The sequence below is a fragment of the Dermacentor silvarum genome, chromosome 4, assembly GCF_013339745.2.
Source record: "Dermacentor silvarum isolate Dsil-2018 chromosome 4, BIME_Dsil_1.4, whole genome shotgun sequence".
NCBI classification, from domain to species: Eukaryota; Metazoa; Arthropoda; class Arachnida; order Ixodida; family Ixodidae; genus Dermacentor; species Dermacentor silvarum.
This window is the reverse complement of record NC_051157.2, coordinates 147,998,108-148,070,196: the sequence shown is the minus strand read 5'-3', so window position 1 is coordinate 148,070,196 and position 72,089 is coordinate 147,998,108. Positions and strand designations below refer to the sequence as shown.

The 72,089-nt window shown below is 47.1% G+C and overlaps 1 protein-coding gene across 1 annotated transcript; it reads right to left on the bottom strand.

Annotated features, from left to right (window-relative positions):
• Window positions 1-47,530: 47,530 nt before the first annotated feature.
• Window positions 47,531-68,165, bottom strand: LOC119448344 (glucoside xylosyltransferase 2-like). The gene is made up of 5 exons (XM_037711701.2): window positions 68,052-68,165; window positions 61,568-61,693; window positions 57,981-58,173; window positions 56,006-56,295; window positions 47,531-47,925 (listed from the first exon to the last, which is right to left on the bottom strand). The coding sequence occupies exons 1-5, from the start codon at window positions 68,061-68,063 to the stop codon at window positions 47,716-47,718; spliced, it is 831 nt and encodes a 276-aa protein (XP_037567629.2). The 5' UTR covers window positions 68,064-68,165; the 3' UTR covers window positions 47,531-47,715.
• Between the last annotated feature and the right edge of the window lie 3,924 nt (window positions 68,166-72,089).

The following is a 72,089-nucleotide window of genomic DNA, read 5'->3' as shown; positions in this document are numbered from 1 at the left end:
AATGAAAGGGTTGAAATAATGTGGCAGTGTCCAAAATGTGCAATTCCTGCACTGGGTTCTTAGATCCACCTTTCCAGCTCTCACAACATCCTATGCAGGACACGGAAAAGTTGCACGGCGCTGGTAGCATGTTCACGTTGTGCATAATCGCATTGCCACTGTGAATCAGTGGTGAAGCACAGTCTAGCTGGTGGTGCACAGACCCTTGAAAAATCATCTGATGATTTATAAGACCCCCTTTTTGGTATGTAGTTGAAAAACTTATCAAAGATGTCCGTATAGCATTTCCCTCAGAGCTTGTAGAATTCTTTAATGGAATTTTTAGAACTGCGAGTTCATTTCATAACAGTATGCGGTTTCTGCGGATGTATTGTCCCTAGTGATAGGGGGCTAAATGGTAGTATGTGATACGACATTGACGCTAGGACCAGAGATTGGCAACATCACGTTCTCTAGGAAGGATTCTATTTTGGACACCCTCTTGTTCATACTTTCAGCTTGAAAGGCTATCTCGCTTTGTATCTGGGAGCCCTTCTCCGCCATTTGCCTTACGCTGTCGCTGAGCATTGAAAGCATTTCGCGAATTTCTGAATGCGCTTCCCGAAATACTATCCTTCTCACAAGCCACTGCTCGTTTCTGAAAGGGTCTCACCTCATCATGTTCGCCCTCCGCTATGGGCACCTCCATAGGTTGGGGTGTTTCCAACTAAGTGGACGCAGGCGGTGGACGCGTTCCTGTCGCGTGTTTGATCTCCGCGATTTCGGACGTAAGTTTTTTAATAACCTCCCTCATTTGCACATTCTCGCGTTCAAGTTGTGCTATTTTATGCGCGCTTCCTGTCGCATGTTCTGAGGATGCTCCCTACCTCACCTCAGCCTGTCCTGCGCGGATAATGTCAGCCCAGCTGGTTGGTCCCGACGATCCAGGAACCGGTACTGTCTGGTGCCCTCTGGGTCTGGAACTAGACCTGGTGCGGCTGTGAGGCATTATGCGGCTTCCAGAATCGATGCGCTTTCTCATCCCTCTGGACGCTGTCCGTCCTCTGGATCTGGAGCGCCCCGGGATCTGGATCACCCTCTGGATCGGGAACGGCCTCGGGTGCCGGATGGGGTCGATGAGACCGACTCTATCTCCGACTATCGAAGATAGCTGGAAAGTGCTGGTCATCTTTGAACGGTGGTGATGGCTTGCTTCTTTCTACCGCTCAGCGTTGGGAGCGCGTTCTCCTCTTCTGGATAACGCGCTCTGGAGAATGCCAGGAGGAACCAGAAGACGCCAATGCGGAAGGACGAGAGGAGCGCAGTTTAAATTTGTCTACAACTACACACAGTGCAGGTGCCTTTGCTTGTCCAGATACATGCCATAATGTAGAAAGACAGAAAGAAAGGGAAAGAAAGACAAGGAGGTTAGCCAGCGTAAATACCGGCGGGCTACCCTGTAAATTCTCTGCCTTGCCTTCGAGATGATTCTCCCAGTTATGCAGACACATAATCAGAGCTTCTCTTGTGAAATAATGAGCAGGAAACACTGGAAAGAATTCCCAATTATTATGTTTAATGAGAATGGGGTGATTCTGCTCGCAAGAAAACCGGGCGACACGAAAAGAACCGCGAGAAACAAAGAAGCAAGCGAAGCATCTTAGCACTTGATGTGCGCTCAGATAAAAAAGGGTGATAAACGTCAGCTTTCGCATAAAAACTTCGTTTCGCTGACGTTTGTCATTGCTTGAGACCACCCGAGTTGCCGTTAGACCGCCTTACCATTTGCTATAGTTTTTCTTTCCGTCTCAGTTTCCGTAATTTGTTTATTTTCTGTTCCTGTGCCTTGTAAACTTCCGTGTAGGCCACCTGACAAATGCCCTGCATTTGGCCTGTATAAAATAAATTAAATAAAATGATACATGACTTGCTTCTCCAGCTAACGTTACTTCGTGAACCGCAAGAGCTATATGCGCTACAGGCGTCAGGGCGTGCGCGGAGCAGGCGACAAAACGGATAGGCAAGCAGGCGCCGCGAGAGAGTCCCCGCGCCTTTGCTCCTTCGGTTTGTTGGGCCCGCCTCTCCGCTGCAGTGTTTTTCTTCATTCGTAGTGCCATCTGGCGAACACGCTGTGAAGCAGAAACCGGCGTTTCAGAATGTGTCCCTTCCAGACGAGCGGAGTCGGCGCTCCTGTCTTACTCCGTGGTATGGAGGCACTCTGATCAGGTGCACGCTTTACCGCAAATAGATGGATGTTTGTTACACCTGCGGACGCCTTGGACACCACTCCGATTTCTGCCCGTCACCAGAGGAAGTGGTATGCAGTGGGCTGTGGAGCAACCAATCCCGATTAACAACACAGCTGCGATCCAAAATGCAAGTTATGCGGCGTGACCCACCTCACCGCAGCTAAGGAATGCAAGAAACGCTTCCAGACGCCGTACGTGGTAGATAGATACGGTCAGATAGATACGGTCAAAGTAGCAAATGTTCGCCAAGAAATGCTTCGCATATAAAAAACTGTCAGCCCTTCCACTGGGGTAGAGATGGAAGACCAGTGAAGACTTTTAAGATGTGATGGTGTAATTGATTATTTGAACTATTAAAGAATGAGAAATATATATGATCCGGTGACTACAGCGATCATGGCCTTATGGTCGCTACGGTACACCGCCATAGAGTGTACGGCAAATGTTGGAACGTTCTTCATAAACACGTCACCAATGCCGCGCGCGTTCGGTGCGAACGTGGGCAAAACGCCGCCGCCGTCGACAACAGTTCTGCGCGTTGTTTGTGTGACCGCACACAACCGTTGTCAAAACACTGGCGTGAGCAAGCGCGCTAGCAGCAGCGAATGAAGGTTCATGCGGTCTGTCGCTTCAACGCAAACTGAGCGGCGAAAGCACAGCGCATACAAAGGTAGCAGCCGTGTTGCAGATCGCTTTCAAGATACGGTGCGCGCGACCACCAGGCGCCGCGCAAAGTACAAGTTGCTCGCAGGGCAGAAGCCGCAACCCTTCCCTCCCGCGCTGCCTTTCCGCTGTCCTCCTTTCGCGCGGAAGATTCAGTCGCCAGTTCCCCTTGCGCCCGGTCGCAAAATACGCATTTGGTGCCCCAGCTAAACGTTGCCTCCACTCCCGTCCCCCCACGGCCTTTCGCGCGAGGGAAGAAGTCGCGTTTGCACTCTGCCGTGCGTTCGCTCCCTGTGAAAGCGCGCGTCCCTCGCGCGCTTTCACTCGCAAATACAGCATACGGCTGAGAGTTTTTATTGCGATAGCAATGATATAGACACTTAAACCAGATTTTTGCCATCGGCATCGCCGTCGCCGTGAGGTTTCGTATAAAGTCCAAGGGCGATAAAATCGTCCCAACGCACCGTATGCGCAAGCGAAAGCGCGCGGGTCACGCGCGCTATCACGGAGAGCAAACGCACGGCGGAAAGCAAACGCGACCATCGCACGAAAAGCCGTGGTGGTAAGGAGGGAGGGAGGCGGGGCGACGCTGTGCTTCGGCACCAAAGGCGTATCTTGCAACCGGGCGCAAGGGAAACTTGCCACTCAATCTCCCAAGCGAAAGCAAGAAAGCGGGAAAGCAGCGCGGGAGGGAGGGGGGCAGGGGCGCAGCTTCTACTCTGCCAACTGCGCTCGTACTTTACCCGACTGTGGCGGTCGCCCGCACCGTCTCTTATCTCCACACGGCTCTGACCTTTGTATGCGCTGTGCATTCGCCGCTCAGTTTCCGTTGAAGCGATGGACCGCACGAACTTTCGCCCGCTGCGGCGGCTGCGCTTGCTGCCAGCGTTTTGACAGTCGTTGTCTGCGGTCCACGGTTTTAGGAGTAGCTGCGGCCATTCAGTGTGATCTATTCACGTTTGCTTAAGCGCGCTGACACCACGCTTGTTAATTCAGTTAGTAAGCGAATGTGTCCAAGTTTATGCAGCCGATAAAACTACTATCCCTATTCCGAATAGCTCTCTACTAATTTGCTATTGCAATTGATGCTTCGCCTTTCGGGCGAAACTGCGAAATTTTTTTCTACATCCGGACGCGACCATCGAAGATTGAGCTCTTAACAGCTTCGCTGTAAAATTCAGCTGGGCAGGCCATGTAATGCGTAGGATGGATAACCGGTAGACCATTAGAATTACAGAATAGATACCAAGAGAAGGGAAGCGTAGTTGAGGACGGCAGAAAACTAGGTGTGGTGATGAATTTAGGAAATTTTCAGGCGCAAGCTGGAATCAGCTATCGCAAGACAGGGATAACTGGAGATCGTAGGGAGAGGCCTTCGTTCTGCATTATACATAAATATAGGCTGATGATGATGATAGGTGATGTGCTGTATCATATAATGAACCGAAATATTTGCTAGAAGTAGATGACCCGGTTGATATTGTGTTGATGGCCTTCTAATGCAAGAAATCACACGTGTACACACCTGATCGCCACTGCAAGAAATGTAACCTAGCGTTTTCGTCTAGAGTCATTACTAACCCAAACGACTTATTCAGGCATACTTAATCGCAGTCCGCCTTCCTATCATTTGACTGTGCAACAAGAGCGAAACTCTCGTATGTGAGAGACAACGTTTTGGTATTTATAACAGACGCCGCCGCAAAACTTCGTTCCCTCGCAAGCGAGCTTACGCAGACTCTGTGGAACACCAGTGATTTCAGCAACGCACGCCTCCACAGATTGGATCCACGTCTGCAACTCCGTCTTCCACCAGGGTTACCACGAGCGGAAGCAACACTTCTGTGCCGCCTTTGGCTCAGTGTGGCATTTACGAACGCCTATTCCTTCCGCATTGGAATGGCTGACAGCCCTGCTTGCGACAACCGTAGCTGCGAGGAGACAATCAAGCACCTCCTCTGTGACTGTCCCCGCTACAATGTGGCAAGAAAAGTGCTCGCGACTGCGCTTGAAAAACTGGACAATCGCCCCCTCACAGAGGAAAAAGTTTTAGGACACTGGTCTAGACGGGCTTCGGCACTCAAGGCCTTAAGAGCTCTGCTGAAGTTCTTGAGGGCTTGTGAATTGTGCGACCGGCTTTGAACGTTGTAGCGTGTAGGGTCGCGTTATTGCGCGAATTTTCTTTCAATTTTTTTTTCTTCTATCACCTTTTATTCCCTTTACCCCTTTCCCTAGTACAGGGTAGCAAGCCGGTATTTACACTGGCTAACCTCCTTGTCTTTGTTCTTCTTCTTTCTCTCTCTCTTGGTATTTATCCGTGCATCCAGTGGTGCGAAACGTTTTTATTGCGACAGCAATTATACGGACACTTCAGCCGGATTTCTGCCGTCAGCGTCGCCGTCGTCGTCGCCATCGCCATCGCCGTGAGGTTCCGTATAAAGTCCAAGGGCGATAACATCGTCGCCGCGCGCCGTATTCCCCCGCGCGCTTTCACGGAGAGCGAAAGCACGGCGGAAAGCAAACGCGACCGTCGCGCGAAAAGCCGTAGGGGTATGGGCGGGAGGGAGGCGGGGCGACGCCGTGCTGCTGCACGAAATGCGTATCTTGAAACCGGGCGCAAGGGGAACTGGCCACTCAATCTCCCACGCGAAAGCAAGAAAGCGGGAAGGCAGCGCGGGAGGGAGGGGGGCAGCTTCTACTCTGCCAACAACTGCGTTTGCACTAACATCGAGATGTAACTCTTGCCGAGTTCAAACAAGGGTCTTTACTAAATAGCGAATATATATTCTGGACACTTATTTTTCCACTCATACTGCAATATTGAATCCGCATTCATTAAACGCCTAGGTATTGTTCCTTTCGGTGCGGTTTCTTGTGCAAGAAATTTAATTATATCATCCCGAGACCTCTTGTACAATACTTAGCACATTGCCTTCAACTTTTTTTTTCGAAGTTCACTCGGAAGTGATTACACAACATATTCACTCTGGGTGTGAAGTACGGTGCATGTGTAACTGTAAAGAAGTGGTTTACTCATATTCTTGTCACCTGCTTTCGAGAAATTTGACAATAAATTGGTCTAGACCTCTTTGTCTTCCCAAACGGCCGAAAGACTTCGAGGCGTGTTTCGAAGCCACCGAGATTGCGCGAAAATACCGGACGCCGCAGCAATATGGCAATGTACTACATGTATTTTCATATTCATCTCAGCGTTTCAACAATGAAATGCAGATTTTACCACCGCTAACATGAGAAAATGATGGAGACAGTCATTTTTAATGTACATGGAGACGGAGCTTTTGGCATCTATCCGTGGTATTCAACTTTTAAAAATTGTTTTTCAAGTTCATGTCATAACAGTAGGCAATAAAAACCACCTTGAAGAGCGATTATGTTCCTTTATTGTGTTCATGTCTCAGGAGGATACTGGTGCATGTGAGTAACTTTCTATTGGCAGATCTGAAGCGCAGTATCCTGACCGCGCAATTGAAGACCGAAGTTGGAAGTGCCGTATGTCTTGCATTTGTAATAGGCGAGCACCAAAGTTGCAGTTATACATGTCTGGAGTATGCCCTGTGCTGCCTCAATAAAATTCGGCTAGGAGCGTTTCTTTGGATTCTTTTTATCTCCAGATAATCTGCCACCGGCGATGTTCAAATTCGTATAATGTACGTAGTTTGATGTGAGTTTTAAATTGCTCACTTTATTTCGCCGCAGGATTATCGCGCACCATATTTTAATTTTAAAACATCAAATTTAACTTTAATATAACGACACGTTCCAATGTTAGAAGTGTAACTGGAACGCGTTAATCTCGCATTCAAGTAACTTGAACGGGAACACGTTCCAAGATTAGGAAGGAACGAGGAACGAGCTTTCGTTCCTGTTTTAGAGGAACGTGTACAACACTGGTCGTAACTCAACGTTTGGCAGATCATTATTTTGTTGCTTGCCGCTTTGCGTCGTCACTCCCAATAGCAACACGTGCTTGCGCAGATGACTCTCGCCTAACAACGTTGTTAAAATGTCTATAATAGACCAGCGCAAGCTAGATGACCTAATTAGAGGGTTTCATTGGTCTGTGTTAATGAAGTCAAAGGCTGCACATGTCTACGACTGCATTTCTGAACAAATACAAAAATTAAAAAAAACTGTAACAAGGACACGGATAAATTATCACCACTGGATAAGTGCTAACATAATTCGTGCTATGGCGGAGGGGAACGTGAATTCGTGCAATTTGAGGGGAACGTTCGAAACGTTCCCCTCAAATTTTAACACTTCGCGCAGAGTACACAGCAGCTATAAATAAGGTAGTTGCTTTTATTAGATCATCAAAACGACAGTATTCTTTACAGCTATCTAATCTATTCTTCAGAAACCTTGCAAAGACATGGTCTTTAATAAATCACCTTCGAGGTGAAGAAGGCCGGAGCTCTGCTACTGATTCCTTTTCGAATGACCCCGCAACAAGCGCTAATAAATTTAACCGTCACTTTGCTCGTTCGTCCGATGGAAGCAGCATACGGGCATGCGCTGGACTGCACGCTCCAAAAATCTGTATGTGCCTCCTCCTTCCTCCCAAAACTATCGGACCATGATCTACGTAGGATTATTTTCAGCTTCAGACAGAATAAAGCACCCGGTCTTGATGGCCTTCCAGCGCGCATGCTCCAAAGAAACATTGAGGTGCTGTCAGGCATTTTTCTTTTTAAGTTGAGCGGGTTTTGGGGCGATACTTGTATCCCTGAAAAACTAAAAACTGGTTTAGTCAAGCCGCTTCACAAAGGAGGAAAAAAAAGGATGTAATTTAAAACTATAGGCCAATATCTATTTTGCCTATACTGTCCCAAGTGTTAGAAAAGTTTCTCATGGAAGTAATGCTTTCCTTCATTGACTAGGTCTCGATTTTGCCCTGTCATAAGTTTGGTTTTGTAGCTGGTAAAGGTGCTACATCACTTTTACAATCCTTTCCTGATGAAATGTTTTCCGCGTTCGACCAAAATTTGTTTAGCATTGCGTTATTCCTGGATATTCGTACAGCCTTTGCAAGAGGTAATCACGAGATCCTGTTGAAGAAATTAACTTCATTGGACTTTCGGGGGCTTTTTTAGGACATCCTTAAAAGTTGTCTGTCGATTCGATCGCAAACAGTAGTATTAGACAAACACTCTAGCTCTAGCTTGCCTATCAAAGCCGGAGTCCCTCAAGGGTCTATTATATCCCCGCTACTTTTCAACATTTTCATGAACGACCTTGTGTCAACTGTTTCAAAGTGGACAATCTTTCAATACGCCGATGACACCGTACTGCTGGCAAAGCATTTATGCTATAAATCAGCGATCAATATGCTACAAAAAGATGTCTATAATGTAATGGTTTGTTCGCCATGTAATTGTACTCCAGCGGAGAATGTGCAATCAATAAAGTACATGGGCGTATTTTTTTACTCAAGCCTGTCGTGGGAAACCCATTTAGCGTATTTTTTAGTAAACTCTAAAGGGATGCCTGGGTGCTTTATCACTGTAATAGTTCCCTTTTCGGTAAAAAAAAACATGCATGCTCTTACATATGGAATATTTAGGTACGGCATCACAATTTTCGCTTTGTGTTCTGCGCGCTAGGAGAGCCTAATTATAATTTTTTATATATATGCTCCAAAATGTAGCGTCTACCTCGCCCCTACTTTCACCGGAAAATATATTTACCGCCGTAAGTTTTCCTTCGTTCCGCTCGTTGTTTGTTCAAACAGTGGTGTTACGTCATTTTTGGGACTTTGATTTCAAAGTTGAGCATAAATCTGCACGCATGCTTCGTTCTAGTTGGCGTTGTACTGTGACTCGTTCCCCAACGAGATAAGATGAAGCACGAGGATGTGTGTACGTTCCTAACCTGTTTAACAATCTACCGGGGAATATTTTCTCGGCAACTTCGAAAAGATTACAGAAAAGATTATCCGTGCTCTTTAGGTTAAAGGTGTTCCATATCCACACTAGCTTTGCCTTCGTACCTTATGTAACATCTATGTGGCAATTGTTTCAAAGATTTGAATCTTGCACTTTATGTGTCTGTTTGATCGCTTTTTAGGTTTTTGTTATGGGTAAGGGGGACTTTCTCTATGCACTGTTGTGATAAATTTGCGCAGCCAAATGTAATGACGCGTGCACTTTACGTAACAACGTTATTTTCTTTGTTATTGGAATATTCTCGTATTTTTGGATTGCCTTGCTAAATCTCGAGGACCATGTCCCACAAGCCTTTGTCGGCTTAGACAGGCCTGATAATAACTATGTATACCTGTTGGTGGCAATAAAGCTATTATTATTGTTGTATTATTATTGTAAAGATATTATTACCCCGAACCTCCACCAAATGCCACGTGATTTATTAACGTGTGAACGTCAAGGAACGGCGACAAATGACGGGCGAACGTCAAGAAGCGGCGGGGCGACCAGCAGCCAAAAGCAAGGCAAGCGTGAGCTCGGGGCGCGTGGTTACCACCAACAATGTATCTTGCTTGCTGATTGCTTCGTCGTCACCTTGTCTTCTTCATTACAATATTATTATTTACCTAATACAGCCGACAAAGCAAGACCGAATATTTGTGTGTCAGTGCGTCTTTCAAGATGCGCTAGTTCTACACAGACTCATTCTCTCTGTACAATAAGAAACAGGCAGTCTTCTCCCCTTTCACAAATTTTAAGTCTGCGTTTGTAAACCCTCTACATTGAAATATACATACGTTTCTGAAAGTACGGCGCAAATATTACAAACAAAAAGTTTTAACAAATTAGGACGTGTAGCGTGAATATTTCAGATCAGGCCAGTCTTCAATGCAAAAATTGTTACGAATATGGACCTCTTATAGCTGATATCCTGTATCATATAAAGAACTGAAATATTTCCTAGAAGTAGAGGTGCCGGTTCATATTGTGTTGATGGCTTTCTAATGCAAGAAATAACACGTGTGCACACCTGATCGCCGCTGCAAGAAATGTCCCCTATACTCGCGCAGGGAGTATAGGGGACAATGAAGATGTGGCAATGAAGGAAAAGCTACAGGCGCGTGGCTGCTACAGATGTGTTACCTCTCCAAGTACTCCAAGGCTCTACCTCTACCTCTAGTCCGGCAGCGTTTGACAGTGATTTCGGTGGCTCGCAACAGACGCTGAATCGACGCAGCTTCCACGTGGGACGGTTTCGCGTTTGCCCAGACTCGGAAGCGAAAAGCAGCAAAATAAGTAAACTTTTACACTCAGTGGTGTGTTCTGTCTTACTTAGCTGGTGCTAAACGGCTGTTTATGTTTTCTCTTCCCGAGCCTAAACTAACGTGGAATAAAACGCTTTGCCTCCCTAGCTTTCCCTTCATTGCCACAGAAAGTTGTCCGCGAGTAAGGCATGTTCATCTCGAATCAGTAGTAACCCAAACGACTGACTCGGCGTACTTTATCGCAGTCCGCCTTCCTTTCCGTTGACTGTAGAACGAGAGCAAAACTCTTCTATGTGAGCCAAAACATTTTGTTATTTATCCGTGCGTCCAGTGTTGCGAAACCTACTGTTGTTTACGCGTTCAGAAAAAGTTATTTTCAACATAAGACGATATGAACAGTGAGTCACAATGACGGCACAATTCCACTAGGACGATAAGATATACAAAGTACGGAGCACTGTATACACGGCACGTTTTCGGAGACAAGTCCGAGTCCACACTCACTAAAGTATAACCACACAGACGCACGCAAACGCACAGTCACACATAAACCAAATGTCGCATTATATAAAATGATGTTGAATATATACAATGTAAAGAATCGTTATTTATATTGATGATACCACACAGGCACTTTACATAAATTTGTAGCGAGCCTACGAATATCCGGCAACTTCGATTGTTTACGGAGCCGATCGAACGAGAAGTGGTACGTAATTGCCACCTTAGAAGTCATCATTAGCCGATCAAACGAGAAGAGGTACGTAATTGTCACCTTAGAAGTCATCATTACTTTGCGCGGGTATTTGTGTAATTTTTTTCTTTAGATACTCTCAGCATGACGCTCAATTTTAATTTTCATAAAGCCATGATAAAGAACTCTGTTGGCACCGCATGTTTTTTTACTTTATTATCTTAGATACTAATATAAAACTGACAGAAAGCCGAATTCTGCGCCGTCGTCAGAGCTCAAAGCTCCTCCAGTGGCATAAACGAATTCTGTCTCTTTGCTCTCAAGCGTAGCGATTATGTTGGTTTACATAATTTTCTGTCCACCGCCGATTGGTCACTGGTCACAGACAAATCCAATGTTGATGACCAAGTAGATCAGTTTACGGAGCTTGTTTTGAGCAGTATGCGCAAATACATTCCCCAGTACGGACCTTAACGCTCTAAATGTCTCCAGTGGTTTTAATCTGAGCTTATAACTGCATGCCCTAAAGTATAAAGGTCGCGCTAACCGTAAATCCAGAGGTCCTGTGCCTAACGAGTGGAGAGAAGAATTCCGCTTTTTCCCAACTCTCTGCCAATGCCTCTTTAAGCAGGATAATGACTCACATATTGCATTCTTGGAGAAGAGCGCCTCCGACCGGCCGGCGAAATTTCGGAAGTATATCCGCAAGCGCTCTGATAATCTTGGAGAGTGTTTTCGCCTGCTCGACTCTAGAGGAATAGAAGTCCAAGCAGTCGCGGATTACTTTGCTGCCCGTTTCTCTTCTTTATATAAACCTTCAGGTTTCAACGCTGGTGTCCGTAAGCAGCACACAACGGCTCCTACATCTTGTCCTGTGATGTTTGATGAAAAGCTGATCAGCGAATGCCCTAAGCTATTGAAGCTTTCCCTATCCTGCGGCCATGACGCCATCCCCTCCGCAATTTTAAAAGCTTACGGCTGTATATTTGCCTCAGTATTGACATATATATTTAATAACTCTCTGAATACTTCGACTTTCCTTCGCATGGAGAAAACTACTCGTGTTTTTCATGTATTTAAGTCTGGCTGCAAAACCATGTTTCAATTTACCGCCCGATTTATCTTCTCTGTGCCACGTCTTGAACTTTTTGAGATTTTTGAGCTGGCTCTTCACAACATGTCTTTTACTGTGAAGAACGCATTGCTCTCGAATCAGGATGGGTTCCTCGCCAGCCTGTCCACTATCACAAATGTGGCAAGTTTCATGAAACAGATCTCCTCGCCGGTATTGCAAAAGGGGCAAGATGACACCATTTATTCTGGACTCAGCAACGCTTTTGATGTGGTCAGCCACTCACTGCTTCTGACCAAGCTTACACACTTTGGCGTTGAATCGTGAATTGAAAATCTGTTACGGAGTTATCTTGTTGATATATCATGTTATGTTAACGTCAATGGTCAAACGTCTTCTTCTTACGTGGCAACTAGCTGCGTCCCTGAAGGATGCATATTGGGACCAATCCTTGTTAAAATTTTTATTAATGACGTTCTTTCCGCCATTCGGCATTCTTCATTTCTTATATATGCCGATGACATAAAGATTTTTAAGGCAATTCACAATGTTGATGACTGTCGCATCCTGCTGTCTGACCTGTACTTTTTTTTCTAAATGGTGCACAGATAATAACCTAACCTTAAATGCTGCTAAGACCAAAGTCATGACTTGCACCTGCAAAACAACAAGTGTTTCTTTTTCTTATTCAGTAGGTTCTGTACCATTCTGTAAGGTCCGTGAGATCAATGATCTCGGTGTACTTTTTGATACAACCTTATGCTTTTCAGCTCACACTAAACGCGTTCCAATGTGGGCTCTGCAGACTCTTGGCTCTGTTTGCAGGCTATCGATAGAATTTAATTCTCCTACACCGTTCCGCAAGTTGTGTACAACAATCTGTCTTCCTCAACTCGAATACGCGTCGGTCGTCTGGAACGGCATCTCTAGATCGAACAGTGACATTAAAGATCGAGTTCAGAAAACGTTTCTAAGCATACATCATCATCACCGCTTTGCTAACACGGACGCTTGACCTTGCTCTAGCACTGTTGGGTTATTGTCATTGCCCTTACTTCGCTGCCGAAGTAATCGTGCTGACCTTCTGTTTATTTTCAAACACCTTCATGGTATCCTCATATGCCCCGAACTCCTCAGTTGTATCATATTTCGTATTCCGCGAAAGATCACCCGAGAACACAGACTCTTCCATGTTGCTGCCTGTCACCACCAACACTCAATCGTCCACAGCATACAGTCTTTATAACGCCCGCTTTCATGACCTTGATATTTTTCACAACTCGTTGTCATTGTTCTGTTTTCAGATCTCCGTTGTTGTGTCTTAGTTTCCCATAATGTTCAACTTCACTGGTCCCCCTTTTGTTTATGTATGCATTTTGCGCATTGTGCTATGTAAACTCTTCTTCTTAAGATTGTTAAATTTTATTCATTGTTCTTTTTACTGATGTTCTCCTGCTGTATTTTTTTATTGGTTATGTATGCGTGCACTAGGACTTAGACATCATGGTTCTTCCTAGGCACGATAAACAAATTATTATTATTATTATTATTATTAATATTACTATTATTATTATTTCGCTTACTTGACTCTAGAGGGGCAGAAGTCCAAGCAGTCGCGGATTGTTTTGCAGCCCATTTCTCTTCCTTATATAAAGATGCAGGTTTCAACGCTGGTGTCAGTCAGCAGCACACGATGGTTCCTACATCTAGTGCGGTGTTGTTTGATGAAGAGCTTGTCCACGAATGCCTTAGGCGCCTGAAGCCTTCCCTATCCTGCGGCCCTGACGGCATCCCCTCCGCAATTCTAAAAGCTTACGGCAGTATATTTGCTCCAGTATTGACATCTATATTTAATAACTCTTTGACTACTTCCACTTTCCCTCACATGTGGAAAACTGCTCGTGTTTTTCCTGTATTTAAGTCTGGATGTAAATCAGATGTGTCGAATTATCGCCCAATTTCTCTTCTCTGTGCTACATCCAAGATTTTTGAGCTTGCTCTTCACAACATATTGTCTTTTACTGTGAAGAACTCGCTCATTCCGAATCAGCATGGATTTCTGACCGGCCGCTCCACTATCACAAATCTCGCAAGTTTCATGACACAGATCTCCACGCCGGTACTTCAAAGGGGGCAAGTTGACACCATTTACTGTGATCTCAGCAAGGCTTTTGATGTAGTCAGCCACTCGCTGCTTCTGATCAAGCTTACGAACCTTGATGTTGACTCGTCAGTTGTGAATCTCTTGCGCAGTTATCTTCTTGATAGATCGTGTTATATTAACGTCAATGGCCAAACGTCTTCTTCTTACTTGGTAACTAGCGGCGTCCCTCAAGGGTCAGTATTAGGACCACTCCTTTTTTTAATTTTTATTAATGACGTTCTTTCTGTTATTCGGAACTCTTCTTTCCTTCTATATGCCGATGACATCAAGATTTTTAAGAAAATTCACACTGTTGATGACTGTCGCGCCCTGCAGTCTGACCTGTTTTCCTTTTCTAAATGGTGCAAGGATAATAACCTTACCTTGAATGCTGCTAAGACCAAAGTCATGACTTTCACACGCAAAACAGCAAGTATTTCTTTTTCTTATTCGATAGATTCTGTGCCGCTGTATAAGGTCTGCGAGATCAATGATCTTGGTGTACTTTTTGATGCAACCTTACACTTTTCGGCTCACACTAAACGTGTTGCAATGCGGGGTATGCGCTCTCTTGGTTCTGTATGCAGACTATCGCGGGAATTCAAGTCTCCTACACCGTTCCGCAAATTATACACAACCATCTGTCTTCCTCAACTCGAATATGCGTCGGTCGTCTGGAACGGCTCTTCTAGATCCAACAGTGACATTATAGATCGTGTCCAGAAAAAGTTTCTAAGCATATATAATCACCGCTTTGCAAACCTGGACATTGCACCCTGTACTAGCACTGTTGGATTGCCATTGCCTTCACTTCGCGACCGACGTAATCGCGCTGACCTTCTGTTTCTCTTTAAACTCCTTCACGGTAACCTCACGTGTCCCGAACTTCTCAGCTGTGTCATGTTCCGCATCCCACGCAAGATCACCAGAGAACATAGACCTTTCCATGTTCCTGCCTGTCATCACGAACACTCAACTGTCCACAGAATACAGAATCTTTATAACGCTTACTTTCGTGAACTTGATATCTTTCATAACTCCTTGTCATCGTTCTTTTCCGAGCTTTGCCTGGTATTATAATATCATGTATTGTTCAAGTGCCCTTCTCCTCCTTTTTCTTTTGTATTTACTTTGCGCTTTGTTGTCGGTACTCTCTTCTTTTCACAATTTTTATTTTTATTCATTTATTGTTTAATGATTTTTCCCTGAGTGTCTTTTTTTGGTTTGTAATGTATGCGTGCGCCAGCACTCAGACCTTAGGGTTGTTCCTGGGCACGTTAAATAAACATGATTGATTGATTGATTGATTATTATTATTATTATTATTATTATTATTATTATTATTATTATTATTATTATTATTATTATTATTATTATTATTATTATTATTATTATTATTATTATTATTTGAAACCAAACGGCATCTTTGCAGTTTGGTTTTGTTACCGGTCGTGGTAAGGTAGCCCTTCCAGAGGAATTTTCTGATGAACTGTTTTTGGCTTTCGATGAAAATTTTTTTAGCTTTGCTTTATTTTTAGACATATCTAAAGCTTGCGATGCAGTTCATCACGGGATTCTATTACAAAAACCATATTACAGCGGTTTTAGGGGTCTATTTTACGATCTCCTCAAAAACTATCTCGCAGAACAGTCGCAAGTAGTTGGCGTAGGCGAAATTATAAATGCAAGTCGTAAGCTTCCACTTAAGGCCGGAGTTCCTCAAGGTTCCTTTCTATCACCTTTACTTTTCAATATATTCATCAATGATTTACCTCAGGTTGTTTCAAAATGTTTGGTGTTTCAATACGCTGACGACACTGCGTTGCTCTCAAAACGTTTTTCATACGACATGGCTACCCCGAATCTTCAGAATAATGTGGACAAGACAATTACTTTGTTCGCTGATAATTGTTTAAAGGTTAACGCCTAAAAAAGCCAACTCGTTTGCTTTCCTGCACAGTCACAACTGTCATCCCTGTCGATGCGTGCCAGTCAACTACGTGAACTCGGTAAAATAGCTGCATGGGAGTATTCTTCGACAGCAATATGGCGTGGCATAGTCAACTATCACATATTTGCGGCAAGCTTAGAAGCGCTGCGTAGTTATTCTTTCACATTAAATCTATCGTCCCGTTTCAAGTAAAAAAAAAAACTATTGCGCATGCCTTGCTCTACAGCAGTCTTCGATATGGGATTACCGTTTTTGCGTTTGGCCCCACCCGATGGCAAAATCGTGTTGATTCTTTGTTAAAAAATATACAAAGAACAGCCAACAACACTCCGTCAATCACAAATCCTAACACCCTCTCAGCGTTTGGCCTGCCATGCTTCTGGACTCTGTGCAAACTGTGGTGCTACGGCATTTTTGGTTCAGTGATTTTAAAGTATTTTACACAGCCCCCCGAAGCCTTCGTAGTAGTGTTCGCTTTGTAGTTCCGCGTTCCTCAACGAGATATGGTGAAGCTAGACGTTGTGTTTATGTGCCGAAAATTCTGAACTATTTGCCGAATGAGGCTATCTCCATAACATCAAAAAAATGCACTGAAAAACATGATTGATTCACTGTAACACGGTTGCTTTAGCATTTGTAATATATACTGTCCATCATTTCTAAAACATGTACTTTTATCTTCTTGGCGTCGATTGTCGATTCTTGCTCCATGATTTGCTTGTTCGTGTTAAGCTTCCTATGTTAGTCCTGCTGCATTATCTAGTTATATGTCGATGCTAAAGTAAATATTGCACGCACGTTCACTGATGTTGCCGGGCCAAGTCCCTCAAGCCACTGGTGGCTTTGACAGGCCCGTTTCTTGTACTCTGTATTATTTGGGGGATAAAAATTATTATTTGTTATTATTATTATTATTATTATTATTATTATTATTATTATTATTATTATTATTATTATTATTATTATTATTATTATTATTAACGTATTACAGCCGAAAACGCAAGATCGAAAATTTTTGTGTCAGTAGTCCTTTCAAGATGCATCAGTCCTACGCACACTCGTTCTCTCAGTACAATAACCAGGCAGTCTTGTCCCCTTTCACAAATTATAATTCTGCGTTCGTAAACCCTATATATACGGCGCAAACACTGCAAACCAAAACATTGTAACGAATGAGGACCTATAGCGTCCATATTTCATATCAGGCCAGTCTTCATCTTTGCAAAAATTAATTATTACGATTATAAATCGCTTATAGATGATGTGGTGTATCATATAAAAACTGAAATATTTGCTAGAAGTAGATGTGCCGATTAATATTGTGTTCATGGCCTTCTAATGCAAGAAATAACACTTGTGCGCACGTGATCGCCACTCAAAGAAATGTAACCTAGCGTGTTCATCTCGAGTCATTACCAGCCCGAATGACCGATCCAGGCATGTTAGTGCGATAGCAATTATATGGACACTCCAAAGCAGATTTCTGCCGTCGGCGTCGCCGTTGCTGTCGCCGTCGCCGTGAGGTTCCGTATGACGTGAATGGAGATGAAATCGTCGCCGCGCGCCGCCGAACGCTGTATGTGCGAGTGAAAGGGCGCGAGGGACGCGCTCTTTCACGGGGAGTGAACGCACGGCGGAGAACAAACGCGCGTTCTGCGCCGTGCTGCCTTAAGGGCTGCAGAAGTAGGCGTCTCTTTCCTCCTTTACAATCACCATATATGTAGAGCAAACACACCTTCTTCCGACGCGCAAAAGGCCGTGGGGGGAGGGGGGGGGAGGGAGGCGACGTTTAGCTGCGGCACCAAGTGCATATTTATATCAGAGGCTCCGGAAACAGTCACCAACGCCGCACGCATTTTGTGCGAACGCGGGCAAAACGCCGACGGCGTCGACAACAGTTCTGTGTGTTGCCGGTGCTGCTGCATGTCCAAGTTTATACACCTGATAAAGCTACTATCATTACTCCGTATAGATCTCTACAAATTTGCTATCGCAATTGATGCTTCGCCTTTCAGGTGAAACTGCGACAACTTTTTTTTAATTAATTGCAGTCCGCATTCCTTTCCTTTGACTGTCGAACAAGAGCGAAACTCACGTATGGAAGCCAAAACGTTTTGTTACTTATCTATGCATCCAGTGTTGCGGAAATTTTCTTTTTCCACATATGTGAGGGCATTAGGTCATTGCGCTAACGGAGCCGATCAAACAAGAAGTGGTACGTAATTACCATCATAGAGGTCATCATCAGTTTTTCCGGCTTCTTGAGTAGTATTTTATTTAGATATTCTTAGCATAATGCCCAATGTTAACGTTCACAAAGCCATAATAAGGAACATTGCTGGCACCACAAGTCTTTTATTTTAATATCTTAAATACAATTAGAAAAATTACACACAGCCGAATTCTACGCCGTCGTTACTACAGAGAGGACAGCCTAAAGGACGGCTGTCTTTACGTGGCTTTCAAAATCGCACTGACGCAAGGGCGCAATCAACGTTGGCGCAATCTTAAACTGCGGCATTCTCGGAGGCCACGGTATTCAGCAGTTAGTTTGCGGTACGCAAAAGAGATGGCACTTCTGCAAAGGTTTAGAAAGCGGTGGACGAGGAGAGTAAAGTACGGCGTGCGTTCTTGCTTGGCGCAGCCATTGTAGCGCCATTAAAAAAACACAAACAACACAAGATTAGAGACCATGGATGCTAAAGTTTTTGTGGCCTAAACAATGGTGCAGGTCCTCTTAGTGCAAATAGTATTTATTTATTTATTTATTTATTTATTTATTTATTTATTTATTTATTTATTTATTTATTTATTTATTTGAATACCTTCAAGGCCCCAAATCGTTACAGAAGGGAATGGGAAACAATAGTTACAAGGAAAAAGAACAATGCGGCTTCTAATATTACCGGTACACTACGACGAACGCCTGTACAACGAAATGAGCTGTATAACGAATGAATTATTCTGTCCCGGTTCTATCGTGAGCTGCGTAGTGCACGACCTTTGCAACGAAGTGACTTGTATAACGGATGCTTTCAGAGGCCCCCAATCAATTAGTTAGGTCACGCGTAAAAAATATAACTTTCGAGTTGTTATTAGCTATCTTTTTCAAGCGAAGCTTCTTATAAGGTACATATTTCGGTGGTGTCCATGTACTCAAAAACTATCATCTACGCATTGGCTCAAGCGTCGTCGTCGTCTTCCGCAGCTGGCTCGTTGGCGGCCCTCGGTTTGCGCTCGTGCCGTTGGATGCCGTGCCGAGCACGCGCTTGTGCCACTGCTGCCGCGATCTGTTCAATTCAGTTCTTTATTTCAGACGACAGATAATGCAGGCCTTTCTGATCAGTCGCATAGTGTATTCCCTCCCTTACTACCACCTAAGGCGAGCGGATAGGGACAAAATTAACGCCTTAATCCGTCTAGCATACAAAACAGCTTTGGGGCTACCCAAATATACTAATTCGGACAAACGATTGAGATTAGGAATACACAACACCATAAAAGAACTAATCGAGGCGCACAAAACGGCCCAGATTTTCCGCCTATCCGGTACACAGGCCGGAAGGTACATACTAAACAAGCTGGGCCTGAATCCCGCAATCGCCTCTGTGGGACGAACCCCCTTGCCACAAATCACGAGGCGGCAGCTCATCATTAAACCTATTCCTAAAAACATGCTCACAGGAAGGCGCGACAACCGTCGTACGGCCAGGGCAAAGCAGTAGTGGGATAAGTATAAGGACGACCACTCTGTTGCCTATGTGGATGCGGCGGCACAGGGTAACCGAAAATACGTTGTGAGCGTAGTGACCGGGAGCGGCCGCATTTTAAACGCGGCCACGGTGGAGGCCTTCTCCGCCTTGAGGCGGAAGAGACAGCTATCGCTCTAGCCATCACGAACGACCTCGTTCATACAATCGTTAGCGATTCCAAAAGCGCGATCTTAAATTACAGTAAAGGCACTGTTAAGAAGACTACACAGCAAATCTTAAACAATTATTACCATACTTTTTTATCAAGCGGACAGACTTATTAATCTAGTATGGGTCCCCGCCCACTCCGGAAATCCTGAGAACGAGGAGGCGCACCGCATCGCCCGAGGGTTAACAAGCCGGAAGGCGCGCCGCTCCGACTCAAATTCTCTGAGTGAGGTGGTGACAACATATAATGAAATAACAAACTTGTATAAAGAAAGGAGGCGCACTTACCCGGCGCCTCATCGGGACCTTACCAGAGCGCAAGCCACCGTCCTTCGCCAGCTTCAGACAGACTCTTTTCTCAGTCCACACAGATTGGTGATTATCACAAATGGGGAATTTAACCCCATATGTCAAAATTGTAATATCAACGAATTGGCAACACAAGACCACATTCTTTGGGGATGTAGGGGTTTTCCTCCCTCAAATACGCCCTTGCCAGCCCCCTCCAAACTTACCTGGGAGACCTTACTTAGGACTGTCGCCGATCTCAGGGAACAACTGAAAATCGCCACTTGGGCTGAGGGAGTCGCCCCCAACAGGGGCCACCCTGAGACCCCACCATGATTTTCAATAAATATGTTGTAACCACCACCACCTCGGATACAAGGGCAAACGGAAGATGTGCTCTGCCTGACGGGACCCCAGCACAAGAATGCACATACTCAGAGCATGCAGCAACGGAAACCAGAACAGAATGCGCAATCTTTACATACAGAACACAGTGTTATGCAATGTAAGCAACGGAACAAGTGCATACTTTTGCAATCATAAAAGAAAATTCATACAGATAACGAAACCTCAGGAACATGAAAAATGTTTCTATACTCAACCTATTAATCATTAGGACAGGAAATGAGGTAAGATTTAACATTCTTTTTTAAATAGTTCTGGCACGCACATTTCTAAATAATTTCAATGGCCTGTGTATGTCTGTTGAGAAGACTGGGAATTAAGTATGAAAGCATTTGAGTTCCACAGTTGGTGCGCGCACGTGGAGTTCTGTAATGGCCTTGTCTTAAATTTTAAGGCACATTACTACTAGAGTGCAATTCAAGATGTTTAGATGAAGGACTGAAATTGATTTCGTTAAAGGCGTGCGAGAGCAATTTCAACTCATATAATTGATTACCTTTTAGAACAGAGTGTTCTAGAAAGTACAAACTTTCTGGTTGTTGTATAAAATATTTTCGAAATATCGTATCACTTTTTTCTGTAATGTTACCAACTGCATAAGATTTGTTTTGGTTGTAAACCTCCAAATCAGTATACAATAGGAAAATGTGAATAAATTACGATGCAATATACCTGCCACTTCAGCCACTTGGGAACAACCTTTCTAATTTTGTACAATACACAAAATGGCCTTGATATTGTTACGCGCTATTCCCGCGCACATCGACGACTGTACGAGCGTGCAAGTAAGAACAATCACTGGGATGAGACGATCATGTTGGCGAACATATTATTTTACCTCAAAGGAACAGCGGAGGTGTGGTTTGAGAATAACGAAGATGAAATTGGGAGCTGGGATGCATGCAATCAAAAGATGCGCCCCCTGCTCGGCAAATCTGCAGGTAGAAAGGCTGCAGCAAAGAAGGAGCTGGCATCTCGTGCGCACAAAGTGACAGAGTCATACCTGACTTACATACAGCACGTGCTCGCCCTTTGCCGCAAAGCTGACGACGGCATGATGGAGTCTGAGAAAGTGGGCCACGTGTTAAAGGGCATAGCAAATGATACCTTCAATCTGCTAATCTGCAAAGACCGTGACACCGTCGATGCCATCATCCAACAGTGCAAGCGCTATGAGGCCGCCAAACGTCGATGCATTACACATCATTTCGCTCGACTTCCGAACACGGCAGCAACGTGGTCGTGCGAAGACGTACCTGAGCCGTCGGCGCCACTCACCGTCGAATACGTAAAGAAAATCGTCCGACGTGAATTTGACGCTGTGTCTCCTGCTTCTACGTGCGGCCGTACCTGTGACCATAGCTCCCAGATGGTACCACTAGTCCAAGTTATCGTTCATCAGGAGCTCCTGAATGCTGGCTTGGACTCACTGCCGGTGAATCACTGCCGGTGTGCGCCGCAGCTCCTTACCAGCCGATCGACCGCCGTCCCTCACTTTCGAACGCCCAAGGTCAAAGGCCGCTGTTTCGTAATCGCAATCCAGCCGAGTGGAGAACTGCTGATGACCGTCCCATTTGCTTAAACTGCCGTCCTATTGGACACGTGGTCCGCCATTGCGACAGCCGGCGGTATGGGTATCAGGCGGCCTATGGATACAACCGTCGCCCCGACATGGACGATGGCCGATTTCAGCCCTACCGCGAGCCTCCCCAAATCACCGGTGACGACGCTTCCTCCATGCCGTATCGTCGTTCACCATCCCCACGTGGTCACCATTCCCATTTACCGTTGTCTCGTCGCCAATCATCTCGCTCGCCCCAAATCCGCTGCCCTACGTCGCCGATTGAACGACTCCGTCGGGAAAACTAGACGATGCAGCTCCCAGAGGTGATGCTGCATCGACTACTCGCCTGCCAAATCCTCTGACCACACTGCAGACCACAGGGAACCTGATAGACGTTAAACTGGATGACGCACATGTTGTTGCTCTAGTGGATACTGGGGCTCCGATAGTGACGAATTCGGAGCTTCCTTGCCGCCTTAAGAAGGTCCTAACACCACCCACAGTACCGCTCATTTGTGTCGCCGATGGCGGAACGTTTTCTGGGCTAGGGATGTGCTCCGCTCGAATAAGTATTGCTGACCGATCCACAAGCGTACTACTTGCCGTGCTCGAGAAGTGCTCCCATGAACTCATTCTGGGTATGGATTTTCTGTCTGCCCATTCTGCCCTTATTGACTGTGGAACCGGCTTCCTTCAGCTAGACCTACCGTGCTACCATGACGCTCCTACTACACGCCAACCGCGCTTGTGCTCAGCAGATTACGTTCGTCTACATCCTCTAGCCGTTATATGCGTGAACCTGCGGCATTTTTCTCTCATTCCCGATACCGATTACATCTTGACCCCGATCGTTGACGTCTTATTCGCCAAAAACGTCGCTCTTCCTCCCACCCTTATTGGAGTTACGGATAATCGAACGTCTCCACCCATACTGAACTTTAGATGGTGCACGCAACATATCCCAGGGGGCATGACTCTAACCCACATCTCTTCTATCGATGAGTGTGCCGTTTCTGCATTCGTCACCGACGCTTCTTTGTCCTCTGCCCCTTCCTCTTCCTCGTACAATCTCGTTGACGGTGATATTGACACAATGATAGTGTCTGACCTCCTTCGTGCAGAGACAACCGGTATGCGGAAAAATACCGAAGTCCTACTGCGACATCTTTGACTTTGCCGACCATCCTTTGTGACAGACATCTGTGGTCACTCATAAGATAATACTGGGGACGCCAGCCCAACCAGACGGCGTCCTTATCGCGTGTCCCATGCCCAGCGAGAAGCGATACAGCGTGAAGTCGACAGGATGCTCACCAAGGACGTCACTGAATCTTCATGCAGTCCATGAGCATCACCGGTCGTCCTAGTCAAGAAGAAAGATGGCAGCTGGCACTTCTGCGTAGACTACCGCTACTTCAACAAAGTGATGCGCAAGGGCGTCTACCCTCTGCCGTGGGTCGACGACGCTCTCGACTGTCTACACGGCTCTGCCTACTTCCCTTCTATCGACCTGAGGTCAGGATACTGGCAGATATCCGTCGATGATCAAAACGGTGAAAAGACCGCATTTGTTACGCCTGATGGACTTTACCAGTTTAAGGTAATGCCCTTTGGACTGTGTAATGCCCCAGCCACATTTGAAAGCGTGATGAACTCCCTCCTTCCTGGGTACAAATGGTCAACCTGCCTCTGTTACTTTGACGATGTCATCGTGTTCTCACCGACATTTGAAACCCACCTTGGCCGCTTGTCGGCAGTTCTTGAAGTTTTCAGGTGAGCAGGCTTTCAGCTGAACTCTGCCAAATGCCGTTCTGGCCGGCGCGAAATCACTGTGCTTGGCCACCTTGTGAGTGCTGAAGGCATGCAACCTGACTCCGAAAAAAAATTCGCGTTGTCAAAGACTACCGTGTGCCACGTTCCACTAAAGACGTACGGAGCTTTGTCGGCTTGTGCTCCTATTTTCGTCATTTTGTGAAGAACTTCGCCGACGTTTCCCCTTCACTCACGCAACTCTTGAAGAAGGAAACTTTCTTGGGGTCCTGAACAGGCCACTGCGTTCCACACGCTCACGGCTTTACTTACGTCACCACCCATCTTGGCCCATTTTGACCCGTCAGCCCCCACTGAACTTCGCGCCGACGCCAATGGACATGACATCGGCTCTGTTCTCGCCCAGCAGCAGCAAGGACGAGAGTGCGTCATCGCCTATGCCAGTCGCCTTCTTTCCTCTTCAAAGTGCAAATTTTCGATCACTGAGCGCGAGTGCCTCGCCCTAGTTTGAGCTGTCGGAAAGTTTCGACCATACTTGTTCGGCCGCACCTTTTCGGTAATCACAGACTACCAATGTGCTTTGCTGGTTGTTTTCCCTCAAAGATCCGACTGGACGACTTGGTCACTGGGCAATGAAGCTGCCAGAATACGGCTTAGACGTCACTTACAAGTCGGGCAGACTGCACCAGGATGCGGACTACCTATCCCGTAATCCAGTGGATCCTCCCGACTTGTCAGCGCTCGATTCGGACGTGTGTGTCTTCGCAATATCCCGTTTAACCGACATACGCAGCGAGCAGCTCAGCGATGCCAATTTGCGGTCAATTATCCACTGTCTACGCTCTCATCACTCTGCCCCGTCCCTCCAATTATTCATGCTTCGTGACGGAACCTTATACAGACGCAACACCAGCTCCGATGGCCCAGAGCTTCTACTGGTTGTTTCCGAAACACTCCGTTCCACTGTCCTCGAACAGCTTCATGACGCCCCAACCACTGGGCATCTCGGAGCAACTCGCACGTACGATCGCGTTCGGCGTCGGTTCTTCTGGCCAGGCCTCCACCGCTCTGTGCGCCGATACGTTGCTGCTTGTGAGTCCTGCCAGTGCCACAAGCACCCATCCTTGTCGCCAGTCGGTCCTCTTCAGCCCATAGACATTCCCGGTGTCCCGTTCTACCGTGTCGGCATTTATCTCATTGGGCCAATCACAACATCTCTGACTCGGAACAAGTGGATTGTCGTTGCTACGGGCTACGCGACACGACACGCTATCACGCGGTCACTACCGACAAGCTGCGCCACTGACGTTACGGAATTTCTCCTTTACGACGGTATTCTTCACCACGGCGCTCCTCGACAGCTGCTGACCGACCGTGGTCGCTCATTTCTGTTCAGTCATCGACGACATTCTTCGTTCGTGTTCCATACGTCACAAGCTAATCACTGCCTACCATCCGCAAACCGATGGGCTTACCGAGCACCTCAACGGCACGCTGACCGCAATTCTCTCCATGTGCGTTTCCTCCGACCACCGTGATTGGGACAGCACCTTGCCTTATGTGACATTCGCCTACAACTCGTCACGCCATGACACCGCTGGCTTTTCCCCCTTTTATCTCTGGTTTGGTCGCCATCCCACGTTGCCCTTCGTGACTCTTTTACCATCACCTGTGCACCCTGTTACAGAGTACGTCCACGGTGCAGCTTCTCGGGCTGCAACGGCTCGCCAGATTGCAAGGGATCGTCTGTATGGCTCCCAGCTGTCCCAGAAGGCCCGCTGCTATAGCCATCACAGAGTCGTCAATTACTCTCCGGGCCTTTTGGTCCTCCTCTGGACGCCTTGCCGCCACGTTGGCTTGTCGTCAAAGCTTCTTTCCCGCTACTCTGTGCCTTACAAGGTCCTACGCCAGATCACTGACGTCACGTACGAGATCGCTCCATTGGATAGTCGATCATCGGCCGCGTCCGCCACTGATATCGTGCGCGTCTCCCGCCTTAAGCCTTTTGTTGCCGGACACGATCCTACTGCTTCTTAAGCGCCGAGACGGCGCTCTCGACGGCGGGGGTTCTATGTTACGTGTTATTCCCGCGCACTGAAGCACGCATACTGCCGAGCATGGAAGAATGCACCAGAAAGACGGTGAAGACGGCGATCAGAGTAGCGCTCGTGTTGTTCTGCCATCTTGCCTGCAGCCGTCTCTCTTTGTGTATATCTTATAAATATAATTTCCTATCCCTTTTGGCTACTCTCATCCTCGTGGCAATGTGTTGGCGTGTATTTTATTAATTTGCTGGGATCAACTCATGTGTTCTTCGAAAAGAACGCCTAAAAACTTGTAGAGAGAAACACGTTCAATGTAAGTTAAAGAACTTTCATAATCATCAGGTTTGTTGCGTGCTTTAAACACAATACCGTTTGTTTTACTAGCATTTAATTCTAGTTTATTTACATTCAACCAAAATGATAATTCTAGTAACCATGTATATTATCGAGATGCATACCAGAGAAAAATACATTGGTGTCATCTGCGTACAGAAATATTGCAGGAGTTCTTGGGATGGATATCATTGATATAGATAATAAAGAATATTGGACCTAGAATAGACCCTTGTGGTACACCATATAATTGTTTCAGTTGTGACTGATGACCATTCAAACATGTATACTGCACGTGACCGGAAAGATAGCTGCGAATGCCATAAAACAGTAGCTGTAAAGTAAAATGTCATGTTTAATAAAATCAAATGCCTTCTGAAAATCTAAGAAAAGTCCGACTGTGAATTGTTTGTCATCCATATTAGAAAGTATTTTTCCTTCATTATAAGCAGTGCCATTCCAGTTGGCTTCCTTTCACGAAACGCGAACTGTTATTTCACAAGAATTTGTCTGCTGTCAAAAAATTACATAGTCTATATTTATCAAATATTCCAGTAACCTGAAACACAAAGGAAGGACGGATACAGGCCTATATTTATTTATGTTGTCATAGGGGCCATCTTTGTGCAAAACAACGACTCCTGCAATTTTCATACCGCTTGGAGAAACACCTTGGTCTAAAGTATCATTACATATATGCTGTAGTGGCGAGCTGATTAGATCCGCAATAGCAATAATCGGTTCGACCTTAATTTCATGTGCTCCGGCCGAAGTGGACTTATCTTGATTACTAAGGAACATTTCATATTCACTGCACGGCTTTAAAAATATAGAACTTGCAACTGGAGAGGCAATGTACTGATTAATTTCATGCTTTTTATCTTGTTTCTGAGACGTTTCATCACAACATAGGAAATGCGCATTAAACTTGTCTGCCAAAGCAGCCCCAGTGTAGTCGACATTATTGAATGTTAATGTACTAGGAACATGACAAGTAGACCTTCCGACAAGATCACTAAGACAATTCCAGATTTTCTTAGGTCAGTTTGAAACTGCGGAAAATTTTATTCTTGTAGTATTCCTTCCGTCCTTATTGAATTTCTTTCTTAGTTTTTTATATTCCTGAAATATAAGTGGATCTTTATTCGGATGAATTTCTCAAACATTTTGTCCCGTGCTAGAATTCATTTGTGCAACTCCCTTGATAGCCATTGCTTCCGAGACCGTTTGTAGGATTTTTTTTTACTAACAAAGGAAATACGCTGTCATATCTGCTTTTTACTAACTCAAGCAAGATATTGTACGCTATTCTATTATTTTTTTAATTGTAGACAGCGCTCCATGAAATGTTTTCTATCATAGATCTAAACGTAGCCAGATTATCTTGATTGAAGCTTCAGTATTCTACTTACTGAGCTGGCAGTTTTTCCGTTTTCTTATTAACTGGGGGAAACAAAATTCCACCATCTTCCCGTAGGGGAACCCTGAATAGTATGCAAAGCAGCCATGGGATTGACTCAACTATCAGCTGTATAAACTTGGACATGCAGCAGCACCAGCAACGCGCAGAACTGTTGTCGACGCCGTCGGCGTTTTGCCCGCGTTCGCACCGAACGCGCGCGGCGTTGGTGACTGTTGCCGGTGCCTCTGGGGCGCCTACCGTTGCGTCTCTAACCTCAGCTGCTTTGCATTATTGTTGAGCAATCCGGAGAGGAAAGGAGCGTTGGAGAGGAGAGGAGGAGATGAGACAAGGAGAGTAGAGGAGGGGGAGGAGGATGCGCATGCGCGGAGGAGGGGGAGGAGGAGGGGGAGGAGAGGAGGGGAGGAGGATGCGCACGCACGGTGTTTGGATGGATGGAGCGAGGGAGGGAGTGACATAGCCCCGAGCATAAGATGCTTCGCATCTAAAAGCAAAATATGGGTAAGTGTTCGCCTAAATCAAATGTGAGCACCCCAGATAGAAAACTAGACAACCCATGATTTGTGATACACAGATCTATTACGTGTCACTCTCCAGGTTTATACTTAATGGTGACTGGATAACATTAGTGCAGTGAAATGTATCAATGGCCTCAATGGTTGTCTGCTTCCACAGCTGACTGCGTTGCCACTAATCATTCCAGCGTAGAGTTTCATTCCTCTTCTGTCGTCGTAATGGGGACGCTGCGTTTACGGGGGTATGAGTCAATGCTTAATGGGGTATGAGCCATTCATGAGCAACTGACGACGTGTCGTGACGGGTTTTAGCAACGCCGTCGCCAACGCGCCCGGGAAAGGGCTCGTCATTGACGTTCCGATTTTAGCATGAGGGCTTCCGAAGCCCAGGCAAAACGTCAGCGAAGAGCCGCGGACCCTGTGTTGTGGGAGCGAGACGTTGAGGCCAAACGTCACTGAAGAGCCGCCTACCCAGAGTTGCGGGAGCGCGATGTGGAGGCCAAACCTCAGCGTTGTCTTGCCCTCCAGGAACCCGACAACGGTGGTGCACGCCTCGGCAACGCCAGCGCCAACTTCCCCCGTGCGACGGCAATGTACAATGCGAGTTTCGCAACCGGACCGTTCATGATAGCCATGTTCGGTTGGGTGATTCCCAACTATGATACGCCCATTCTCATCGTGGGGGCAATACGCTCTTATTCGCTAAAGCAGACTCGCCATAGTGACAGCTTCGCTGGCTTCCATCCATCTTCACAGTAGTGGAAGGGCTCTGAATTTTTGAAGCAATTTAATTTAGAAGAATCGCAAGCGGCAATGGGCAGGCTAATGCTGCTAACGAAGCCGCCGAGCAAACTCGAGACATCGAACGCAAGCGACAACGGCGGACTGCGGGCATATCGTCAGTGACGTCGTTCTCTCCATCGCAGCCGTGAAACCGTGGTTATCTTAGGTGCACCCAGGAAACGCTTCGGTAGGGGAAGGGCTGGTTTTTCAAGCGAACTTCTAAACGCTAGCCTGCGCCGGCTATATAACGCTAACAAAAACACCGCACATCCAAGAAGTGAATGATGATGAGTGGGCGAAGCACCGGGGGATCATTCGGGTAGCCGTAAATCCCCCGTAGATGTATATATATGTATATATATATATATATATATATATATATATATATATATATATATATATATATATACTGTACATGTGAACAGTATATACAGCGCTTATGTAGCCCTTGTGCATCGTAGCGCCCCTTGCGGACTCCATGCAAACCAGAGCTAGGGACGACGGCCGACGAGGAAGGGACAAGGCTCGGCCTTAAGGTGCTTCGCCCCTAAAACCAGCTGCTCTCAGAGCTGCAGAGGTGGCTCGTGCCCGGCACGCGCTCGTACTGGTATCCCACGTTCGCCATGGCCGTCGGCTTCCACAGCTGGCTGCCGTTGCCGCTCATCGTTCCAGCGCAGAATTTCAGTTCTCTTCTGTCGTCGTAATGGAGAGGCCGCGTTTACGGATTTCTGAGCCATTCATTTTCTTGCTTAACGGACAGATTTAATTTTGAAGAAATTTCATGGAAATCCATCGAGAATGAACGCTCTCGGGAAACGGCTCGCTGTCGACGTGCCGATTCTAGCGTGAGTGCTTCCGAAGCCCAGGCGAAACGTCAGCGAAGAGTCGCGGACCCCGAGTTGAGGGAGCGCGACGTTGAGGCCAAACTTCAGCATTGTCTAGCCCGCCAGGAACCGACAGCGGTGGTGCACGCCTCGGCAACGCTAGCGCCAAGTTCCCCGGTGCGACGGCCAGGTTTCAAGGCGAGTTTCTCAACCGGAACATCGGAGCCAGCTGCAGTGCTTGTGACCTGTTGTGGTTAGAGCACAACGTGGTGCTCGTCAGCGCAATTCGTTCGGAGGAACACCGAATAAACGCGGCAAGCGTCGCTTACCCCTAATTCCTGGACAGGGCAAGGGCTACTGATTTGTTTTGCGTGCGCTTTTATTGTGCATACGGTTGACGAGTTCAGTCTAACTCCGATTTTCAAAAAAAAAGCAAACCGACACAAAGGCGCACACATCTCTGAAACTTCGTCGAACTGGTTTGGTATCACGTGCTGCTTGGGCTTGACAGCAGCGCGTGCAGCAGCGACCTCACAAAAGGAGCTGGCAGAAGGAGATAAAGAAAATATTGTGTCTATGAAGTGCACCGCGAGTAATGCAAAATGTAGCTGAAACTTCAAATAGAATGACTCCCGGAAGAGTTTCCGCATGAATTTTTTTTTCTCCCTTGTCGAGACGCTGGCCTCTTTCGCCGCTCACGGAGGCACAAAAATCGGCTATAATTTGTTTCTAACAACGAATAACTCATACAGTAAAGTGACGTCGAAAATATGCATGTTATAAAACGTTGTGCGAAATAGTAAATCGTTGGCGTGATTTCGACTCCCAAGCGGTCAGCGCATCCGCCGCAGCAATCGTGTATATGTGAAGCGGCTCGCCTGACTATAGCGTGTTTTCTCATCGCTACCCACTGAATCAGGAAACCTGATTGTATTGTAACTTATGAGTGACATAAATGTGCAGATGTTGATTGTGTTGACGAATATTGGCGCTTTATTATGAGCCGTGGACGAAGTGCAAGAGCCGTCGGCCCCGAATCCGACGGCCATTGAGCTATAGGTAACGTAAAGTTGTTATTATGTTGCCGTTGTTGTTGCCGGCCGGTGTCGTTGTCGCCGCCGCCGTTGATGACGAAGCCGCTGAACCCGTCGTTATCGTTGACGCCGTCGCTGACGTTATCGCCGGTGTTGTCGGGCTTGTTGTTGGCGGCGTCGACGACGAACGCGCTCCAAAGAACCCGCAAGGCGTTCGTGCGATGCGCCACGTTACGCATGTTCCCGACCGTGGTTAAGTTGTTGTCGAACCACAGCCGGTCGCACACGTCGCAGCTGTGCCCGAAGCTCCGGTCCAGGAACTCGCGTTTGAAGCGCGCGTCGGCACCCCCAAAGTCCTGTTGACGTTGCCCGACGGCTTCCGCGCCAGCGCCCTCCGGGGCGACGGGCTCCTCGGCGGCGGCGGCGGCCTCCAGACAACGAGCTTGCTCGCCGCCGCCTCTCGTTCCCGTACGCCGGGGTCCGCGGCCCGACGCTGACGTGTCGCAGCTCCGCGGCCCGACGCTGACGCCTGCCCGCGGCTTCTCGTGCACGCTGCTCGGGATCCGCTTGTCGACGTTGACGCCTGGCCGCGGTTTCTCGTTCACGAAGTTCGGCGTCGGCAGCACGCTTACGACGCTTGCGTTCGGCGCCGGCAGCGCGCCGCCTCGCCGCCTTGTCTTCTGCCGCCGTCGACGAAAACGATGGTACGATGTCTTGAACTGGTGCTTCGGCGCTGATGTTGGATTGCGTCGAGGTACTAGTTGAAGGTCTTGCTTCCATCGCTTATCAACTGCGACCGCCGACGAACGCAAGAGAGCGCAGGAGCTTTATATTCCTAGCGCGCGCGTTAGAGGGAAAGGGGGTGGAGAGAGGGCGCGCTATCACGCCAGCACCTGCTGTTGCTACGATGGTGACCCCCGCGGCAGCCAATGCCGAGAACTTCGAGCGGGGGCCCTGCTCAGCTCGAAGTTCTCGGCATTGGCTGCCGCGGGGGTCACCATCTCATTTCATTGGCTGCCTTCCCATGTGGGAATAGCCGGTAATGAGGCAGCGGATACCCTCGCCAAAACCGCCCACCATCCTGAAGTGCCGCTCACACGAGCAGTCGCTTCCTCAGATTTTTCAAGGCAGCGCCTGAAAAAACTTCTCACAATCGTTCACCCGGATGCCAGAGTGGCAAATGGCAACGGTCCCAGGCCACTTCCAGAGTGTGGCCTTACCAGGAGGGAACGCGCAACGTTGCTTCGACTGCGCACGGGCTGTGTCTGGACGGCGGCGCGGCTGCACGCCAAGGGACGCTCCACATCACCGGCCTGCGAACGTTGTGGCGACCCCGAGACCCTCTGTGCTTGCCCAGCGCTGACACAGGACCGCTCAAGGGTCATCACTGCCTACAGACAACAAGGTCTACCTGCTGCGACAACCAGCGACCTCCTGTTCCCGTCGCCTCCACACCTCCGAGCTCTCCATAGCCTTTTGGAGTTTGTGGAACTGAACGGAATATCCGCCCGTCGCTAAGCGCTCGTCCCTAGCAGGCCACCGCCTCCATCACCAGCCTCATACATGATCGGATGAGACTCTTGCTGCTTCTCCTTCTCTTCCCTTCCTTTCAACATCTTTATCTCCTTTTTCCCCTTCCCCTGACGCTGCGCCGTGCTCCCTATTGGGCAGCAGAAATAAGCGTCACTTTCTTCTTCAATAAAATCACTACTACTACGGTGCTTGCAGCGCCGGAGCGCGACTCAACTACGACGCTTCGCGCGCTGCACGTGTGCTGCAAGCATGATGCGGGAGAGGAGGAGTGGGGGAGAGGGCGCACCTGTGCTCGAGCTGTTGCGGACGGACGGCGCACGCTACATGTGAGTTAAAGAAATGCTCTGCATTTAAAACGGCGGTAAAGCGTGCCGCGTGCGGGGGTCCCTCAATGTAGACGAGGGGACCGATGAGAATAGCGTGGAAGCTGAGCCAATCGACAGCCACTGTGATGTCGATGATACGCTGAAGAAAATGAAGGATGTCCAGGATGAGCTTGTGAGACGGATTGCAGAACTGAGAAATGAACTAAATATGGAGCGTGATGCACAGTATTTATTTATTAATTTACAGTGCATCCTGCAGCGCTGAAGCATTATAGCAGGGGAGTGGGTGCAACAATAAAGTGGCGAGCAGTAACATAACATCACAGGGAGGGAGGACAAGGGAGCAGTAGAAGAAAGACTCCGAGCAGCCGAGGAAAAACTAAACAGGACCGCCATTGCGAACGAAAATGGTAGTGACGATGAAACGCAGGCTCCCTGCGGGACAGGACAGGAAGTGTCCACAAAGCGCATAGAAAGCGTGGAACATGCCGGGTGGGCAGGGGCGTAGCCAGGGGGGGGGGGGGGGGGGGTGAAATTTTTTCCGCGACCCCCCCCCCTCCTACTTAACCACCCTTTTTTCTCGTCGCTTCGCGCTGACATAATTCGTGAAACCGGTGCTACTATCACAACTTCATTCCTGGGCGCTTCTGTTTGGGTTGCTAATTTACAGAGACTCATGTCTGAATATGGAAAAAACTGTCACAGCGTTTGTTAAGGCTTTGACACTCTGTGAAGTTTTGGGCGATAATGTGGCGGCCGCATTCTGAAGCAACAAATGCGCAACAAATGAAGCAAGAAATGCGGCAGCCGCATTTTAGATGATGGCCAGAACGCTCGAGGCCCGTTTACTTAGATTAAGTTGCACGTTAAAGACCCCACACTGTAAACGGAAATAACTCTCAGGTGGGAGTATAATGCTTGTCCTCTAGCGACCCCCCGGTTGGGAGTTTATTATGCTCCGAATGATCGGAGTATAATTTTTACTCCGTGCGGGCGGAATTTTTGCGTGGTGCCTTCGGAGTTTTTTTTTTTCTGTCATTTTTATTTTTTACTTCGAGCTGGACGGAGTTTTTTCGAGGTGCACCGGGAGTATAAAAAAGACACGTTAATTTGCGTGGAGAATTTTTATGTAGATGCTTCGGGTCAAATTCCGAAATATACACACAAGCAGAAGCCAAATTCTGCGAAACAAGTGAACGAGACCAAACAGACCAAGCAATACATAACACAAACATTTGAGAAACACCCGACGAAGAGCTGTGAAAGCCATCCAACGCACACTCGACACACAACAAGAGGCAACCCTGCCAGTATATATAGCCACGATAATGTGGGTCTCGAAACGGCCTAGCGAGCAGCTGTAGTGTTTTCAGAGTTACGACTCACAGGCTCGCACATATGAGATCGGTCTCTCTGAAAACAACATGAAACATAAATCCACACGGAACTGTTAACTTAGAATATTGAAAAAACAACGTTCATGGCATAATTTTTCAAAATTAGAATGCCATTCCGTGAGCGCTGAAGCGACTTCGCACACTGCCGGCGTCCGCGGCCAAAAAGTAGTGCGTTAGTTACAGTACGCAAGAAAAATGTACGTGCGCGTGCTTCATGACAAAATTAGCTTCATGCGAAAGAATTGTGGCTGGATAACAATTTATTACATGTGAGCATGACCCGTAGCGGCCTACGTAACACCGAAAATTGCGTAGTCATACATTTTTTTGACCGCACTACTTGCTCCGCGTCCAAGCAATGTCTCTCGGCTGTGAAACGGAGCCATATCGCTCATCTGGCAAACGAATCCTCACGCTCGGAGCCAGCAGGTATGCTCCTAAATCAATATGTTGGATGGAGCTGATGTTAATGCAATATCCGAAGCAACGACGTGATCAAAACAGAACTGCGCGATAACAATTCAATTCACATCGCTCAGTAAGAAGCTTTATTCACAGTACGTACTTACGTCCTACCGTATTTCTTGGGCGAGGATATCCGTACACAGAATCATAAAAGAGTTGCTTGCACCACGGTCTAACTTACTGGCAGCACAGCACCGTGACGAAGTCGGAATATGGCATTCATGTGCGGCTATCACGGACGTTGTCGCTCGAACCGTGGCTGCTGTTGCCATTGCTACGCGGCACTTTACACCGGACGTTGTCAGAATATACTCAAAAGGACATAAAAGTGGTATTGAACTCACTGAGCAACACAAGTCAAGGTCACGCAACACGGAAGCACAGCCAGAAACCCGAGCCGACATCACGAGTCAACCGGCAGCTTCGTGGTCACAACTAAGCCTTTTTCCGCACTTGAAATCGTTGCTCTTGCATTCATCGTTGCCAGCAGAGTGATCACAGCTAATGCACATGAAGATGAGATGCAGTGAGCTTCAGACAGGCCTATAACACTTTCTGGAAGGAAGTAAGGGAAAGAAAATCGGCGAAACGCTGGCACGGAACGACACTTCACAGATGTAAACAAACCGTCAGCCATGAGCACCGCCGACTCCGCCGAACGCGGCCGGTCGCTGGCGCGGCGCACAGCCTTATGGGAAGCACCACGTGACCAACCTGTTCTGGCAGGGGAGTTTTTTAAAACTCCCTGTGCGGAGTTCCCGGGGAGAACAAAATTTTGAAGGCGGAATAAAATCACGTCATGTCCGCCCTTATCCTCCCACAGGTTGTGAGCGGAGTGAAACGAGGGAATGCCGTTGTATTCTTCCCATACATCGGAATAAATATTGAAGGATGGGAGTATATAGGGCACATCACCTCGTTAAAATTCCCATGCGGGGGTATTTTTGTTTACAGTGCAGGTGGTCAAAATCTCCGGTATACATTTCCGCCGCTTCCCTTCAGGTGCCGGTTAGGCCGCGCTCGCGCAGGATCTTAGGTAGCTCACACTTGGTCTCGAAGCTGTCGGAAGCGGCAAAATCTTGCAAAAATCCGCCCGCCTAGGTGGCAAAACAGGCAGAAAAACAGGCTGCGAGCCAAATTGGTCTCGGGCCGATTTTTTCGCCATGGCGAAGTGGAAACGCGGCGGAAAGTCGTTCTGCTTCACTGGAAGCTACACTAGCATGTAAACAACCGGTCGTAAAATTGAACATGGCACCAAAAGTGTAGGCTGTAATGCTGATCGACGCGATCAACAACCAGCTCTTGCTCTACGACAAGAGTGGCACTAAAACGTACTGTCAGCAATACTCGCGATAGTATTCAACGTCGCGCGACTGGAGGTGCGGCAACGAAGCCTTGGCGTGACCCAATTTCTCGCGCTTTTGCAAAGCCAGGCGAACTCACCACCGCCGTTTCCGAGGTGTCCGCGTCTTCCGTTTATTCATTGTCAATTTCTAGAAAACAAGTAGGTAGAAGTATAAAAGCAATTTCTTCTTCCACTTCCATGGCAGACAATAGTTAGGAAGATTCCTCGTTGGCGCTCCATAATTCTCCTCGCACGTGTACGGTATGTTGCAGAAGTCGCGGGGTGCTTTTCTCGTCGCGACGATAGATTGAGAGCGTAGGTCTCACGTAGGACGCGCAGGCTTTGGCGAGCCCCAACACAAGGGCCAGCCCGGGTTTTAGCTGTGGTGTTCCCGTTGCCCCTTTGGTGTCCTGGAGGCGCCGACAATACGAAATGATGAAATGTTATTACAACTTGTAAATAAAAGCTATTAAATAAATATTATCACGCCTAGGCACCAACCTGTGACTCAGCGCTATACCGCGCCCGTGTGAGGAGAATTACGGAACGCCAACGAGGAATTTACCGAAGGTCGCAGATGACCCGCGAAGTTGCGTAAAATGATCACTTTTGATGACGGTACGTGGGTCAATGAATGAACATACCGCTCGAAATAATGCGATAATGAGCGCCACCACGCCGACAAACGTACGCAGACGAAAACGGCAGCGGCGGCCGCGGCGGTAGCAAAACAAATGTGAACAACTTGGACAGGCACGGAAAAAAATTTCCGCCCGCTTTGGCCTTTCCGCCCGCTTGCCGCTTCCCAAGTGTGAACGTAGGCTTAGTCTGCGCGAGAAACGTCTCTTGTTTACGATTGTGCCCCTACGGAAGGCTGGTAATTACTGTTGTGTTGTTGAATCCCAAACCAGCTATTACGGAAGGCTGGTAGTTGCTGTTTTGTTGTGGAATCCCAAACCAGCAATGTACTCACGAAGGGGTTGATGACAGCAGTGAAATTCCACCGAGTCGCAACAGAATGCACGAAACAGACAGCCGACAAGCATGAATTACTGCTGTGCGCAGTACAGCGTGAGTAAATTCTTGTTGCAGGCGCTGACAGTTCTCGTCGGAGTTCACGCGTCCTGAGAAATTGATTATGTGCACTATGTACTGAAAAATACCGGAGCTCATTCCTGCATCACTAGTACACCAATCAGTCGAGATTCTGTGAGGTACAAGGCCGCTTCCTGTTTGCACCGGCGTAAGTGAAGCAGAAATGAGTTGCACGCACTACTTAAAATGCGTACACATGCCATATCTATGCTGTGCGGTGAAATATTCTGTACAATTCTGAATCTGTTGACGTAAAGGCAATGACGGCTGCACGCTCGCACACAGCGGAAGACACAGCGGCCCATGCACTTGCCGCAGGAAATGCAACCCTCTCGTATGAGGGAGCAGTGCGACGAAAGCTTCGAAAAAAAAATCCTTACGCGTTTTTGCGCGTATTTAAGTTTTCTAGCGCAAAGACGCAGCGAACAAGCTATTACTATGGGAGTAGGTATAGCCTGGTCACACGTGCATTTTCACGCGTATAGCCGTCCTTGACTTGTGAAATGCACTTCACCCCGACGAGGACGACGCCATCTATGCTTAACGGAAATTAACAATTAATGATGTCTTCTCCGATCGCACGGGTCGTCTCAATGATGCGTTTTCGAAGACTGGTCCATTCAGTGGCGCCATGAGAGACCGTTGCTCCAAACGCCCACTGTACCTGTCGTCCTTACTGTATTTACTGAGCTTACGTTACTTGTTACTTAATTTCTTCACAAGCACACACACACGTGAAAGGGGGGGGGGGCGGTACCATGTCTTTGATATACATGTATAGCGTTTGCTTAAACTACCGATATTTATTATCGATCACGTGACGTAGAGGAAAGCAGAAGCTTGACTCCCCCCCCCTCCCCCCGGTCGGGGCGGTGAACCCCCCCTCCCCCCCCCGAAAAAAATTTCTGGCTACGCCCCTGCGGGTGGGTAGCTGGAGGGAGGGTCACCTACCTTGAAGCTGCCGCGAAGGGAAAGCAGGAACGCAGGGGTCAATTCCCTGTGTCAAATCCGAATCACGAGGACAAGGAGAACAAAGTTCCCGGAAGCAGGGTGAGAGTCGTCAGGGGGGGAGAGTGAAAAGGTCATATTCACGGGTGATTCAAGTCTATCTAGGTGCTCAGAGGCAATTGCGGAGCGGGTGAAATGCGACAAAAGAGTGGTGGTAGGGCAAGGATGTTTTTTTTTTTCAACCTCCTTGGTAGGGCATGGTAGGGTCGTTTCCAGGGAGGACATTGGGCGATGTCATGCAGCGAGCTAGAGAAAAGCCCGCGGAGAATGCACAGGCATGCAACTTTGCAATAGTAGCGGGTGGCCTAAATGGTGTGCTGAGCAGGAAAGGGGCGGGACTAGCCCAGCGTTCGGCGAAGGGTGTAGACGACTTACGCGAGGTGTCTCCTCGGAAGCAGGTCGTGGTATGCACTGTGCCAGTGGTACCTGTACGTGACATTAACGTACAAAGAACAGTTGGGGCCACTAATAAGGCGATTTGGAAAGTGAGCCGAGAGAAAGGTTTCAATGTTGTGGAAGTCAACGGGGAAGTGAGAAGATATGGTTGTATTCGACGTGATCGAATCCACTTTGATCACAGGCTTGGACGTGAAGTGGGCTGGCCACTCGCTGGCCGTGCGATTGCTTATCTCTTGGTTTTTTTTTTCTTTTTTTTTGGGGGGGGGGGGGGGGCACGGGCACTTAGGAGGCCAGGGTAAGTAGTAATGAAGTAGGTCGCTTAGGGGAGCATCTGACTAGCAGCACCGGTAACAACAGAAAACCAAGAAAGAGAAGAGCTCGCTGTGCAATAGGTTACATAAACATGCAGGGTGGTAGAAGAAAGGATAAGTGGTTAGAGATTGAGGATCAGTTAAATAGAGAACAAATGGGTGTATACGCGGTTACAGAAACGCCCCTTAGAGACTTAGAAGAGCCACCAGTGATTGATAATTATGTTTGGGAAGGGTACAACCGAACCAAATTGGAACGAAAAGGAGGGGGAGTCGGAATGCTCATACATCAGGGGGCCAAATGGGAAAGAGTAAATTCAAAGTGTCAAGAGCATATTTGGCTATCAGGCACAGTCAGTGGAAAGAAAACTTGGCTGGGTGTGACGTATTTATGGACAGGGAAAATTGCAAAGAATCAAGAGTCAAGAGTTAGTGGAATGCCTAAGTGCGGATATTAAGAGTTTAGGGAATGAAGGCAAAATTATCCTGTTGGGTGACATGAATGCCCACATACAGGATCTAGACGGTCATACCGACAGCGGGAGGTTAATGCTAGATCTTTGTGAGCAACGTACCCTCGTTATCGTGAATACGGGGCCTAAATGTGATGGCCAGATCACATGGGAAGGCGGAAATAAACAATAGGCCATCGATTATTGTCTGATGACAGAAATAATTTGTGATAAGTTGAAAGAAATGGTCATTGACGCGGAAGGGTATAGCAGCATAGGGAGTCACCATAAACGCATTATTTTGAAAATGGGATATATAGTTGGGAAAGAGAGCAAGGAACGAAGAATGACCATTCCAAGTTTGAACGCTGAACAAATAGCAAATATAGTCACAAGAGTCCTGAGAGAACTTGAGAAATGGCCAAGCAAGGTGTGGGAATATGGTGAGCTTGTAAGTGTAATGACGAAAGAAATGAGGAAAGAAGCAACATGCTTGTTGGAAAGGAAAAGGGAAGCCGAAAAGCGGGTGGAACAGGCAGATACGGGAGGCGATCGACGAACGAAAGAAAGCTTCACGAGAACATAGGCAGGCAAAAAAGGCACAGTTGCCGCAGGATGAAATAGACAGAAAATGGGAAACATACCGCGGTACAAGAAGCATGGTTCAAATATTAGTGCAAGCAAAGATTAGAGGTGAAAGTGAACGTTGGCTCGTTGTCAGAAATACGTGAGTAAAAGGAGGCCGCACTTAGGATATTTTGGAACCACATTAACTTATTAGGCAGGAAGTCGGGAACAGTACAACATATTCTTGACGAAGATGGAAACAAACTGGAAGGGGACGCGGCATTAAATCCCGTTAGAAAAATAACAGCTGAATTTCAGGGCAATGGCGAGCTGGTTTCTGAGGAAACAAAGAGAATGAACGAGAACCAAACGGAAAAGGAGTTGGTGCGAAGTAATTTTAACTGGAAGAACGCTGAAGAGAAATTTTCTAAACGCACAGCCACAGGTTTAGACGAGGTTCCCGTTAGGCTGATTAATGAGCTAGGACCAAAAAGTAAATAATCTCTTTTGAAAGCAGTGGGAAAATGCTTACAGGATTGGCGAATACAGACATGTGGCGAAAAAGTAGAAAGAATTTAATTTAAAAGTAAGAGGGAAAACGGTATAATTCACTCATATAGACCGTGGACCATTACATCGGTGAGATACAGGTTAGCAATACAGGCGATGAAATTGAAGCTGCAAGCATCGGCAGAGAATGATGACGTATTGGTAGAACTTTAGAATGGTTTCAGAATCGGTAGGCGTCTGGATGACAACTTATTTGTCCTTACTCAGTGTATTGAAATATCCAGAGAAGAAAGCACACCGTTATATGTATGTGGCTTTTCTAAACATTACCCGAGCGTATGACAACGTAGACCGCAACATTTTGTGGGACATTCTGGAAGGGGAACGTATAGGTAATGAGTGGGTGCAACTATTGAGGGAGATTTACCGAGAAAATACCGTTTAATTGCGTTGAATGGGAAGGGATGAGGAGCGGGGATAAATGTGATATCAGCAAGGGACGGAGACAGGGTTGTCCTTAATTTTCCCCGCTGCTGCTTATGATGTACATGGTAAGGATGGAAGGGACGCTAGAAGGAATCAATATCGGATTTAACCTCTCATAGAAACAAGCCGGCACAATAGCTGAGCAGCAGCTTCTAGGTTTATTTTATGCGGACGACATTGCGTTGCATGCTGACAAGGAAAGTAATATGCAACGTCTGTCTGACAGAAGAATGTGAGAATTTAGGATTAAAATTTTGCGTTAAAAATCAGGTTTCATTGTATTCAATGAAAACAGTGAACGAACAGTGTTAATACAGGCCCAGGGAATACCTCGGGTAAAAGAATACAAATACCGGTGTGTATGGATAAACGAAGGCGATAGATATCTGGAGACACAGGAAAAAACTATAATATCAAAAGGGAAGCTAAATGCTGCCATAGTGAAGCACAGAGCGCTATGGGGATACAATAAATACGAGGTGCTCCGGGGTATGTGGAAAGGTGTAATGGTTCCAGGGATTACAATTGGAAATGCGGTTGTTTGCTTGAAGTCAGGGGTACAATCAGAACCCATGACAGCCAAAGGTCAGTGGGACGCCTCGCGTTGGGCGCAAACGGGAAGACTACGAATGAAGCTGTGCAGGGTGATATAGGCTGGACAAATTTTGAAGTAAGGGCGGCTCAGAGTAAAATTTATTTTGAAGAACGACTGAGGAAAATGGAAGTAGATGGGGTGCAGGAGTGTTCAGGTATTTGTACAGGCAAAACATTGACTCACAGTGGAGGAAAAGAACTAGGAAGCTCACCAGCAAGTATGCGACCGGTATGGCCTGCAACGCGGCAACAAAGAACGTCAAATGCAAAGTGAGGGAGGCTGAGACAAGGTTATGGTTGGCGGCAATGGAAAAGAAACCTGCTATGACTAACTAACTCAAAGGAAAAAAGGAAATCAGGAAAGAAACAATTTATGAAAACTCAAAGGGAAGCTCCTTACTTTTCGAAGCGAGATCAGGATGCCTTTGAACGCGCAGTTATAAAGCGAGGTACACCAAGGACGAAGCCGCATGTGCTTGCTGTGGTAAAGCTAAAGAAACGGCGGAACATGTTTTATTGGAATTTGAGGAAATCAATCCACCTGCCAGTCTCGGCTCCTCTGACCTCCTTGAAGCCCTTGTGTTCAGGGATATCAGGGGGAAAGTAAACATGTCCATTATAGAGGTTACTAAAAGGCGGTTGGAGGTTTGGTGGCAGAAAAGTAGGGAGTCAACAAACAACGGAGACGTACAGAAACAGAGGTCCCAGTAGCGGTTCGAAAAGTTCGGTGCTTGGTATTCTTTGTATTTGTGTGTTTTCACAAAATAAAGGTAGGACATTAGGCAAAATAATAACAAGAGCTTGGTGGCGCAACCTACCACTTCGTTTCAAAGGGGACGCTCATATATCATCCATCCATCCGTCCATCCATCCATCCAACCATCCATCCATCCAGCTCGCGCACGCTGCTGAGTTTCTTGCAACACCACCAGATGCCCCTCGCCTCCGCTCATCCCGGCCAGCAGCGTCGCGACAGCGTTTCACAGTTTCTGCGTATGGCACGTGCTGCGCTTGCTTTCCTATGCGACAAAAATGCAGGTGCTGGGCTGTCGAGGTCGCGTGATGGGCTGTGATAGTGTAAACATTACAATCGTCCATTGACTCAAGAGACCGCTTCAAGCTGGCGTCTCAATAGCGTGCTGGCCATGTGTGCAGAAGGAGCACGTGAACACGAGCCGGTGAAATGGCTCCGGACAGCCAGGCCTGAAAGAAGCGTCACGCGGATCAGGAGCGTCTTCGCTATGCCACGAAACGCGGTGCAGAGCGGGAATGTATGTATACAATGTGTATTAATTATGATATAATAACACAATAATAGTATACAATGTATAATAATTAATCGATTACGTACAGCGCCATAATGCAATCAAAGTTAAAAACTTCTGCCACGATGTGATATACCATGTGAGGCAATGATAATGCTCAACCCTCTCAGAGATTCGGAGAGTGCTCATAATCTCATAGATTATGAACAATGCCGCACGACAACGCTTCGAATCTCCCTGTGTGTCCTGTGGACTACGCAGACAAACAGCAGTGGTGCACGTAGGGTAACGTTTAACATTAACTCACCCCTCTCGTATTGGACTAAACGCTGAAGAAATTAAACGTTCGCTGTCAACATCACCGCTAATTATCGTCTATCAAAGCAAGCAGCATACAAAGCTTCCCTTACATCGATTCCCACAGTGCGTGGGTTCCGCATACTTTTATTTATTTATTTACCGTCAAGGCCCGAGGGTGTTGCAGTTGGGAGTGGTAAAAAAGAGTTACAGCGAAAAACAACAATGCGGCTTCTAAGAATACCTGTACAGTCGAGCACCTCCACAATGAATGCCTCTGCAACGAAATGACCTGTGTAGCGAATGAATAACTCTGTCCCGGCTCTATCGTGAGCAGTGCGGTGCACGACCCTTGCAATAAAGTGTCTTGTATAACGAATGACTTCGGAGGCCCCCAAGCACCTCGTTATAAAGACTGTAATCTTCAACAGCAACCTTAAATGCAAGTACGCCAGTCAGTTCGGCGACAGAGGCGTGCGAGTGGTTCCATTCTCTCAATGTATTGGTAACAAAAGAGTCAATACATAGCTTAAGTCCGGGAGAATGGTATGGGTGCTTAAGGTTGGTAATCGGTTCTGTTTGATGTAGCATTTTTAGAACAAAGGAGAAGTGTGGGTGTAATTGGGAACACCGTCTATAGCTATATAAGAAACGATTTAGCAACATGTACAATTTCTAGAGGTTGACTTGCGTCGTTGTTTCTCATACCATATGACAATAGTTTAACCTAGATAGAAACAGTGTTATAAATAATTTTCACAATGCTACGTGGCAGAACATTACGGTTTCGGAAAATTAGTCCAACTAACGGCGACAGCTCAGCTTGCATGGGGACAATATGTATATGGCACCATGCATATGTGTATGTAAATATAGCGTATGAAATCTATTTCACTCCTTGTTTCTCCATTATGGCTTTTCCATGCCCACTTCCTGTTGCTGCGCTTCCTGAAGAAGGTATTCATTCTTCGGAGCCCATTCCTTTCCCCAAATTCTACCAACATCTCTCCTGTAGTGTTCCTAGAATCGATGCCGTAGTTGCCAATTGCTTGGTCACCACCCTGCTTTTACCCCACTCTTGCACTGGAGTCGCCCATGACTACAGTATACTGAGTTTGCATCCCCTTTCTCTTCGCTAATTCAACTATTCATAAAACTGTTCTATTTCTTCGCCATCAGGACTGGAGGCTGGGGCATAGGCTTGTACTACCTTCATTCTATACCTCCTATTCAGCTTTATTACGACGACTGGTACACTCTCATTAACGCTGTAGAATTGGTAAATGTTTCCCGCTATGTCCTTATGGACTAGAAGCCCTACTAAGAATTCTATTTTATCTCGAAGATCTCTATAGCAGAGGACGTGGCCGTTAATGAACACTGTATAAGCCTCACCATTTCTTCTTCACCTCACTAAGGCCAATAATATCCTAGACAATGCCTGATAATTCCTCGAATAGCCCTGCTAAGCTAGCCTCTCTCAAGAGGGTGCGTGTTTGAACGTTGCCTAGGTTCAATTTCCAGTGGCGGCCTGTCCGGACCCAGAATTCTTAGCACGCTCTGCCGCGTCCCATTTCTGACCGCCACTTTGGTCAGGTGCTCCGCAGCCGCTGGGGACTGAGGGCAATGGGTTAATTGTCGGAGTCATGAGGGAGGTAGTGGCCGAATACTGCACCAGGGAGGCCAGTTCCTGTTCTGGTGAGGGAGTGACTTTGTTGCAGCTTAGTGGGCCTTCCTAATTTGGTTGCACCTGTAATAGTATAGCCCCACTAGCTCTGGGCAATATTTTCTTTTGCCCGTGTCAGGGGCCACTCTATGCCTGAAAATGTAGCGAAATGGAGGAGGACTCGAGCTTACGACCCTCAGATTAGAAGCCTGGTGTTCTACCTCTGCTCCACGCCACCACTGTCAATATGTGTATTCCATAGCAGATCTTGTCTTAATGGAGCAGTAATCACGGCACGAAACATCATTTGCTTCAGAGCGCGACAGGTAATTATTCGGAGTCTTGTTTGTAGTGACAAGTCCAAGTTTCAGTTTCAGAGAGCAGCTCGAGAGGGGACTGTAGTTTACTAAACATAGCTGGACACGGCATCACACAAAACTGTGACGTGCGCGATGATGCGCCCGCCAGCGCACTCGCCGGCGCACCAGCTTCATGGCGCTATAGTTCGTCTGCTGTTCCTGCACGTGCTTTGGGATGTCCTCGCTATCACCGTCATCGTCGTCCTCGTCTTCGTCGTCCAGCGGCAACGATTTCCTGCAGGCGGGAGTCACCGCCGTATTAAACGTGGCCAACCACTTTCGATTCCATCCACTACAAAGCAGCGACTCGGAAAGTGCGGCCAGAGACAGCTATTAATATTCGTACGCACTGCTGCAAGTAGTACGAACATGTAGTCGAAGACGCCTTTGGGAATGAAGTAAATTCTGGAGCAGGACACCAGGCGGGGTAAATAGTCGGCACAGCACCTGGCTTGGGGGTACGTAGTTTTGGTGGAAGGCCATAGGATTGCGCTAAGGTCGGCGAGTTATGTTTATATCATGGCACGCTTGAAATTAAGCGACAAAATGTGGCTGCTCCTCAACGGAGTCCATTCTAAGCGTCCAGTGGCGCGCGCGAACTCGGTCCATTCTGTCACTTGTCGACACCGACGGCAGCGAACGAACAAGCCAGGCGAGCCGGCTATCACTCGGAAACGGTTTAGGCTTAGCTCAATGGCCGTCGGATCCGGGGCCGACGGCCCTTGATATCCGTCCGCAGCGCTGATATTCGTCAACACAATCAACATGTGCACATTTGTGTCGCGCATAAGTAACAACAGAATTAGTTTTCCCGACGCCATTGGTAGTGATGAGAAAACACGTTAGCCAGCCGAGCCGCTTCGCATAGACGATTGCTGCGGCGACTGCGCTGATCGCTTGCGAGCCGAAACCACACCAACGATTTACTATTTCGCGCAAAGCTTTACAACATGCACATTTTCGAGGTCACTTTACTCTATGAGTTATTTCGTGTCCGAAACAAAGTGCAGCGGATTTTTGTGCCGCCGACAGCGACGAAAGAGGCCAGCGTCTCGACAAGGCACAAAAAAAAATTCACACAGAAACTCATTTTATTTCAAGTTTCAGCTAGCTTTTGCTTTATTCGTGGTGCGCTTTATAGACACAATGGTTTTTTTTTTCCTCTTTCTTTTTCTGTTTCTTTATTTCTTTCTTTCTTTCTCCCAGCTCCCTGGGCGACGTCGCTGCTGCACCGTGCAGCTGTTAAAAGCACGTGATACTAAACCAACGACGTTTCCGCGATATGTGCGGGTTTGTGTCGGTTTGGTTATTTTTACAAATCGGAGTTGTACTCAAATCATCAACCGTACGCGTTAGAAGAGCGTACGAAGAAAAAACAACAAATACGCAAGCAACCTGCAGCAGACAAAATTCTTATTTGAAGCATTCATCATTTTTTACAAATCTTTAGAGCGCAGCTCCTAGGCACCCGTCCCCGCGGCGAGCGTCGGCGTTGTCACTTCTTGTCACAGAAGGGTGAAAGACGAGAGGAGGAAAGCGGAGAGGAGGGTGCAGCGGAACCATGAGGCGGAAAGCGGAGGAGGGTATGGCGAAACGTGAGAAGAAAAGCCAGGCGCATCTCCAGTATATTATATACAACGAAGAAGAAGTGCAGGTCAGTCAGGCGCATCACCAGCGCTTTATGCACGGGGCTGATTCTGACTACTCGCAGGGCTCCGACTGCCGCTCCGAGTTCGGCCTCTCGCTCCTCGCGCACCCTATCAATAAAAACCTTGACAATGTATTATACTTGGCTCTCAAATAGACCAGTGATATTTGACTAGGACATTTTCGACACCCATGTAAACAATGTAACAAATTGACGTAAGATATATATTGTTATATCAAGCTTGTCCGTCTTGAATGCTCTAACGGAAGCAGTTTCTAAAGCTACGATATCTGTTCTTAGTGCAGAGCTGAGAAATTGTAAACTGCGTGGTTCTATATTTTTAATTTTACCAATTCTGGGCAATTTTTGTAAAATAACTCGGGTCATAAATTGAAATTCCGCTTCTAACAGCCACTATAATTTTAGTTTTTTCTCACAAATGCCTCTAATTTTACTAAAATCGACCCAGTAGTTATCTCTGAAAAGCATTTCTGCGTTTTTCATGTATTTGAATAGGCAGCATTGTAGTTGCATAAAAGGAAGCTTTAGCTCGGGCCCAACTCCGACGGCTGGGCAGGTTTAAAGCTAAGGGCTAGCTTTGTCAATCGCCCAAGTAATATCGTCGTGGACGAGGAGCTGAAAATCCTGTGGGTGCGGGCGCTCTCGTAGCTGTAGGTGGGCGGTCATACAGGCTTATACAGGTTAAAAGTCATACAGGCTTATACTAGTATGCGCTTCACCGTAAGTATATTGCATATTGGCCACAATTAATACTTCCATTTGCTATTTATTGATGAATCTGATATAAAGCCTTATCTTTAGCATCACTCTGAAAGTTACCGTGATGAGAATCACATAGCAATGAAAAATCCACAAAGTCACTAGGCTTTGTAAGGTATTTTCTCCGAGCAAAACATAATCACACTGAATAATTCGCAAGCGCCTGTCTTCAGCAGGGGCGTATAAAAAATAATAAGTGTTCTCTTTTAAGAGTGAACGGAATTTTTACAGCGCGAGCGCAGCACATAACGCTTCCAAACATATGCGTCCTCCTTTGAGAACGGCCGCACTGTCGAGGAGGTGGAAGCTCGCCTCGACCCGTCACGTGGTCCGATCGCCTCGATCCGCCTTCACTGTCCCCGTAGTGGCGGGCGTTGAAAGCGCAAGAGGTTGTGGTCGAGAGTTATCGGCACCGACTCGTTGTCGACGTGGCGGGCCACTTGCAGCCATATGGGCAGTTGCCTCTTGAAGTGCATTGAGCAGTTGGACGGCGTCATATCGTGGAGGCGCGCGCTCAGTGGACGGATGAACTCTTTCTCGAGGCTGCCGCCCAGCACATACTGAAACAGAGCAGAAGAAGCGCCGACGATGGTAAACTCAAGGAAACACCTCAAGGCTCACAATCATGCTGCTGTTCGCACTCTGTATAGATCATTTGAGTAGGCCTTAGCTTACACGTCTGCACGTCTTTGCCGACCTGCTTTCATTTCACAATGCCTATATAGACATTTTGTGCCGACAGTCTTGTGCGCACACGATCCAACACTGAGTTCTTGCCACCGTCGTGAATCATAGGCGTCATTACGTGCTATCGCAGGACGCTGTTCGGTAGCTGCACGCGCTCTGATAGACGTCTCATCAAGTTTTCTGAGGTGTTATGACGTACACATAGCACGTTCGGCGCATGACGTAATTGGTGGGATATCATGGTATGTTCCCGCGTCTGCACTCTGCGCTGTTCCCTACTACCAAGCGAAATCTTCGGCGAGGATGGACAGCGACCCTATAGCAGTAGCAACATCGTGGGTGAGTCTTCGGTCATTCCGAATTCCATCGCAGCAAAAGTAGATCTACGAAAAAGCAAGAAGAAAACCGAGAAACCCGCCACCTGCGCGGCCTTGGCTACCACCCAGGTCGACCACCTGACCTAATGCGCTGGACGCACGGACCTTTGTACCGGTCCCTCCTGAACTTCATCCAGAAAACAGAACTACATCTTTTTATTTAATTTATACCGTAGGGCATGCTGGCGCCAAAAAAATAATTTTAACAACCCCGAGATGCAAGGCTTTGATACCTTATATACGGGTGTTCTCCACAAGAAAAGTAAAAAGTTACCTATCAAGAAAGGGGTCAGGCAAGGAGACACAATCTCTCCAATGCTATTCACTGCATGCTTAGAAGTATTCAAGCTCTTAGACTGGGAAGGCTTAGGAGTGAGGATCAACGGCGAATATCTCAGCAACCTTCGATTTGCAGATGACCTTGTCCTATTCAGCAACAATGGAGACGAATTACAACAAATGATTGAGGACCTTGATCGAGAAAGTGTAAGAATTGGGTTGAATATGAATATGCACAAGACAAAGATAATGTTCAATAGCCTGGCAAGGGAAAAAGAATTCAGGAACGCCAGTCAGCTTCTAGAGTCTGTAAAGGAGTGTGTTTATCTAGGTCAATTACTCACAGGGGACCCTGATCACGAGAAATTTACAGAAGAATAAAATTGGGTTGGAGTGCATACGGCAGGCATTACCAAATCCTGACTGGGAGCTTACCACTGTCGTTGAAAAGAAAAGTGTACAACCATTGCATTCTACCGGTGCTAACATATGGGCCAGAAACTTGGAGGTTAACAAAGAAGCTCGAGAACAAGTTAAGGACCGCACAAAGAGCGATGGAACGAAAAATCTTAGGACTAACGTTAAGAGAGAGGAAGAGAGCGGTGTGGATCAGAGAACAAACGGAGATAGCCGATATTCTAGTTGACATTAAGCGGAAGAAATGGAGCTGGGCAGGCCATGTAATGCGTAGGATGGATAACCGGTGGACCATTAGGGTTACAGAATGGATACCAAGAGAAGGGAAGCGCAGTCGAGGTCCGCAGAAAACCAGATGGGATGATGAAGTTAGGAAATTTGCAGGCGCAAGTTGTAATACGCTAGCGCAAGACAGGGGTAATTGGAGATCGCAGCGAGAGGCCTTCGTCCTGCAGTGGACATAAAATATAGGCTGATGATGATGATGATGATGATGATGATGATGATGATGATGATGATGATGATGATGATACGGGTGTATTGATACCACAAGGCTGATGTGCGGCCTCTCAAAAGCCCGAATTCACAAAATGCTCTTACGCTGGCATTGTTCATAAAAAAAGTACAACCAATCCTCATGTTGGACACATTATCAGCGAAGGCCTCTACCCAATGCCAGAGATCACTTACGAAGGAAAATCTCCCTGATCTCGGGGCCTGATTCGGACATACTATCGGGTCAGCTTGTCGTCTACATCGTTGCTCGCCATCTGATCCTTGACTCCGGAAAAGTGGCTGCTGTAGCCTACTATATGACTAGATGCGAGTGCCGCAATCTATGCTAGCTCATGAGCGCGAAAAACGGACAACCAGCCATGCGTGCGCTCTACGCATTGCTTTAAATATACTGGGCTAATGGTAAATAAAACCTGCTGCACTTAACTCCTACAGTTACTGTGAAATACAGGCGAACCGCTGGCATGATGAGTTCCAAGTGAAGTCGGTGTATTCAGCACCATATTGAGCGTCGTGCATCATGATGTGCCTTACGGCCGGAACTGCAGCCCACGTAGTCACATTGCTCTCACAGTGGAACGCAGCAGCAGGTCGGCATGTCTAATTTCAGTGAAGGAACTTTGAGAAACAGCTCAAAACGTACAAGCACGTGGTGGAGCACAAGATACATTTACTAGAGCTTGCCCCTATTTCTTTATTAGGAACTGAAATTTGGGCGTGTTACGTACGCCTAATAGCGTAACGAAGACGACGAAAAGCACTTTTTTCTAACGCCGACACAAAAACATTGAAGCGAAACAAATCACATGGCAAGTGCCTCCTGAGAATACTAAGCTTCTAAACATTATCTGCCACACCACAGTTGTTTCAGATAACTTAAAAACAACAATGACGACATAATGTCACAGCAAAAAATACGTCGCAGCTCAGACTCTTGTAACAGAGGCATATACAGTGTCAAGGTATACTTTTGGACAAATTCTGGTTCACTGTTTCATAAGGTAAACGAAAGGTGGCTGATACACGTGGAGCCATTTTTTTAAATGTAGAATGTCTCATCTATTTCCCGAGTACATCTGTCTCGGTTTTTTGAGGTGGCCTGGACGAGTGGTTAGCATCCACGCTCGTGAAAATGACGAGCAAGGTGTAAACAAGGCGCCCCCTCGGAGGGAGCTATGGCGCTCCCTAACGTTGGTATGTAATTGCGTCCACATGAGAAACTAATGTGCTACACAACTTCACTCTTACGAGGAGCAAGTTCCATTCTGTGGCTGGTCATATATTGTGCCTGTATTGGCATTTCCTTCGCGCGCAGGTGCTTGTGCAGGGATGGCGCTTAGTTTATTCCTGGCCGAAAACAGCAGGTCCACGTTGTATCGCGAGCCGATGCGATGTCCCACATGGTATTACCGCGAACGGCCTTCGATCGTCCTCCCTTTCCTTTGACCCAACATCCTCTCCTGTTTTTATCACTTCACGCGGACTCAAGTGATCGCTTCGTATGGGTAACGGGCCTATCTACCCTTTACAACGGCGCCCTGAAAACAGGCTCATATGACTGTTACACATGATCTATATAAAGCCTTATACTTAATAGCGCATAAAAAGGGACGATGCACGGATAAACGACGCGGACAAAGCGCTGTGTCCGCGTCCTCTATCCGTGCCTCGTCCCTTTTCATGCGCTATTAAGTATAAGACATGGAATGCCAACTCGCCCAATCTTACACTCTTTCAAGTTATATAAAGCTCTCAAGCCTCTCATCGGAATTGCTTAAGCATGGTTGATCAGAAAAGTTTTCGGTCACAAACATTTTGTACGTAACCTGTTGATAATGTTTACATAAAAATAGTATCTAAGAAATTCTGGGATTTTACGTTCCAAAACCACGATCTCATTGAGAGGCACGCCGTAAACGCTGACCATGGCGTAATTTTGTCCACCTGGCCGAGATTCTTCCACGTGCGGTTAAATCTAGGTACACGAACATTGTTACTTTTTGACCCCCCCCCCCCCCTCCTCCTATTGAAATGCGGCCGCCGCGGTCAGGATCTAACACGCGTCTTATAGTGCAGCAGCGCAAACTCATTGCCACAAAGCGATCGCGGCGGGTCATAAGACCGTCTAGTACGGACCATTCTTCCGGCGATCCCATGGGCGCCGCCATGCTTGATCACGTGGTAAGGCGTCCATTGGTTGCCTCAGCTGCCTCTGTTGCAGTGTTGCACACGTTCCTCGTTCCTTCCCAATTTTAAAACGGGTTCCCATTACAAGTTCCTTTAATGCGAAAGGAACGCGTTCCAGTTGCACTTCGAACATTGGAATGTGTTGTTATGTTAACGTTAAATTTGATTTTTTCAAATTAATAGATAGTGTCAGATAATCCTGGGGGGAAATAAAGTGAGCACTTTAACACTCACATCGAACTACGTATATTATACGAATTTGAACATCGCCGGACAGCAGATTTTCTGGAGATACAAAGAATCTACAGAAACGCTGCGACAGGCCGGCATGTCATAAAAAATATATCTAACGGAGAACTCACGAAAAAGATAAAGTAAGCAAGTGTTACACGTTTGTAAAACGTGAAGACGAAAGCTTGCCAGCTGTGGATAACGACGATGAGTGCGCGAGCAGTGGCAAAAGCGCGAGGGGCAGTATGGGAAGGCTGTAATGGTCAGTGGCATCGGAGCCAGCGGTGGAAGAAGACAACGAAGAACGCGCGAGCAGTGGCACGAGCGCGTCTCTGTGACCACGTGACGTGTGCAGTCAGGCACGCACTAGGTACACCTTTAGTAAGCCAGAAAGGTGGAGCAGCGGTGGCTTCACTGAAGCGTGCTCGTCTTGCACCGCGGAAGCCCGGGCTCGTTTCCCACCCAGACCGATATTTACCAAATCTTCTTTTCAAAGCCACCACATTTACTTTGTTTACAGGAACCTCCCTGAGAAATGTGACGTCAATCTGAGCATTTTCAGACGTGTTCTTACTCTGTGCGGCTTCGGCCATTTCTCGTCACGGCGCAGTTTCACCAAGGTTACCACCGAGGCCACCGCCAACATAGACACCTAAGGCTTTCGCCTTAAAGAATGCACCATGGTCATGTGACAGCCAAGCGGGAGTTCTTTGCGCCTCACGCGGTCGCTCATCCGCCCTGCATGATGTCCTGCGTACGTGCGTGCATCTGTTCAATGCTGTGGAACGTTTACAGAAGGAACGCCGTTCTCTCTGCCATTCCCTTGTAAACCTAACGAGTTGCCGTTACAGTTCCACCGACCCTTAACAGGTGGCGTGCCTCCGTTCCTCCCAAAAGGAACTAGTTCCGGGAACATCGTTCCTTGGAACACCGTTTCGTACAAAACTGCTCTGTTGGCGCCAGATTTACAAAGGATGTGCATGACGCCCGGTACACATCAGCAGACCTCTGTTATGGCGGATAATCGTATACGGTGACTGGGCAGATGACACGAAGTTTGGGCTGCAGCTTTAGAGGACATGTCTGTGTTTTCTGAGCTAATTACACCTTGTAGAAACCTAGATTACATTGAGCAGCCATGTGGTGTATCCGAAAAATTATACACTATTATGGAATCTTGTAATTGCAGTTGAGCACAACCGCTATTGTGTTCACGCCATAATGCAGTCTAATGTTTTGCTGGCCGACCTGGTATGTATGAACAGTAAGGCCCTTTGAGACATGCAGATACGTTCACAAGGGAAGATTTGGACTGGATTTAAATTCACTTTATTTACCAGTTAGTTCTGACTCGATGAGTGCTACACTCGCAACACTTCCCCTTTTTTGTCAGAAATCGAGCGCTCATCTTTCTTGCGCACGCATCTCACTGCCTATTTACAAACACAGGCTTGGCGCGATACGTGCAAGCCAAATAGAGAAGGTCGTGGAAAATGCGCAAAGCATGTCACAATCCGAGCCAGTACGCCACATAACACCACACGCAGTGACGTGCCAGTGACTACTTGAGGCGTAACTTTCATACGTGTACGTACGGCCCCCTTCCTAACCGTTACCAAGTCAAGTAAGCGCTCGCACAACATCCGGACGTGAGGAAACAACGAGAACTTATGTTACAGCCCGAACGTTATACCAAGGGCGTCTAATTCACATGATTGCTGCAGCCACATCACCTGCTAAGATGTTGTAATGCCCTCAAAGAGCATGCCACAATAAGTTAAACACAATTCCGACTGTGTACATTCAATAAGCCCCTACGAATGTTCTCCACGCCCTACACGCGCTCCACGCTAAGCCGGCTATAGATTGTTTGCCCCTAGCAAGATGGCGGCGACCGGCTTCACTTTTAGAGAGCCCCTCCACTCCACAAGTCCAAGTATATAACCTGCTTGGTCTGTCCCCATTCTCGTATACAACACAACTCGTGAGTCGCAACAATGTGTTTAGTGGGTGCGCCGACTGAAGAAGCTTGTTATACCGTAGAATCAGGAATAGTACTGGCTACCCGTTGTCGCCTTATACGGCTTGAGCCGTCTCGTTCCGAACCGGTAACAGTTATTATTATTTTTCGATTCAGGTTCGGGTTTTGTTCCGGCCAAAATTCGGGTTCAAGTATGGTTTTTGCTTCGGGTTCGAGTTCGGTACGGCACCCTGCTTAAGATCTTCGCCAAAACTGTGGTATGAGCCCGAAAACAACATTAAAAAACGCAAGATAAATTGCGATGCGGTTTTATCACTTTTACATCCGGAATTTGTTTTATTTTATTTGTTAAAATATGATGGACAATGAGTACCAGTCGGAAAGGATGTGCATAAGAAAAAGAACCGAAGAAAAGCAACAGTGCTGCCTAATAGAGATGTAGATTGGTGGAACGAATGCGAGTGAATGTTTTTTTTTTTTTTGCTCGATGAACAAGTATTTGAATAAATTAGTCCTGTGGCAGCTATGTCGGTGGACTGATGCCAACCGGTATACTTGAATGCGACGCCTGTGGCCAAGTTAGTCAAAATGCAGCGAAGCTGGGAAAGTTAGACGACGCACAGTTCTCTCTTCGGAAAGTGGTTCTCGTTCGACGAGCTGCGAAGCGGCCGAGGATGAGTCGTGTCCCCTAAACCGTTTGTAAACGGAGTGGTCAGCTAAACTATGGCTTTTTCTTTTTCTTTTTTTTTAGTTTCCATGCGTCTCTTACTTTATTTACACAGGAATAAGTTCTGATAAGGGTCACTCTGGTTCTTATTACTTTTAAAAATATGGAAAGTAGGAGAGAAAGTTCTTGTGCGGTACCGCTAGACACGAGGAAACACAGAGGGTTACATCCAGTCTGGTTGTATCACTTGACACGGCGACAAGAACGAAGGAAGCATCGGACTGGTGCGAACGTTTAAACAGTGTCATGGTAGAGGAATATAAGCTCTAGTGCGGGGCCAACGTTCTCGGAAGCGGGCAAGACAAGCGGGTGGATAAGGAAATAGGTTTGACGCCTTCACTTCGAAAACATCCCGAAAACAGTCTTTCGCCCGTCGTCGTCGATTAAGTATGTGCGCCTTCCGTGCCCTCATGGCATTCCGATAACCTCGCCCAGCACGCATCAGCCAGAGTCGACCAGCCGCAGCTCCGTATAGCGCGCTGGAAGGATGTTGCTTGCCGTCCCCGTCTCTTCTCTACAACAAAATGTGTCTAAACGTGCACTTGCCGACGTCTACACAGAGGCTGCACAAAGCACTGCCACAGAGCAGGTGCCCACAGCGGCGCCTTCAGATGTCCCTCACGCTGACTTCAGACCCAGTGACTACTGCTGTATAGCCATCCCCGGTCTCTCAAACTCTAGGCTTCGCAACAGAGGTCTTCTTAAGATCAGCTGCAAATTTAAGGAAATGGACATGTGTACGCGGTTGTACTGCCTCTGTGCACATTGTAGATAACATGTACAATCTATGCATATAGACCTGCGCTTGGCGCCATTTTAAGCTATCCGCCACATCACTAAGGTATACGTAAATAATGCGCTGCGCGCTATGGGGAGCTCAGCAGTAGGGCCGCTACTATCGGCTGCAGCTTCAGAGGACAAGAAAACGAAGCGAGCTCAAGCCCAAGTGATAATCTATTCATCCCCCAGAATGGCTAGCGCCATTTCATTTAGGAACTACCAACCAACCATCGAGGAATCGGCCAGGACGTCTCGCACCGCCCAAGGACATCTTAACTTTAAAATTTCTTTGGGAACGCCGCGGGCCCGCTCCGCCGCTTCAAATAAATGTGGGCGCGGTTACCTGCAATGGCGATGTGCACAGGGGCTTTGATATGATCTGCGGAAGCGGTGCCGTGGCCCCCTTTTCTAACAAAAGCAAACAGAATGAAAGTAAAGGCACACAGGTGAGCAGCTACCTCTCGCATGGCGTCACGCAGCGCAGCGAAGGCCGGGACTTGTTGCGATCCACGAACAGCGGCCACCGGCCCGTCTATGCACAGCGCGGATCCGTTGCAGTGGCCCGAGTGGAAGTGCCAGCAGCAAGTGAATGTCCGCAGAGCTTCGGGGCGCCCAGTGAAGAGGTTGCTCAACATATCCCCTTTACGCACGGGCGCCGCAGTCTCTCGGTCGAGTTCCGTCAGGCGTCGCTCCAGGCCCAACTCACGCATGCGCGTCAGGTTCATGAGCACCAGGCCCGAGGTCATACCTGCGCCACAGGCACAGACGGGAGTATTCGGTGAACACGCAAGTTATAAGTTTGGGAGGAAGTGGAGGAAGAAAGGGAGAGTAATGTGAAGTGGAAAGCTTCTTCAAGAATTTTGATTTCATTCAGTTACATTTTATCTACTTTTTTTTGAAGTTCTGACTGATCTATTTTGTTGGATGAGTATTTAGTGGTTCTTCCCGAAATGACTATTGCAAATGAAATGCAATCAAGGTTTATTTTAAATATTCTGGATATAGATTAAAGGAATTTTTAATTACTTCCATTAGAGCAGTTTGATTGAACCCATGAACACATTTCGGAGCGGTAAAGCCCATCGCAAAAAAAAAGAACACTTGATAGGCCAAGTTACTTTAAGGTATGCACTGTACAAAATGCGAACATACAGATAATAAAGAATTACACTGTATAATGTCTATATATTGAAATATATGTAACGCAAAACGAAATATAAAAGTTTCATTCTGTAGCAATTGTACAGACGCTCGTGGCACAATAACGCCGTCGTCGCCGCCAGTGGAAAACAGCGCATGCACGGCTCGCGCGCGGTGTTCTGGAGGCTGTTTAGACACATGGTGTGCGTTTGGCTCTAAAAACGACCAAGTGAAGCGGACATATTGCACTACTAGCGCTCTTGCTCAGCGGCTGGGTGGATGCACTCCTCTGAGCGGAACGTGCGGTAAACGTCAAGCGTACGTTATCTGATATTAACAGCGAAGCTGTTTAAGCCAGCCGTAATTTGTGGTTCGTATCAAGAAAATAAAGAAAATAAGCTTTCTTGCCGAGGCGGGATTCGAGCCCGCGGGCCCACGGTCCCAAGGTGAGCGTCGTAACCACTAGGCTATACAGCCACGCTTGTAGAGCGCGCATTTATGCGAACCATATGATTGCGTTCGAGCGTAGTCCCCTTCGTCCACAGCTGGCGCGTTCGAACGCTCGTGCTCTGCGAGGTGAAAAAGATCTTTTGCGCGCTATTCTCGGGAGAGAGATAAAGAAAATGACAGCGAGAGAGAGAGAGAGATGCATTCACGGAGCGGGTCTACTGGAACGCGTCGTCGGCATTGCAACACGGTGTCGGTGTTGCAAGCTGCGCTAGTGCAACGGGCAGTGATGACCGTAAGTCCGAGATGCGCAAAAACAAATTATCATCGTCATGAGTAACACGATGAAAAGTTCGCGCGCACTTCCGGAAAATGCTGGGCTACGATCGCCCAGCTTCGATGTTTCAAGCGTTGTGGGGCCGAGTGCAGAGTTAAGCGTGTTTTTTTTTATTTAGGCGCTGACTAACTCCGATGGGAAACCATCACGCCAGCGTTTTGATACGCTTGGTAGCTGCCAGGGCGTACGTTGTTCCTTCTACCCAGCAGGAGCGAGCACGCGTGCTGTGTCCCAGACATCTCATCCGCGTATAGATACAACATCGTCCCGGGAGTCCAAGCGCAACGCAACCTTGCTATCGCTGTCAATGCAAAGCCCTTCAGGTGGAACTACCAATTTCTTGCATCTTTACAAAATATATAGCGTAGATATTAGACAGAACTACACAAAAGACCACCGATGTATGACTCAACACGCAAAGTGTACTAATGAACTTAAATAACATGTAGTTGGTCTCTTCATTGACCAAACTGAGATGGCTTCGCTGTTGGCAGTTAGCATGTACTCACCGAAAGGGAGCGGCGGCGGTTGCTTTCTCATGACCTCGTACCACATGCGGACAGCGCTCTCCGTTTCTGGCGCCATGGCGGTCACGTGGAGTGCGTCCATGGCGGCAAGTATCCCCCACAGGTTCTCCACCGGGTGAAGGAACACCATTTCGGCGCTCGCGTAGATGACTGCGTCCTCTTGCGGAAGTGCGCTCTGTGAAGGTGCATTTCCCCGACGAAGAATAAAGTATATGTTATGCTTAGTGCATGCACTCCATGTCAGTTTTACAAAACTACTTACTATGTAAATTCTTACACTAGTCATGGCCTTTTCTGTCCTACTCAAAATAAACAGATGAGTTGTTCGATAACGCCCGCTGCAGTGGCTCAGTCTGCCCAATGCGATGTTGCGGGTTAGATTCACGGCGGTCGCAATTCGGTGGCGACGAAATGCGAAAAATGACCGTGTGCTATAGGATTTAATTGCACGTTAATAAATACCACGTGGTCAAATTTGCGGCTAATCAACACCGGCGAATGATAATGGTTGCACGACCAAGTTGGTCGAAAATAGTCTCAAATTTTCGGCCAGTCTCTCGCTGCTCGATTTTTATGTCGCGCGACTGCGGTCGTAAAACTGCGGAACCAATCAGAATAAGAGCAACAGGAGGTCTGTATACGCGGCTGATTATTTTATGTGGCGATGAACTGGTGAGCAGATCGCCAGTCGCACTCGCCTGTGTGAGCACCGGTCGCCTTCAGTCGCATTTTGGTCGGCAGTCGCAAATGGTCGTGCAACCTCCTCAAGTCGCCCGTATGAATGAGCGAGCGTTTTTATTCCCGAGCCGACTACTATGCAACGTCACTCATAGCCCACTTTGCAGCGTCGGGAGGTTAGGTTTTCTAATTTTAATTTTAAATGATTTGTGATTACGTGCAATATAACGAAGAGCGCAGGCGGAACTATAATCGAGCTTCGTGGAAAAGATGTCTGCCAATTTATTGCGATTCTTACACATCTCCACGACACCTTTGTTTGAAGCGCCAAATCATTGTTTGAAGAACCAAATCGCACGCTCTCCGTGCTTATAGAGGTAAGCTTTGTTTGCTTTCAAAGCATATAGTATTGCCTACGTTGAGCGGTTTTTCTTATCTAATCAGCTGACAAGAGACGAGGAGCACGCTGAAGTGAAGAGGGTTTCGGTGGGGCCAGGAAAGTGAAAGTAGATAACCTGGATGAGGAGGGTGATGCAGGCGCCGGCGATTAGTCCACTTCCCCTTACTTAGCTTGCCGTGGCTGGTCGCAAATCGCGGCCGCGTGCACTGGAAGGTTAATAATGATGATGCAAGGGATGCTAAGTAAAGAATAGTTGGCAGAGGGATGTCGTACACCTGTCTAAATGGCTAAATAACGTTATCCTGACACGCAAAGTGTTTTATTATACGCCAATAAATCCATGCTCCCTGCAGGTCCGAGTAAAGTGCCAGAACGATCGGCGGGCCGCCATCTTTTTTTTTTTCATTTGGGGACTGGGGAGTCTTTGGCTATGAAAAAAAATCTGTTTTATTCGACATATTATTGCACCTTTAATGCATACACGTCACTTTGATGCGGTGAGTTTTCTCTGTTTAATGACATCGTGTGATAGACAGGCGAAGTGGCCGCAACGCGAAACTTATGAATAGTAGAAGGATAATGGCGAGAAAAGCGTCAGATCAGAAATAATTTATTTTCTTTTGCTCGGTCTGATCATGCATAATTAGTGTGTAGACGTCATATCAGATGGGGAGCTGTCGCGATTTTCGTGACGTCGCGTGACAGAGAGGCGAAATGGGAGTGGCCCGAACATTTTTTTACCAATCCTGCAGGGCTGGTTGCAGAATCGGAACAGAAACAGTTTGGAATAGCCTTACGTTATACCGCCCCTGATTAACTTAAGCAGGCTAAGTGACTATTTGTTACCGCCTCGTTTCAAAAGGTATGTCAATCAATCTTCATGACCATATCGAGTCGAAGTAGGGGCTGAGTGGAGGAACGTTTTGAAACACGGGTTTTAGCCCTGAAGAAACAATAGCGGGTTCCATTATGGCGGCTCTGCGCCCAAACTCTGATGTCGCTCTCGATGGAGACTACTTCCAATCTGGTTAGGTAGCAGGTCGAGTCTACCAAAATGGCGCAGTACACGGGGCAGATAGCAATACTAAAGAACACGAGCGATAGCTTGCAACTGATGAAACACTAGGAAAACCTCGCTTTGTCAGTCACGCATGCGCACATCGAGTGTTTTTGCACCTATTTTGTTACTGTTACACATGCAGTAAATGTCACTATGGCAGCGATATCGATCATGAGGGCCTATATTCACAAAGTTCTCTTACGCTAGAATTGTTCGTATTGTAGTGAAGAATGTTGGCGCTATTTGGAGAAGCAGTGTGCGCTGCTCATGCAAGAAGAAGACGATTTTTGAAGCTCAAGGTTTCCGCTGTCTCCTCCCGTTCCCTTGCTGCGACTGTGTCTGTTCTAGAAAACATGTACTGTGTACCTGTGTACTGATTCCAAGCTGCCCATTATTGTATGAACATACTTCTTAGCAAGACGGCCGGCCTGTGGCGAAAGACACTTACGGTCGAAAAGTATGTGAATTCAGCTTCTGGGGTCAAATTCAGAAATATTTCTTTCGAAAGTGCTTTTTGCCTTTGAGTGGCCGCCTTGGCTAATATGTCCAGCGTAAGGATTGGCTGAAATTCTATCTTAGGAACCATTCCAGCCTAAGAGGTTTTTGCGAATATGGGCCTAGGCGCATTATTTTCTTCATGCCGAAACGTACCTACTGGAGATCCTGCCCCTCAACATTATAGTTGTATTTAATGCACTCAACAAAGATTTTGAGAAGAGTCGTCCATCAAGGACATAATGCCATACGGCTTAAAAGCGATCACGTTTGAAACATTGAAATGCAAATAGAATGACGTTTTATTCGTAACGCTATGCGAGTACAGAGCGAGAACGAATAATGCAGAAAAAATGACCAGAGGGGTACGAACTCACGCTACTATCAGTCAAGTCGTCTAGTTCATTCACCGTAGAGCCCGCAGCGCGAATACTCCAAGTACCAGGGCCAGGGCGCCTGTCTCCATTTGTGTAACCACTCTGTCCTCCTTCGTATTTTAGCGCAGCGGCAAGAAAAGGAGATTAATATAGAAAGAAATTTACGTTGCTTGGGCGACAGGATGATGCCTGACGAGCTCGCCAGTGCCCTTACATGGGACCGCATGGAGGCTTAAGCGTACCAACAATTTGCTGCTCGATTCTCTGGTAAGTTCTCTTTCGCTTACTTTTTTTCAGGAAAAGCCGATTTGCAAGGAGAAAAGAAAAGTTGGCATACTTTTTTTTTTCAATTGAAGTCGAAAACACTGAACCCCATCTATACGGCAGAAGCGAAGCCATCCGCAGTCAGCGTACTTCCTAGCTGCTCTAGCTTCCAAGAACTGACCGAGCCGAATGCTTCTAAGTGTTGGCGATCTAGCGAGTACCAGCGCATTCAGCATAACGCGGCTAATAAAGCAACGCGCAGCTCTCCGAGCGAGGCTTTGGAGATTGAACGCACCGCAAGAAACATTTCCTGCGCCGCGCACGGTCCCAGCGTCTTCGCCAACTTGTACGTGCCAGGGAGCCGAAGGGGCTGGATGTAGACGCGAACACGCCGTGTGATCTCTTGTGGCCACGAACCAACCTGCGTAACCACGAGTGGCAGAAGGTTACATCGCGTTTGTAAGTAGGCGGACATTCGAGGTGGGCTTTATTAAAGGAAATGGTCTCTTGCTGACGTAATGAAGATATTCAGGAATCATTTGTTTCATCACTGCGCAATCCCGTAGAGAACAAGGCCAGCAGCTGGGAGACCTAGACAATATAGTAGCGCTGTCCTTCGTGTCAGGAAATTCCGGGAGGGTGCGCAAAGAAAGCTTCGCTTTCACACAGCGCTTGTATTAGGAGCGAAGCTCCTTATAGCGGCACCCGTTCCGTCCCCGTCGTCGTAGTAGTAGTGTGTAACCAGTCTGAGAAAAATGAGAAAAAAATTCCGAAGTTGTGTCCGTAGCGCGGAATCGAACCAGGGACCCCTCGCTTCCGAGCGCGCGGCGTTAGCCCACTACGCCACGAAGCGCACATAGACACACGCACCACGATGGCAATAAATACCCAACATTAACGAAAGGCCGCGTTTCTAGCGCGTTTCTAACGCGTTTGTGCTAGCGCGTTACGGCCCGTGTGAGAAGCTGGTGTAAGACGCTGTGGCCTCTCCGCCTTACCTTCAACGCGTTTCGAACGCGCTGCCCAAGGCGGTGGCAAGTTAAGTTCAAGTCGAGGAGCGTTTATGAATACGGGGGGTATACTCTCTCAGCAGTCATCTGATGGCGTCGGCAAACGCGGTGCACGTTCCGGCATGTGTAAATGGCTGCGTAAGACGCTGTGGCCGCTCCCCCTTACTAGAGAGTACTGTACGTTTCTAACGCGTTTGTGCTAGCGTCCCCTTAAGCGGGAGATCCGATGATTCCCTCCGGAGCTTCGCCCACTCATCATCATTCACCCCGTGGATATGCTGTGATTTTTTTAGGCTCCCAAGGTCGCCAGAGATGGGAGTGACGCGCACTTCCTTCGCTGGGCCGCAGTAACGTCAGAAGCAGCTCTTAGTGACTACCTCTATTAGACGTCTCGGTGCTCTGTATACTGTGGGGGAGACGGCTCGCGCGCATAGGTATAATCAACGCCACCTACATATCACAAGGCTTGTACACTCTCGTTTATGACGTCACGCTATAGGTCCGCAATTTCCAGTGACAAAAGGCCGGCGTGGCGAAAGTGGTGACGTCAGAATCACCGCGGCTAACTCGGGAGGACTTGTTGTTGGGCTAGTTGGTGTTTACTTAAAGACATACTGTAGTGCGAAGGCACCATCTCAAAGAAGACACGCGTCACAGGCGCATTCGCGTAAGGTTCTATGGCCGCCATGTCAGGTAACCTGACGTCACGGATTGGAGTGCACATGCCTTGCAATATTTAGGTGGCGTTAGTGTAATTAAGGAAGGCCTTCTTGGCCCCATTAGGGTCTCATATATGCATGGAGCGTAAAAGGTGGGCAAAAGAAGGGCTCTCATCACCGCAGCAAAGTCAGAAACCGCTCTTAATGGCTGCCAGTTCAGTTGTTCCGTGCCCCCCAGTGGCCCTTTTCTACTTTTAATATTCACTTCATAACACATCTGTACTGCAGCGAAGCTAAGTTAAATGAACCGAGCAATACGCTACGCATATTACACCTTTGTCTCACACGCACTCCTCAATGGATGTCTCGATCTTAAACACACTCGGTTAGGCCTATATACTGCCTAAACACAAATGGCTTGGATTGAAATCTGACATCGGCTAGCTACCTAGCACATAATGGGAATTACAATGTGGTTGTAATGCATAAAGCGTTTTTTTTTTTTTCGCGCGGTGGGGTTGGGGCAGTCTATCGGGAGATTTAAGGCCGGGTCTCTACAACAGGAAGAATTGGTCGGAATTGGGGAGAGTTTCTCGGACAAATCAGGAGAGTTGCAAGGTATGCAGTTGCCTCGCGAGCTCCGTCGTGCCATGAAGCTGCCCCCTCGTGCGGTTAAAACACGTTCAAGGAGCTCGAGCCTAACGCCAAACCTTGCTATCGCTTTCAACGCTTTCTTTTCGGGCGACTCTGATAGTTTTATCTCGAACGTGTCTCGAACAGTAAAGCAATAAACCTCTTCTAACGCGTTTAGCTTTCCTTGGGAACGAACCGCGATTTATTGTGAGTGTCTAACCCGTTTTCGCTGACCGATCCCGTGGATAGTGAAATCTAATACAGCGGTGAAAACCGCACTGTAGACCGGTACCACCCACGAGGATTTGTACCACCATACCCTTGTGCGGTATATAGTAGCAATGGTACCTGTGGTATGGTGCGGTGGTAAGGGGAGCGTTTTCATATTCTTCCCTCGTGACAGCTAGTGTTTTGAGACGCTGTCGTTGAAACGCTACGCCTCTGGTAGAAGACGCAGACGCTGTCGTTTAGGACGCTGCGCTTATGGTCGCAGAAGTGCCTCTGCCCCCAGAGGCGGTCACCCACAGCACTGGTTTTCGAATTGGCCCTCGAGAAAGTGCAACTCGAAGTACCGCGTGGCTTCCGCGTACGGGGAAGCCACACGGGGAAAAAGGTCGGCAGGTTTTAAAGCAAGAAGGCGAAAGCCTGCTGCACATATGGTAATGCATCAAGTTATACAATCCGGGTTAGATTTCTTTGTGAGACATATTCGTAATGTATTAAGTTATACAATCGGGGCTAGACTTCTTGCAAGACATAACGAGCCGCAATGGGAAGTACACGTGTGGCACTAAGGCGACCTCCTGAACGCCACGTATGAACACTTAACGTAGTACCTAAAGTGTAGCATGTTAGTGCACCCACTAGGCCACACCTTTAGTCAGCTAGATGGCTACGACGTGACGTGTGTAATCACGCACGCACTATGCACACCTTTAGTACGGAGCAGCCGTGGCTTCAGGGAAGCGTGGTCCTCTCGCACCCCGGAGACCCGTGTTCGATTCCCTCCCCCCCCCCCCCACGTTTTCTTTTCAAAGCCACTAATTTGCTTTGTTTACAGGAACCTCCCGGAGAAATGTGACGTCAATGCGAGCGTTATTTTTTTTGTGGAGTCGGCCATTTTTCGTCACGGCGCATTACCAAGGTCACCGCCAAGGGCACCACCAACATACACATCTAAGGCTTTCGCCTTAATAACTACATCCCAAAGCATGCTAAACTCATTCTTGGTTAGCAACCGGGGTTGATTCATGATATTTTTTTTTATTTAGTCAATTCTTGCATTGTCAACACGTATTAAGATGAATGGAAGCTGAAGCTCGAGCACACCACTATCTAAAGCACCGTAATGCAGTTATAGCTTCGGTTTAGCCAGCGATCAATGGTCCGCTCCTTTACCAGCTGACTCTTCCATCGTCATTCCGGACTCCAAGGAAACGTCTATGACCTCATGCCACGTTAGCTGCGCGAATTTTCGTTAGCTTGTATGCTTTCGTGATTTTATAGCTGAAGCCAAACAAACGACCTTGAATTCAGACGCCATTAAGATTTACTTCTTCATCGAGCACCGTCCCTTTCATTGTTGTTTTTAGCCGCTCACACGATGACCTTCTGACTAAGACCACTGCGCCTGGTCATCCAAATCAGTGGGTCATTGCAGCAGTATTGTGGTCATCCTAAACATTTGTAGAACTTCCGTGGTCTGAGGCTCGTAGGCAAATTCGACTGCTCGGGGATCTTCTTGTATACTTCGCTAAGCTCAACCATCACCAAGCGCCCATAAGCACAGTTGTCTTCGCGGACTACAGGCTGCTTCACAGGTGTTGCAGTTCTTGCGACAAAGCGTACTCCCAAACATACTAAAGAAGCAGTCTGGGGGCGTTTCCACAGCAACATATGAAGGTGGTGGGACGCTGTGATCCGTTAACGCGTCGCTTTGCTGTACACTGTCTGATTCTTAATGTGGCCTTATTTTCAGCTTTTTTAATGCATAAGCATTCTAGGGCTATTTCCCTCGGAAATATGTCCGTCTGTAACGCGAGACACGATGCGCTCTATAAGTATACATGGGGTCCTGTTCGGGTACGTATGACAATGGTTTATGACTACGTATGACTGCTGAGATTTACGAATATAGGCTGTTTCACATGGCGCGATTGGGGCGAAAAAAATCGTTCTGCCGCGCATGTCGCAGAGCGATTTTCGCTGAGAGCTTTCACATGCGTCTGTGACATCGCGTTTTCCGTCGCAGCGACGCCGAAGGTCGCCCCCTGCTCACGAAGCATTCAAGCCTGCATCGCTAAATAAAAACAACGTGGAAACTAGCCACATAATAAAATCTTTTTATTATTTGAAAATAGAATGAGTACACTATTTTTTAATGTTTAAATGCGTTGAGCCTTTACGATCGCTTAGTCTGCAACCGCGGCGAGTGAAACGCTGCACAACACAGCAAGTATGAGCGTGTGGCTAGTGCGGCGTCGGTGGGGTGGTTTCGTTTATTACCCCGTTGTTGTGGTACTATTCTGGTAATATATCGAAGCCACAACTCTTCTCCTGGAGGAGTATATACTTCTGCAGAAGAAGCGACCATTGAATGTGTAAGCACCTGGCACAATTTGTAGCGATAAAGAGGTTCATGACGGTGACGATCAAGTGGGTACTTGCCGTATGTTGAAGGCGGCGTCTGCTCCTGACCTGGATAGCGTGCAGCTTCTCAATTTAAACGAATTGTGTGAGCTAGAGAAAACAAAAATTGTTCATGAAGCTCCTGAGCCACAGGCGCTGGTGGATACGCTCTGTTAAAACATCATTGAAACTGGTGCGCCACATTGCTCCGCTGAGCTTCCAACACGCGGTAAAACAGGAAAGCGCCTATTTCGACGGCGCTTGCTGTTACGTCACGTTGCTCCGCCCACATCGCGCCGATCGCTGCGACTCAGCGACGGAAATTCCAACATGTTGGAATCCCGTCGCGGAGAGCCCGCGACGTCGCGGCGGTCGCTGAGCGACAGAATTCGCTGTGTCGCTGTGTGAAAATCGCGCCATGTGAAACGGCCTTATGGCTATATAACGCCTACATTTACAGTCGGCATAGAAATAAAGTAGGCCGCTAGAGTCGGCGCAAGAACTGACAATATCATTTCAGAATGGTGCCACGTTGGCCCAGTTGGTTAAGCATGATCGAAAAAGGTAAAACAGCGCAAACTGACAATAGACAAAGGAAGTAGGGTGAAGTGTGTTACTTCTTCTGTCAGTCGTCATTGTAGCACTGCTATAACCGTTTTCGGTCATAAAAATATGATATTTCCGAAAAAAGGAGCCTATGGAAGACAAGAATAAAAGACTTCATTACATAGTTAGTGTAAAAAGAAAGTAGGCCGCTATAGTTGCCGCGACAAGTATACCATACAGTCGGCCATATCCCACAGTCCGTGCACAAAGAAAGCCGGTCACGGCAGCTGCCGCCACAAGTAAGTACACCATTCAGTCGGTGTTGGAAAAAAAAACATACGTGCCACTGCAGTTGCCACATGTAAATATATGATACAGATAGTGTAGAAAGAAAGTAGGGCAGTACAGTTGCCTCAATAAGTATACTACACAGTTGGTCATACCATGCAGCCAGTGCAGAAAAAAGTAGGCCACTACAGTTACCGCAACAAGTAATGAATGAAACATAACCAAGGATTTAATGAAGCCTAATAGAGATCAATTACGAGTACTTAAGATTAATTAAATATAATTTCGATTGAATACCATTCAATTTAAGTATAACCAGGATCAATTAAGGCTAATTAAAATGTTATGGGTCTAAATATTACTGATTACCTCAATTATTCATGAAGAATATTACCAAGCAGAAAGAAAACCGAGCAAACGTCGCCGGCATATGACCAAACGCGTTCGGATATGTCAGAGACGGATGTGTGCAAGATGAGTCACTGGAAAGAGTGCTTATACATTGTCTGACAAGTCCCACTAGGGAGTTCCTGCGGTAATTATTTTTCTGTTTTTGTTTTTTATTACTGTGTTTATTTGCCCGCAAGACGCCATGGGGCGCGTTAATCGCAAGAGTGCAAAACATGGTGACTCAAAGTGCTGTACGAGACGAGATGAATGGAAAATGGAGTTAAGTCTGCTTGCAATGTCTATACAAACCAAAGTGTTCACAAATTCTCTTGGGTTAATCTTCCATCGTTATGATCGTAGTCTTTCTGTCAGCATCACGTCATAACATAGCACGTAACATCCTTGGCAAAAAATCATAAGAGACTATTTACGAAGCTGGATGCTAAACCTTTCATAGGCCTAGCAACTGTCGCATTCAGCTAGCACGTTAGTATTTCAACGAAAGGCTAATGAAAATGGAATATATATCAACATATTCTTGATATAAGTGTGTATATCAAGAATATGTTACCGTACCAACTCGCCCAACTATCCGTTCTTATGAAAATGGAAGCAATGCACTCACCTCTTTAAGCATATCTTTCTGCCCAATGTCATCAGTGATGATGATTATGCGCAGTGGAGACGTGGAGTAGGCGATCGCTGATTTCACAGCAATCAGGCCGTCGTCGTATTGGTTTTTGCAAATTACAAACACGATCGTGACGCTTTCACTGTAACGCAGGTACAAGTAAAAAAAAAACACGAGAGAAAACGAAACATTAAATATATCTCGAGACATCCGAACTGTGGATGAGAACGTTGCAGAATTATTGTGGTTCACGAAAACGTGAACGTTTCAACCAAGACCGTAGAAGGAAATAAACGGCGGTCAATTAGAAAACTGCACAGGCAACTTACTTTATCAAGGCCGCAGTTACACGAAAGTTAGGATTGAGCAGTACTAAGCCTTGCTTATATATTACGACAAACATTTTATACAACTTTTCAACAGTCCACAACAGAGCCTAAAACTGGGCTTAATGAGAAACTGGGTACCCCAGTCTCGCTGGCGGCCTGACGTGCTATTTCGTACGAAAAGTCGAACAAGACACGCACTTCCGGAAGTTTACCTCCCTGGTGCGCCTCAAACAGTTCTCCAAGCACAAGCTGTTGAAATTACCTGAAGCTATCGCCATCTAGCTTGGTTCTTGTCGAACTACGATGCTTTAATACGAAGCATTACAGGATCAACCCCTGGAGTTTCTTCGTCGGCGGGGTATCCTCAATCACAACTGCCACAATAATAAAATTACGCGCTCAATGGTGGGTTTAGAGCCATGGTCCCCCAGCTTAGCAGCCCGATTCTCTACCCGTTAAGCTGCGAGTGCATACATACCTCAACAGAGTAATGGCCTATCACAGAGTAACACGCCACACCAGTTTCCCCCGTCACCCTTTCGAGCCAGTTATATCGTTTTGAGAGGCTATGTTACATTGCACAGCCTCCGTGATCAGCCTAGTTCGGAGCAGACGCAACACACAGTTGGCGTTGCGACACAGCCGGTATTGCGACTTTTCAGTGGCACGTTTGTTCGTGCCTGTTCTTCCTCGTTCTTTCTACGGTGATGTATCGTGCTTTGTGCTCTAGGAGGGCTTTTCCGCAATCACAGCTTCCACGCCGCGCCCGCAATACTAGCTGCAGGTATATGTTTGAGTGACATCAATATATCAATAGTTATCGCCTGGTTCTCTCTCGTACACAGCACAGGATATACTTCTATTCAAGCGTCGCGCGTGCACGTGGAAGCGTTTCCTCGATCTCACTTCACTGACTTGCAGTGCGTTTTACTGGAGACGGCGTACTACGCAAGGTTTTGGGGAGGTTTGTGTCACGATCGTACTCTATAAGACCGGCTGCTTATAGTGCATGGGTCAGTGTGCTTCTCATGACCCCAAAGTGGTTTCCAACAGCGAAAGTGAAGTAGGCAATAACCGAAATACCGAAACAGTTCATCACATGCGTTTCGCGGGAAATGCTTCATATCAACACGGATTCCCGCAATGCGTGGAATATGCATAATGTTTCTTTCTAACATTTTTTGTATGGTTTCTTCAGCATGGGAACGACGCTTTCTGAAGGAAGTGTGACATTTCCACGATTTTACATGTAAGCGTAGATGGCCCGTCGGTAAATCAGCGAGATAATGTTTGAAGCCGCGAGGGACGCGAACGCCGGAGGAGGAAGGCGCCTGGAGGGGCAGAAGAGAATAGCCGCGTTCGCGCCCTTTCGGTTTGTAGTTCGACGCCGTGGTGCTCGCTGTGCGTGTTCGCGGCATCCATACGCTTGCGCGTAACCTGCGTTCACGAAGTATAACGTCACTAACTTTTTCAAGCGAAGCTTCACTCTTAGCACGGTAACGTTTATGTTAACCTATATATGCGAGTAACTTATAACATAAAGGTTACTCGGTGACTAAAAAAATTTGATCTTTGTGTTTTCGTGAATTTTCGTCGCGGCTAGAGGTTACATGTGGCGAAGCGTATATTTTAAAGGTTACTGCAACGCCAAATGTCTTGTAACCTTTAGATTGTAACCTCTAAACGAGTTGGCATTCGTGGCTTAGGGGACCTACTGTATGGATTGGAAGTGTACTTATTATTGTGTCATATTGCGATCCTGAGGTGGTGTTTTTAGCCGGGACTAACCTATACGATATGTTGTGCGGCCGAGGGAATGAGGCAGGTTGGACTAAATTAATATTTTATTGACACTAGTGGGGATCTTTGGTTTGCAATGTAAAAAAATTAATTTAAATCTTGCACGAGCGTATGCTCAAGAGAGACAGCATCATCTATTCATTCGTCACTGATCTCTACTGCATACGTGCCATTATAATCTGAAAGGAAGCCACAGAAACAGTGAACATAAAGCGTAGAATATTGTGGCAAACGATGTTGTGGCATGAATTATCACTACGGTTCAAAGTGATGGAAAGCCCCCCGCTACCGCTGCGGTCATTTTAGGCTGTGGAATAAAACATAGACTTGTGTACCTGCACAAAAACTAAAAGCGGATGCATTATGGTGATTGAATGTATATTTGTACCCAATATTTTTTGCTATTATTTTCTTGTGTGTCAATGCTCCCTATATTCGCGTTTGTTTTATATTTTCCTGAAACGCAACACTCACTAACAGCGGGCGCACACTGAAGGTCGCACGTGGGCGCACGCTACACTGTAAACGGAAATAACTCTCAGGTGGGAGTATACTGCTTGTCCTCTAGCGACCCCCCGGTTGGGAGTTTATTATGCTCCGAATGATCGGAGTATAATTTTTACTCCGCGCAGGCGGAATTTTTGCGTGGTGCCAGGGGAGTTTTTTTTTTCTGTCATTTTTATTTTTTATTTCGGGCTGGACGGAGGTTTTCGAGCTGCACCGGGAGTATAAAAAAAGTATCACGTCAAATTGCATGGATAATTTTATATGTAGAAGCCGCGCCTCAAATTCCGAAATATACGCACAAGAATAAGTCAAATTCTGCGAAACAAGTGAACGAGACCAGACAAACCATGACATAGATAAACACAAACATTTGAGAGAGACATCGGATGAGCAACTTACAAAAACATCCCACGTGCACGCTACACACAAGAAGCAACCTTGCCAGTATATATAGCCACGATTTTCTGTGCATCGAAACGGCCTAGCGAGCAGCTGTACTGTTTTCAGAATTACGACTCACAGGCTCGCACATATGAGATCTGCCTCTCTGAAGGCAACATGAAACCTTAATGCACACGAAACTGTTAATTCAGAATAGTGAAAAAACGATATTAGTGGCTTAAATTTTCAAAATTAGAATGCCAGTCTGTGAGTGCTGAAGCAACTTCGCACACTGCCGGCGTCCGCGGCCTAAAAGTAGTGCGTTAGTTACAGCACGCAAGAAAAATGTACGTGCGCGTGCTTCATAACAAAATTAGCTTCGTGCGAAGGAATGGCGGCGGGACAACAATTTATTACGTGTGAGCATGACCCGTAGCAGCCCACGTAACACCGAAAATTGCGTAGGCATACATTTTTTTTACCGCACTACTTGCTCCGCGTCCTAGCAATGTCTCTCGGTTGTGAAACGGAGCTATATCGCTGATCTGGCAAACGAATCATCACGCTCGGAGCCAGCAGGTATGCTCCTAAATCAGTACCTTTGATGGAGCATGATGTTAATGCAATATCCGAAGCAACGACGTCTTCAAAACAGAACTTCGCGACAACAATTCGATTCACATCGCTCAGTAAGAAGCTTTATTCACAGTGCGTACTTACGTTCTACCGTATTTCCTGGGCGAGGATATCCGTACACAGGTTCATAAAAAGAATTGCTTGCACCACGGTCTTACTTACTGGCAGCACAGCACAGTGACGAAGTCGGAATATGGCATTCATGTGCGGCTACCACGGACGTGGTCCCTCGAACAGCGGCTGCTGTTGCCATTGCTACGCGGCACTAATTTACACCGGACGTTGTCAGCATATACTCAAAAGGACATAAAAGTGGTATTTCACGCACTGAAGAACACAAGCCAAGGTCACGCAACACGAAAGCACAGCCAGAAACCTG

Coding starts and splice junctions, on each gene's coding strand:
- LOC119448344 (XM_037711701.2), bottom strand. Junction 56,296..57,980: donor ACCGCCGCCGCTCCCTTTCG/GTGAGTACATGC, acceptor CCTGTGGCGCAG/GTATGACCTCGGGCCTGGTG. Junction 47,926..56,005: donor TGCGTGACGCCATGCGAGAG/GTAGCTGCTCAC, acceptor GCTCTGTTTCAG/TATGTGCTGGGCGGCAGCCT.